The following is a 60,948-nucleotide window of genomic DNA, read 5'->3' as shown; positions in this document are numbered from 1 at the left end:
TATTTAGAACTTCTGCATGCTATGCAAGAAAACAATGCTGACTTCTGAGAGCCCTGTGTTTATACTCTTTACATATCTGCTTTTGCTAAAGGAGTTTTCTTCACTTGGAGCAAGCCCTGTGTTGTGGAACTCCGTGTCTTAATCATAAAAATCCAAGAGATTGATTCAATTTCACTGCTTCAACTGAACTGCAAAAAAAGGCAACAAAACATTTTTTTGTAATGGTATATGAATAGAATGAAGTGCAGGCCAGTACTGAGTAGGACTTAGCACCTTCATTTCACAAAGGTGCTTCATTTGGACTCCATACTAAATATTAAGCTTGCACAATTATCCAAATTGTAATTGTGCCCATTGTACTGAAAAAACTTAACGCAAAGCAAGCAATATTTCAGATTCCAACAGACCAATCTGTATGATTGTCATAGTTTAACCCAAGCCAGAAGCCAAACCCTACACAGGCACTTGCTCACTCCTCTACCAGCAGGATCAGGGAGAGAATCAGGATAGCAAAAGCCAGAAAATTCGTGGGCTGAGATACAGACAGTTTAAGAGAGAAAGCAAAAGCTGCACATACAAGCAAAAACCAAGGAATTAATTTAGTTCTTCCCATGGGCAGGCAGGTGTTCAGCCATCTCCAGGACAGCAGGGTCCCATCACACACAGCAGTGACTTCGGAATACAAACACCATCACTCCAAATATCCCTCCCTTCCTCCTTCTTCTCCCCACTTTGGTATACACTGAGCATGATGCCAGGTGGTCTGGAATGTCCCTTTGGTCAGTTTGGACCACCTGCCCTGGGTGTGTCTCTTCCCCACCTCCCACACACCCCCAACATCCCGGCCAGCGTGGCAGCATGCCATGGCTCTGCCAAAACACAGACCCCAGCCCAAACCAGCACAATGATCCAATACTCCAAAAATGTAATGGAAACTATCTTCAAGTATGGCAGCATTCTAGTCTTGTGCCTAAATTACTTCAAGGCCTCCATGTATTTAAAGCCGAACTTACTTGTATTACATTTATTGATTAGGATCTTGCAAAGGGAAAAGAGAGCTAAGAAGCCTCCAACTTGTGTTTTCTGGTTGAGGTTGCAGTGATAAGCATAATGTTAACATGGTGCTCCTATGTGTTAAGTGTTGCGTTATTTAAACAAAAATTCTTTCCTTTGAAACTGAGAGCATATTACTAAGATGACAAGACATTCATAACATAATACACCTGATTCAAGAATTCACTTACTTCTTCCTCACAATCATATATTGCATTTTTTACTTTGTATTTTTTCATTACTAAATTTTATCACATTAATATCAAACAGATGACAAAAATTATTTGTGTTTCAGAGCAGTTCAAAGAGAAGGACAGCATAATATCCCTGGAGCTGAAAATTTACAGTGTCTGGCCATGTACAGAGTAATAGTCACCTCCTCATCAAATGATGAACATTTTTACTAACGCACATCTTTGAGCCTTAACTTTTGAATGTTTCTTCATTCCACCAGTCTTTTCACATATTCCTGCACTGATATTTTGAATAAAAAGGAAGCCAGAAAGAGGTGTGTGATCTCGGTTTAATCATCTGCAGCCCTTCTGTGCATTTTTTAGTTGAAAGTTCAGCTTCAGTCGTATCTGCTGTGGTAACTGTATTGAATTTCAGTTTAACAGACATAAGAGAACCGTAACATCTACCAGAAACATGAGAACAATTTCTATCTTTCTCTTTTTTATTTAACCACATAAGTACACGTCAACAGTTGGCATAAACTTCATAAAAATACAGTACCTTTTTGTGCCGAAACACTAGTCACAATGTTTATATAAAGATTTTTTTCCTGCTTCCTTGAATTCAATTAACATTTTAAAAAGTGACTTCCCAAAAGCCCTTTTTTTGTGAGTTTCCTTATAGAAATGTTTCCAAAATCTATTCTGTAAAAGTTAAAAAGCTAATGCATTTTCAGCCATTCTCCCTCACCCTCTCAATAAAACAGATTTTAAAAAAATAAGACGTTTTAGAATACTGATCAGTTGTTATACTACTACTTTATCACAGGTTCCCATTTAATTGACACTGTTACAGGCGTGATGGATGGTGTTCCTACAACATCCAGGATCACCAGATGTTATTAGGGCTAAAAAGACCCATCATACCAATAGACTGATGTGAACAAAAAAACTGAGCTGAAACAAATCCAAACCATGAATGATACACGGCGAAACATCAGACCTTAGAAGTGTTATGCTGTGGAATCACAATTACTGTGACAGCTCCCAACAGCAATAAACATACAAAAATCCTACCAAGTCAGTTAAATAACTAAAAGGTGTCCTTGCACTGGGTATCTCGCAAAGTGAGTTCTCTAATATCTAATTATAATACTGGTGTGACATCAAGATGACAGAAAAAGAGCAGAACCAGTCCAATAACGCTGGAGCAATTATACCCACACAACTGACTACACCCATATCACAACTGGGATAAATTCCACTTTTCTTTAATGCTGATGATGAACTCCAGGCAGGATCTAATATATGGGGAAAGGAAAAAGGGCATTAAATTTTGAAAGTAATTTCTTATCAAGTTAGGCGCTGAAGGTCTAGTTAAGGCAGTGAAGGATTTATTTTAGTATCTTTCTAAGGCTATGACAGATTTTTCCTGAATAAAGCATTTTTCCTTAAGAATTTCATGTATATTATGCCAGCTTATTCTGAATGCATAAGAATGCTAAAAACCCTTGGACACTGAGAAGCTAAACTATTGCTTACTGCAAATATTACCCTTATTAGTCTTCTTTTTTAATATCAATAGGATTCCAATAACATGCACCAAAAAAATGAAGCTTCAAGTCCGCCTACGAACTTTTCCATAGCTACTTTTAGCTCTTTTTGGATCAGTGTTAAATAAAATGTGCAAACATATAATCATTTGCATAGCAAATCTCAAGGGACTGACCCTGAAATAGAAATCCAAACTGTTAGGTTTAAGATATTTCTATAATCAGAATTCACTTAAAATGGTAAAAAATAAAATACACATTTTTCCATTTTAAGTCTAGTAAAAAAGGTATTTCTGATTTAGAATTCTTACAGTTACTAGTTTAAAGATTCGAAAGACTGATGCTTCATTGCATTGAAATGTTATTCCTTCGGAATTTTCAAGACTCTGTAATTGCTGTTTTCAAATACTGTGATGAAATATGGCCTGGAATCCTTGCTCATAAGGGTACATAAAGGAATTTTTCCTCTATTAGCAGGATCTTCGACGTCCCAAATTTCAGGCATACTGCAGCCAGGCCTAAAAAAGAGGAATATGAAAAGAGAAATGAAAAAATGCCATAAAACCCCCATGAAGCTTGCCTCATAGTGCTCCATGAATACTTGATTGTGCCATCTGTATTTTTTTAAGTTTGTCTTTATACTAGAAAAATTATCAGATTACAAAATCAATAAATATAGTAGTAATTTAAAAATAGTATTGAGAATGTGTAAAATGCATCTGGCTTTTGTAGTTATGTAATTAATAAAGAATTAATTTGGAGGAGGAAGCACATAAAACAACTCAAATTATACAATACATTATACATTATCAGGGACCCTTAAATCTTCTTATAAAATGGAGGGTGGTATACACATTCCTAACATTTCTAAAGAAAACTCAGGAAATAAAACACCTTAAAGTAGTAACTCCTTGCTTTTTATAAAAGATCATAGCCAACATAAATTCCCTGTACAGCTATCTTTCAAAGGTAGATTTACTGAGAATTTTCCAATTTTAACAAAGATAATAGCAAAGAAATTGAACAGATGCATTTAATTTTATTCTAAATGAAAAGAAAATAGAATCAAAAATCCAAACTAATTGTGTTCTGGAGGCCAGAAAGAGAAATCAAGGGGAAAGGAGGGGGAAGAAAAAGCATAGGTCTTTCTGAGGAACAGCTTAAATGTGACAAAATTTTTAGTGACTATTAGTGGTCGTAATATTTTGGTGCTCCAATTAGCTTTTACTCTGCACCTTTTATTCATACTAGGCTTTCATTACACACACACATCTGTTCTTGTCATCAGAGAATAATGACTTCTTTCCTTTGTAAATCTCCTCAGTGTTTTACAGTGAAGTTTAAAAATACATACAACACAGCTTTCCAGGTGCACACAAAGAACAAAAAGATGTTTATGAGGGTAAAGTCAATTACACCAATTACTATCTAGAGATGCTGGACAGAAATGTATGTTGACACTTTTAATAAATAAAGCACGAATCAACACTTTCAACCTACCACTTGATATGAATCTTAGACTACATATTTGAGGGGTGTATTATTCTTATGAGAAAGAAGGAGATTACTCACTTTTTTCTGCTTACACACAATGACTCTTCAAGAATGTAGTAATTCACTCCTAGTTTTATCAAATCCCTTTTTACTTGGTTTGCAGGTTTTCGACTGTACATGGAATACACTACTTTAGTTCTGGCCCTTCAAAAAGAAGAATCTAAGTTAGCTGTAATATAGGATGAAAATGTAAGCTTTAACCTTAGACTGGAGAGGAAGGCTTTTTTATTTCACAAGGTAACTATGCTAAAGCAAAGTTTACATTAATAGTGCCATTTGCTAAAGTGTGATTATGTCTTCACAAATATGATTCCAAGAAGAACATATACAGCCCTTTGGTTTTTCTGTAGCAGGAGACAACTAACAAGATCCATGATTACTGTGAACTGAAAGTGTAAAGATATCAAAGCAATGCATTCACCATGTAATACTCAAGGCTAGAAATGACCTTGCCTGGACTGGAGATGATCAGAAGGAATCAATCCTCTGCCAAGTCTCCACAAAAGATCACCCTCATTGTGTCACTATGGTCGCACTGCCCTTGCTGGGACATTTTGAAATGCGGAGCACAAGACCTGGAGTCTGCCTACCGTGATCAAGCAAAATCAGCCCTTGGACACCATGATCCTTTTTTGGAACCAGATGACCTTTAGGGTCCCTCCAACCCAGGCCAGTCCCTATCACATCCAGTAATGTCCTCCTCTGAATGTGTAAAGCATGACACTGTTAAGTCCCATTCAGTTTCTGATACTTGATACAGGTATTGCCTGCACCTTATTTACCCCACACATGCCCTGTCCTGTGTCTTTTTAACTAGGATAGAATATTTCAGTTCAAAGGAACCTACAGCGATCATCCAAGTCCCTCTGTCTGACCAATTCAGGGCTGACCAAAAGTTAAAGCCAGTTAATGCCAGGCAGAGAAATAAGTACATAAAGCATATAAAATGAATCCCTGCCCTTTCTCTTTTATCCCTTATCCCTACCTTGCTGTTTTCTTGTTGTGTTGGAGTTTTTTTAAGCAGTTTCACCAAATTAACAAAAAAATGATTAATTATTAAATTTAGTAAAAGAAATTCATGACCTTTTCAGATAAATCAATTTCCATTTAGGCAAATGTCCTGATTTTGAAAATAACAAGAGTACAAATCTCAGTAACTCCATTACAAAATTTCAGCTTCAATAATTAACCGATTATCACAAAAAAAACACAGCCAATCACAGAAAGCTAACAAAAATAAATAAACTGGATATCTTGGGAAAAAGAAAAAATCATATCTCTCTACAATGTCAGAAGTAACTAGAATGAAGAAAGGATATAATTGTACAGATTAAATCCAATTCCTTAATTTAATCCTGATTTTTTTGTACTTAAGTTTGAAACCATATCTGTCCCTGGAGTATATACTTTCTGATGAACACAAGTCCTCAAGAAATAATGCATCAGTTTTCAATCTGACTGAAACAACAAATCCACTTCTATGAGGTTTTAACAAATTTTACAACATAACCTGATGCCATTCCTACTGTGTATTACAAACATTATGAGAATGAATAGCAGATACCAATAAAACATCAACTGCAAAACTTACCTTAATCCTGCATCTTCATAGTGAGGATGATTTACAATAGGACGAAGTGTAGACAATTTAACACTTGCCATTGTAGGCATTGCTCCTGCAAAAACTGCATCTGAAACACACAATCAAAGGCATTTTTGAAATGAGGAATTGAACAGTTAGAGAAGCAATTCAAATACTTGAACAGTAATCCTGTAGAAAAACCATGAAGAGGGTAGGGTACTCCTTTTTAAAAGGCTGTACATGGGCATCAACAGGAAATGCAGAAAAATCAGTTTTTTAGTTTGGGTTTTTTTAACCTTGAACTCAATATAAGCCACTAGATAACGAAGCATCTAAGAATGGAGATTTAATGCATCTTATTTTTCCTGAGTGGGTAGAACAACATATTCATTATAACAACACACTTTATTTTTTTCACTTCTTTCACCAGTGTTAAATGGGCAATAAAATCTCAGTCCACCACGTCTTTGACATATTTTCCTTCTAACAAGGCAACTACTTTGTTTCCAACCAGTTTTCTGACATGTTTTAGGAAAAGGAAGGGTGCAACCACAACACACACACATTTTTAATTCTCTTCTAGCAAAATGGTGATCATGGACCCACATACAGGACCAGTGTCATTTAAGTAAAAATTTGTTTTAATTGGACTTGGCAAAGATGCTTTTGTTGCAAATACTACCCCAGTGGTTAGAACCTCCAGATTAGTAGCCTGGAGCAAGCTTTTGGTGCTTCTTTTTCATTGGAGATAGCTTTTATGTGGACAAGTAGACATAACAAAGCCACAGACAGTAGCAACACCTCTGCGGTCATTCATGACAGGTTCCATGGCTCTATCTCACAGTAAATGGGGACATCCTATATTATTAAATAGTTTACCTTGTCTGGTATTGACTTTTATCCATTCTAAAAGTTCTTCCTGTGGCAAATTGCTAAATTCTCCCATGATGTTCCACTGAGTTCGAAGGTTTGCAGATCCCTCTATTGTCATCAATGCTAAAATAGCAAAGACCAATGTTTTGGGCTGGATTTTATAGAAGAGCCATCCAAACAACTGAAATGCAAGAATCAATTAATTCCTAGACAACAGTTCTGTAATGTTGTATGCAGAACAACTCATTTTTATTTCTCTACAAGGAACCTAACATATATTACACTATGAAACATCTCTGCTATTGCTTCTCCACAAAGTTTCAGATTATAATTAATAGTATTATAATTCAGAATATAGTAATATAATATTATATACAATACATATTATATTTCAGAATATAATTCCTAAGAATTATTCACGTTCAACAAATATTGCACATTACATTTGCAATTCTAAATGAATTTAAAAAAAAAAATTAAAATCACATTAATGTGAACTTTTAAAGTTGTAGCTCAAATGTCAAAATCTGCAAGTAAAGATGATTCAGCAAAGCTAACTGGACTTTTACAGTATTGTATCTCCAATTTACATTTAGAGTTTTTATCAGTAGTATATAGATTAGAGATTGTACTGCAAACTTCTGAAACATATCAGAAAAACAGACTTGGGGATAACAAGTTTAACGCTGCTTTAAATCCTACCCTTTCCTTTCTTGAACTGGGGCTTGCATTGTTTCCTAAAGACAATTTGCTGGAGGCTTTAAGCAAATATTCATAAAAATATGAAATAGGTATTTAAAAGAAGTAGTACTAAATTTGCTGTGTTGAAGCTTAGTTTGAGCAGGAACACTTTATCTCATCCATATTTGACCTAACCTTAAATAAGAAAGTATAAATTACATGTTTTTCCAAGCTATTTTTAATGAGAAGGCTTCACACATCAGAAATATCAAACCCGCACTAATTGGATACACTTCATTCATAGTACCATTACCTGTTGTTTTTTTTTAATTAAAGCATGAGACAATAAAATAAAGTCTCTCAACAGAAGCTCCCACTAGGCTGACTACACCAATTAGGTAGTGTGTGTTATCTTTCTTATAAACTAACCACAAACTACCTCAGATTATTAAAATTCTCCAGCCACCTCTCCAAAAATTCAGCATACTCTACTCTCATCCTTAAAGACTCACTAAACACTCTAAGAAGAACAGCAGTACTATCCAGCGCAAGTTAATGTACCAAATAGGCCGGACCACTGTGTGGATCTGGAAGGATGAAGTGAAATGAATTAATTTGTAGGCTGTGCTACATAAGCAAACCTCCTTTTTACCAACAGTTGCAAAAATGTCACTTCATGGACATGTTAGAACTTTGACAGTTCCACAGCTTTTCAAATCAATTACAGTACTGTCACACTTTTATAAAACCTCATTGATGTTCAAAGCCTCTGAATTTAGCACTATTTTGTTTACATAAGGAGCCTAGAATGGTTGAATATATATAATTCAAAAGAAGAATCTTTCATGGGGTGCTGTTCCTTATGTGTATTTTTTTTAATCAATTCAAGGTTTTTTGGTTGTTCTGCTTTTTTTTTTCAAAATGAATACTTTAAGTCTTTCTCCAGCTATTTCATTTTGTTTTCAAAATGTTCATTTAGGGTAATATAATTTCTCCTATAAAAAAGAGGAAATGTGTGGATGTAAATGGTTAAAAGTCTGAACAGAAACAACAGCAAAATTAGGGCCTAACTTGAAGCACAAGTAGTAAATTAGATGAGAAAACTGAACTGAGCCCTAATTTAATAACTCCTATTTGTTCAACTTAAGAGAAGTAAAGGTTCTAATCACATGTTTCTAAAATGCAGTTGTACAGAAGAAGGGAGTTACTCCCTTTGCAAAGATGCGCTACTTTATATTTTTATTTTATTAAAAATCCTTTCTTGAAAATGTGTTATAAAGTGAATTACTTTCCAATGAAAAATCAACATTAGGTCACTTCTTTTCACCAGAAAGCATTCCAGACAATGAAAATATTCTTTATTAAAAAAAGAACATTATCATTTTTATTGCCCATCAGCTGCCAGAAGCTGCTGGTAATGGGAAAATAGGAAGTGCAGGGATTCACGCAGTGGGCTGAAAGAACACAACATACAAAATTTCTTGTCCATATGCAAATAATAATTTTTAGCCTCAAAATAAATTAGATATGCTAACATAATACTGCAGACAAACTTTCATGGTCTGCTAGATGAAAGCATAGTGTTGGCCTCAATCACAGTAAGATAACTGCCTATGTTAAATTTGCTTAAATTCTTCTTGCGTCTATAAAACCAAATTGTCACTTATTAACTTATACTTCATTCAAACATCTAAAACTTTATCCAATGATAAATGTACTGAGTGTTAATCTATCATTTGGTCACAAGTCCCATCTTCCCCTTCTTAACTTCCTCCATCCAAGAAATTCTGGATCAGTACTGCACATACAGTCAGATTTTTCAGCCTCAAAAAACTACTTCTGCTCAGCAGCCAGTAGGATAGAAAAAGCTCATTTAAAACCACTTGATAATTTCCTGGCCCTACAAAAACAAACCAACCAAAACAAGAACAAAAAAAAGTTTTATTATTGCTTGCTTAAGTCTTAGAAGCAATCTGCTCAGTGGTGGCTCAATAGCCTTAAGGGCCAGTGTTTCTCTATCATGCTGAAGCCAGTCCTGTACTACTTGGAGGATTACCAGCCTCTCCCTACTAAAGAAAGCACACATCAATCAGACCAAAAAAGAATCCAGCTTGTCTTCTGTGGGTATCAATCAGCACCAACCCAGGGAATACATTGAACAGGCAAAAGAACCTCCACTAACAACAGGACAAGGAAATAGATTTTATTTTCACTTAGACTGTTCACCTAAAGTTGGGTTCACCTGAACACTTCTCCTAAGGCCCAAGCCAGGGCCAGGATATTCCCAGGCTGTATTATATAGGGCTGCTGGTCATTTATCCCCTTCTGCACAAAACAAATGTTTGAACTACAGCAATCTAAAAGCCCTTCCCTAGCACTCATGACCTATTTCCTTCAAGCCAACTATGCCTCCATGATGCTGCAATGAAGGAAGCAAAAGTCACTGGACCAAAGTCACAGGGTCCAGCAGGGGTAGCTCCCAGAACAGCTTATCATGTTCAACTGCAGCTCCCTGAGCAGCTTACTCTCACTCTACAATAGGAAACAGCAGAACAACCAAAGGGCCAAAACGCAGTTGGAAGCAGCAGAAAATAAAATATCGACAAAATACGCTGAACCTGTCCTCCCTTCCAAAATTTACAAACTAATGACGGGGCATCCTCTAAGATCCAACACACAACAATTATGAAAAGCATCAGCATTCATTAACTGGCCTGATGACCTCAGCTGCAGTTCTAAACACCCACAACAATCCAGGAAGAATTACTGAAATGCTATTACTCAGGTGCTTAAAAAAAAAAAAAAATCAGTACAGATTTTACAGTGGCACAAAATATATAAATACTTCTATTTCTGAACTTCACTACAGAACTTTACTACTACTACTACCACCACCATCACCACAACCAACAGGGCAGAAAAGCCCATAAAGAAGCACACAGTTAAAAAAAGAACTAAGAGTAAATCAACTTTGGACATAATTAATTTAAATCGTAATTGTTATCTAGAAATTGCACATTAAAAGAATATTTTATCATTTTGTTTTTCTGACTTTTCAAAAGCAGCTTCATTTCAAGTTACTCAGAAACACCTTATGAAAGGTCACTAAGAAAAATAACCAGTGCAACTGTTATTGCTTAAACAACCAGACCACCTAAGAGGATGTCAGTATTTCAAGAACAGCTAAGAGCTGGAAAACTGAACACCTGTGAATCTTCCAGAATAGCAAGCATGTAGAGGAAATTCCTAAGTCCCAGTACTCAATTACAAGGTGTCTAGAGAAAGAGGTTTCGCCAATTTCTTAGCATTTTATATTGTAACTGTACAGATTCATTTGATGTTGGCAAACACTCAGCACTTTCACCTAGGCCAAATAAATCAGGCATCAAGAAATGGATGAGCACAAACATTTAACCAGCCTGATACTGTGTAACCTGTCCAGTGTTATGAAGAACTGCCCTTCCCTAAAGATCATTCAGGAAGCAACTTAGTTTTCTGGAAAACAATCCTTTGTTCAGCTGGCTTAACATGAGACAGCTTTCTCCTCTTTGCATAATTCTGTCTCATTCACTGATCTTCCAGTTGTTTGACACATCAAACAGCTGCTTCACAGACAGGAACTGCCTTCACCACACCACCCTAGCTCACCTTTAGACACTTTCTACAAAATCACAGTGCAGTGCAGGGTGACAGGGACCTCTGAAGATTCAGCCCTGATGCTTGAGCAGGGTCACCCAGAGCCAAGTGCCCAGGTCCACATCAAGACAGCTTCTGAATACCTCCAAGGACAGAGACTCCACCACCTCCCTGGGCAACCTGTGCCAGTGCTTATCACCCTCACAGTGAAGAAGTTTCCAGATGTTCAGAGGGAACTGCCTGTGTTTCAGCCTGTGCCCATCACCTCTGGTCCTGTCACTGGGCACCACGTGAAAGACTCTGCCATTCCTCCCAGTTCTGTACCATCAGCAAACCTGCTGAGGCTACGCTCTGCCCCATCATTCAGTCCATTAACAAAGCCACTGAACAGTCTCGGACACAGCACTGACCCCTCAGGTTACTGGCCTTCAACCAGATTTTGTACCACTGATCATCCCTCTCTAGCCCAGCTGTTCAGTTTCCAATCTACCTCCCTGCCTGATTCCCAGACAAAGGACTACTTACCCTACTTTTGCTGCATGTTCAAAGCTTTTAAAACAGCTATTTAAATACAGATTTAATCACATTCACTTCTCAAAAACACAGATAAAGAAACATGCAAAGCCTATTCTAAGACCTTTTATATCTGGAGGACATCTAGTAACATTTAATGTTATAGATGATTTCAAAGTAGAAAGATGAAATCTGAGCTAGGCATATGACTTTTGATTTTTAAGACTGAAATGCTTTCAACATGAAAGACTTCAAATGAGACTTCTGGAAAGAATTAATAGACAAAAAATATGCAAGGCAATAAGCTCTGAAGAGCTGTGAAAACACAGTGTAAACAAAATCCAACGCTGGATAAAATTAATAGTCAATAAAAACTTGCAGTGGCATAGAGGTGTGCAAACACAGTAAAACCTAGTATATGTCTCCCTGTGCTCAAGCTCAATACACAGCATGTTGACTTCTATCATAATGCAGTTGGACAAGCTGCATAAAACAACACTTTTGCTTTATTTGGGAAAAGAGGAGAATGGAACCATTTTTTGTCAGGCCATATAATCTGGTTTATTTTTATCAGGTACTCTCAGATTCAGCAATTACACACAGAGAAATCTGCTTTAGGACAAGTATCTGTGTAATACTGTAAGTATTGAGATATGTACAGGATGAAAGAGACCTTACCTGTTTTGAACACACCAAGGAAGCCATAATACACAGATGTGGTGTTAAAAACAGTTTTAGTCTCATGATTAAAATCGCTAGGACACTGTACGCCAACAGCTGCAATGCATGGAATACCAGCTGAAAAGAAAAAAGAAACCACAAGACACAGAAGCGTATTTGCATACTTTTCATTTCTGCCTTAAACATACAACCTCATTTTCAGTATGGCTTAAATGATGAGCTTGTCTGAAAGAGTCCAAGTCAAAGTAAAGATATTCATATTTTCAATGGTGATACTGACTTTCTGTTATCTTTCATCTGAAGTGCATGTAATATGCTAAGGAATGGAGTAACAGCAAGGATAAACATTAACAATAAAAAAAAAAGGAGCTAGAGAAATGGCTATCTATTTAAAAAATCCTTAGACATTAGCAGGCAATTATATATGTAAAATTTCTTGTATAACTTCTCTATAGATGTTGAGAGACCCTGCTTTTTAGTGCCCAAAATACCCAAGTATGGAATAAAAGAAGCAAATAAGATCACCCTTGATAATCGCACAATCAGAGGCAGCTTGCTTTAGTATTCTAAAAAGCAGAGATGTCACTCACTACTCCTAACATTAATCTACGTTACTTGTCAAAGTGCGGTGCTAAATCAGAGGCAGTTTTGCAATCAGTGCTTTTATCTGATTGATTATCATAGAATCATTTAGGTCTGAAAAAACCTCTATGATCAAGTCCACTCATTAATCTAACACTGCTACATCTACATGTACTTAAATGCCTCCAGGGATGGTGATTTAATGCCTTCCCTGGGCAGCTGGTCCCACTGCCTGACAACACTTTTGGGTGTTTTTCCTAATATCCAATCTAAACCTCCCCTAAGGCAACTTGAGGTTAAACCATGACAGACATCTACCAACTCTCTGGGCCACCTGATCCCAGTTTCACCACTCTCACTGTAGAAAGATTTCTTCCTTACAGCTAGTCTAAATCTACCCAACAGGCCCTGCTAAAAAGTTGTCCTTGTCTTTCTTATAGATCCACTTTAAGCAATGAAAGGCCCCAATAAGGTCTCCCTGCAGCCTTCTCTTCTCCAGGCTGAACAGCCCCAACTCTCTGCCTGTCTTCATAGGAGAGGTGCTCTATCCCTCTGTTTTTGTGGGCCTCCTCTGTACCTGCTCTAACAGGTCCGTGTTCTTCCTGTGCCGAGGGCTTCAGAGCAGGACACACTACATTGCTTTGCACAATTTTACTAAAAAGAACCATGTGTACTGTTATATTCATTATGGCATATCTCCAAACAGAATTTGAACATTATATGTCATGTGAAACCCTAGTAAAGGAACCAATCTCCTTCTCAGTCTCCATGTGGAAAATGGAAGGTCCAGCCTAATTTCAGTGTCTTTTTGAAGAGCTACAGTAAAAGCCCAAGATTCCTCTCTTGCGCAGTCATCCCCATTAGCTAGTATATTCCTTTGTTCAACATTCCAGTTATTCTGGTGACATACCAGACCCAACTGAGATGAGGGAATTAATAATGCAAATACTTAGCTTCAAATAAACCACGTGTATCAGCATTAGCCCACTGCAACCTGCATTTCAATATGGAGTATTTGCATTAACAAGAATAAAATTGTGCAGAAGAAGAATCTTACCTCACCATGGTTAAAACGTTCTTCTCTGAAAAAAATAACCCAAAACCCACCATTATTTATGTACTACAGAAGCACTGGTTTTATTTTAAAAGCATCTCTAATGGCATTATACAATGCAACTAATCCAGTAAGCATGAGTCAAGTGTCAGGAATTTTTTCACTCTCTATGCAAGCTTTGAAATAAATTGCAAATCAGTAACTATCTTCCTCAATCCCTGTATCTATTTGGAAAACTTGAGTACTGATTTTAGCAGGTTTTTTTAATTACTTCCATGAGATGAAACTCAGGTATCTTTATAACCTGGAAGAAAATAATGAGGAAAAAAGAACTTGCTTTCACTATTTATAGCAAAAAAGCAAAAAGGCACATAAATAAATACTGGTTTAGGAACAGAGCAGCAAATAAATCATTAAATACAAAGTCAAGGCATAAATGGGTTGTCTAAAACAGGTTTAGCAGCTACCCTTAGTTTTATTTCTAACATAAAAATACCATTTATAGCACATCCATTCAGTTACTGAACTGCACATAACCAACCTTTCAAAAAGGACCAACTTATTGTAGAATTCTGAATTATGTAGCATATAGCAAATCAAATGAACTTCCAGCAGAAAATTCTGTTTTACATTAAAAAAGAAGACTATACTTACTTTTCATATCGGCCTGTGTGAGACAAGGACCACAGAATGTATTTAATTGCCTGAAGAAAACAAGAGACAACAAAAAGTATGAACAAACTTTCAAAAACATTTTGAAACATTTTCAACATTTGCTAAATTAGACTACACCTGGGTAATCTCTTTTTGAGATAATGCAAAGACAAAAGACATGAAATGTTTTAGCTAAAACTTCTTTTAGAGGATGTTTAATTAGCTAGGCAGTTAGCAGTTATCCCATCTGTTCTTGTGCAAACTGTAAGTTGTTTTTATACAAATTATACATAATCAAATTTACAAAAACAGTTATAAACTCCAGATTTAGTATTCATCAGCTAAATAAGAGAAATTTTTTTTGGCACTTAACATCAAAGCAAGTTTTATCACTGACTCAGGGCTGGACCTTTGCAAAAATCTTTGTAAAAAGAATACAGAATTTTAAATACATGTTTTTGAAAACCTGTATTTTGTCTAATCTGTATTGGGTTTATGTACCAAGGTTTCAGTAGCAGGGGCAATGCAGGGGTGGCTTCTGTGGGAACAGACTCGGGCCTGGCCCCATGTCAGAGAGAGCCAGTTCCAGACATCTTCAAACAAGATGTAACACTGGCCAAAGCTGAACTCATCAGCAACACAGGCGAGGCCTCTATTGATAACATGTTTACAAAAAGGTAACTCTGCAGCAGTTTAAGAGAGAGCAGCGAGAAAAATGGGAATGAAACAAACCTGAAGTCACCCAGGTCAGTGAAGAAGAGGGAAGAGGTGCTCCACGATAACCATGAGACTGCAGCTTTTGGAGAATACCACTGTGATGTAAGGGGTTTTTTTCCCCTGGAGCCCCGTGAAGGATTACGGTGGACCAGATAAGATATTCACCTGCAGCCTGTGAAGGACCCTATGCCAGAGCAGGTGCACATGCCTTGAAGGATGCTGCAACCCACAGAGAGCCCGCAAAGAAAAAAGCTCCTGGCAGGAACTGCAGCTTATGGACAAGAGCCCACAAAGGAGCACATTTTCTGGCAGGAGCTGTGGAGGACCATTGCTGGAGCAGTCTGTTTCTGAAGAACTGTACTCCATGGAAAGGACCTATCCTGACCCAGTTCTTGAACTGCAGCCTATGGAAGGGACCCATTGAGCCTAGGGATGAGGGGAAGATGGTTTTAGTTTTGAGTTTGCTTCTTGAAGTCCTTCTCTATTTTTAATTTACAAAAAATTAAATTGAACTTCCTCAATTCAAGTCTGTTTTGCTCATGACAGTGAACCAGAGAGTGAGCCCCCTGTACTTATCTTAACCTATGAGATTTTTCTACTCTTCTTTCCCCATCATACTGAGGGTAGGGAATGGGAGCATGGCTTGGCAGGCACCTGGCAGTCAGCAAAGGTTGACCCACCACACCAATTTCTTCCCATCTCAAATAAATAAATAAATAAATAAATAAATAGCAATCCCTTCAAAAAAACTGCAATGTGAATTCAAGGTAAAGGTGACTCACTAAATCAATCACTTACCCTTTTGATGATTACCCCAAAAACCACCAGAACAACTGGTAATAGCAGAGTCTTTGTGTATCTTACTGGAGTCTAAAATGGAAATCAACTTCATTAATTGCTTTCCTTCATCTATAATTATTCCAACCACCATTTTAAAGAAAATAATATAAGGAGCTCTTCCTGAAGTAAAATGTAAATGTAAACTCCACCCAGCGATCATACTAAAGACATAATACTAGGGTCATCAGTAAATTATTTCCAGTTTTTTGGCAAGCCATCCAAAGATGAGAAATAGATTGTATCTCACCTGAATGTGAGTACTATGGGATGACTAACCTATAAACATTCTAAATGCATATCTAGATACTGATAAACTAAAACAAGTCTATTAATGCCACATTATGAAGCTTCAATGCTGTTCAGTAGTCTAAACCTACTACATAAGGCCTTTGCAGCTCTCAGTACATTTTCCATATGCTCATAACCAGGGTACTGAGAGGCCCATAAAATCTTGTTTGCAGAACTGTAACCTTCCATTTATTCCTGAGGAAGCACTTCTTTCATTCAATCAAGCACATTTCTTAGATCCAAAATCAAAACACTGCTTTGGTTTAAGTTCATTTAAATGCAATAAGCCCAGTTAAATTTAGCTTTAGTTCATTAATTTCTCTTTTCAAAAGTATGCACTTGAACTTACAATGGCAGAAGGAGGTGTGGTTCTCAAATGTTTTAAGTTACAAATGAAGATAAAGCAAGAAGTTCCCTCTTCCACGATCACATATTTTGACCAAATTACCTCTTTTTCCATGAAGTCAAACTCAGCAGCACAGGTATACATTAATGTATCAAAGTCCTTGTAGCCAATAAACTTAGATTTCAATATATTTCCTATATGAGCCTGGTAGGATATACAGGAAAGAAATACCAAACTGTAGTAAGCAAAAACTGTCCTGTTTTCCACAACAAAATAGTATAAATATGAGAAATTAAATTGTATGAGAAATATTTTTAATTAGAGCAGAAGTTCATATCACTTACAATATTGTTACAGGAACACCAAAAATCTACTTCCTGTATATTAAATAATATCTTTGAGTCTAACACAGATTAGACAATGTTAAATAAAAAGCAGAAAACAGCAGAAAAAAGGGTGTTACCACTGTGATTTGATTCAACATGAGAATAATTTTGCATGGTCATATTTTAAGATGTGAGCTTCCTATCTTTTACCCCTTGATACACACCTGCAGACAGGTTTTTAACAATATAATAAAGGGGCTGAATGAAGTACAGCAAATGCTGTACTTGTTACAGCAAGCATTTCAAAACTGTCCTACAAATTAGCTTCAGAGAAGAGTGAACTGACAAACTGAGTAAATAAAGAAAATGTGTAGGTAGAAGATCCCCAAGACAAACAAAGCCCTATAAATCTACATTTTAAAACACACACAGAGCATTCGCTAAGACAAAAGTAAAGATATTTGTGTTATCACGAATTTTGGTAATAACATCTCAAAGTGGTAATACATAATGAAAGAAAAAGCAAATATACAAGCTCTCTCCCACTTCTGCAAAACAAATACTGGAAATTCAGGAAAGTGTATCAGTAAGATATCAAAATCAAATATGAAGAGTTATATAATTTTTGAAAGACACCAACCGGATACTCTGATAAGAGAACTTACATCATCAGCTATTCCAAACACAAGAGAAGTCAGGTATTTCAAGGTGACTGTCCCAAATAACCAGGCACATCCTTCAATGACCTTGAAAAATACATTTAGAATGAAATGAATATGTCTTCAACTTCTACAAATTTTTTTAAAAGGCTTCTTAAATTTAGCTACTACTTACAAACTCTCCTATGTTACAGCTGAAATAATTTGGTGCAACTGATTTACACTACAGCTGTACCACTGCATACAATATTGTAGCAGAGGGGGTACCAAAGTTAACTTTAAACAGGGGCAGCCTCACTGTCAGTTCCATCTGTTCTGCACAGATATAGGGATTGTTTTTGGACAAGAGCTGCTCTACATTATCAGGTTGTGCTACCCTGGTAATTCAAATCTTCAGAGGAATTTGCTGATTTATAGCACCGTCTCAAGATAATCTGAGATTAAAACTTGATGGAAATATAAAGAAAGTATATACAGTTACTACTTTTAGTTACGTATCAAGTTTATTCCTGTACCAGGAAGGTTAAATTCTTGGCAGTGTAGCTTAATCTAGCTAATTCTTTATAAAACTGGATCAGCTGAATAGGACAACCTGTCTCAGTATCTTTTATTTGGGACTCACAGCAGATGCTTTCAGAGAGAATGCAACAAAATACAAACTGATCTTTGCCCTAATGTAACCAGGGTTTTTATGTGACGATGGGCTACATTCAGTCATGTCATTTAATGGCTGCTAAGAAACCTAAATACCTAGGAGGTATCCTAATCCTTTACTGAATGCCTCTGGTTTTTTTGCTTCCACAGTAACTTTTTTATCCCTTACAAGCTTACTGCTGCTAGCGTAAGGGGCACTAAAAAAACTGTAATTATATCCTACTTTTATCCACTGGCTTTGTAATATTTCCCTTTATTTTACAAGATGTAGAATTCTACCATATTTTAAAATCTCAGCTATTTGGTAAATCTACATTAATAATTATCTTCATACTCTACTTAATGGTAGTAGATTTTGGGGGGGAGGCATTCTAGCTTTCGAATTGATTTTTTTAAAAATAACACACATTGAGACTACATGCAGTATTTACAATGTTACGTATGAATTTACAAAATTTAAAAAAAAAAAATCTGCTTTCTCTACAGGTCCTTCTCCATGATTGCCATCATGTATTTTCCTTTTAGGTACCTCCTCAGTAGTGAATTGATGTGTTCAGAGAACTTTCCTTAAGAATAATGAGATTTCTCTGCTGAATGGTAAGACCTTATTTAGGATCAATTATTTTATATATGCTTTTAGGGTTGTGGCGGTCTTTTGAAAATTTACCATTTAATCCCACCCTTTGTTTCTGACCTTCTAACATTCACACCTTATCTCATGGAGTTTAATTTTTTTTATAGTTCCAGTTAGATAGCTTCTCCACAGAGTTCCTGAAATTTATGTACATTACATTCACCCACACGTCCTTATCTACATCCTTCAGAGAAGTCAAACACTTTTTTGAGGCATGACTTCCTTCCACAGAGGCTGCATTGGATGTCTCCCATTATGTAGCACATACATACAGCTTAACAAATTCCTCATTGTACATGTTTTTATTCTTTTGCAAAAACCAGATTTATTAGTCTGCTGTTCCACAAATGCCTTGGATCTCTATTTCAGAAAACTGATGTGAGATTTGCCTACACTCTGATTTTCCCTGGTACCACAGCCAGGCACGTATACATGCACTGCAGTTTGCTATAAATATTTTAATTCTTTCCTATTCTAATGCCTTTATAATAACTGTATGAATTTCATCCAGTTCTGCTAACAGCTTACCCTTCATTTAGTAAGAATGCCTGTTTTAAGTCAGGCATAGTCTTGGTATGCTCCCATGTAATACGTTTTTACATATTAACATTATGTCTTAAGCAGCAAGTCGCTTCTCATATTTTCTACAGTGTTGTTTTTTATTTGTAATAGTTTTGGGAGTGTTCTCCCTGTATGGACATGACTTCTACTACCCTCAAAACTCACCCACACACCCTACAGTGTTTTACTCCGACTTGCTTCCCTATGGAATTTTAAGCTGTTTGCTGTTGTCATAAAAATATCCTTAAAAAATTATATAGGACACATTTTAGTGAATATACTAATGCAGTATCAATCTCCATTTCTGCAAGCACTGTTAGCCTTTTACCTACCTTTTCTAAATTGACCTTTACTTTAAAAGGATTTCCATACAGATCTTAGGTTTTGTAAACATGTAAAGTTGACAATTTAGAATTAAATGTGTTGCCATTTAAAGGCTATTTCAGCTTTCTGATATAAATGTATGTTTATGCCCTCTTTATTTCTTTAGGAATTTAAGGTTAATTGCTGAGAACATTGACAATTTATTAAAGACAGTAGTTCAGCTATATTCCTTGATTTTCAGTGATTAGAAACTAAACCAGAAGTTATTTCTGTACCTGACTGAAAAAAAAAAAGGTCATAGTTTTTCTCTGAAATTCAAAATATATGGAATTCCTTACCCATACATAGACTTCTCTTTTGCGCCTTTTCAACACTTTTGGACTCCATTCAAGAATTCCCTAATAAAAAAATGAATGCACATTTTCAGGTAATAACAACAAGCTATTCTACCATCCTGAATGAGAGGTTTTTCCTTTTGGTAAGTCTATTGCATCACACAGTTATTTATTAGAAAATCTTCCATAGCTAATACAACCTGAGATACAAACAAATATATACTAATATGATTTCACCCTGCACTGGCAAAACTTGCCAACATAAAATCTCTTCCTGCAGTTCGAGTACAATTAATGGAAGACTACTTTTCTCCTGAACAAGTAAGGGGATTCTGTATTATTCAGTTCTAAGCTTCTTTAAATCAAAGCCAATGAGAAACTGAATCCTGTCTGCTTCTGTGAATGACAAGAGACTAAAGCAATAAATAAATTACTGGCAGCATAATACAAACAATTTTCAAGTAAGGCAACAGAGCATGGAGGGTGGTAGGAGTCACTTCTTTCTGTTTCACAGTATGTTAATTTTATGACACAAGGAAGACCCATTTTAGGCTAATTTGACGAACAATGTAATTAAAAGCTTCCAGAAATCCAGTCCATATGAGAGACTGAGGCCAATATAAGCATCCAAATAACACACAAACAACAAATACTTTTTTCAAAGCAGAAAATAAGCAAGGAACTCAACAGGTTGAGAACTCAACTCAATTTGTACTTAATATATAATTTAAAAAGCTGCTACAAGAAAGTAGAAAGGATTTATAACAAGCAAACTATACTACAACAAATATGCACCCAAGGCAGTTTATTGTTAGCATAAATGAGAAATTACCACACTCCTGCAATGGACAAAAGATAAACAAACAAACAAAGAGACAAAAAGAATCAGAAATTAAGATGATTTACAGTAAGCTAAATAGGATCTGCTCACAACACCTTATCTCCTATTTCTTATGTACATAAATCCCTTATGAGGAACTATATGAAACTGAAAGAGGTTGTGGGTTTTTTTCCTATTTAAGGAAAAATTAAGATAATGAATGATGAGATGATGAATGTTCAGTGAATAATTTCACTTAAATCGCAGTATGATGCAGCAGTTTCAAACGCTCTTAAACGGCTACTACATATGGCTTAGTCATTTGTTCTGTACTAGAGGATTCACTACAATAAGAAGCGTTTAAATGAAGCTCCTCCTTGCTCATGTTCTTGTTTTACAGTTACTCTGGTCAAAATTACATACATGGTAAATTTTATATTTTTATAAAAAGAAGGGAGCTATAAAAGCAGAAGAGCTGAGTCTTAACTGAATTTCTCTTACCAAGAGGTTTTGGTGTAAATTCATGATTTCTTGAATTAGTATTTACCCTTTCACCGGATATCATGATGGTCTAATTCTGTTTCTCACATTAAAGGTTTCTCATCTGCCTGGTAATGCAGCAGTATTTTACATCAATACATATATAACAGCATTGCAGTCTTAACATGTCCTTTGATTCTTCTTAAGCAACTTACCGAGATAACTACTAAAGATGCAGCATAATATGATGTCAGTAACATTGAATTACCGAACATCAGAATAAAACACACCAGAAGAGATACCTGAAAGAAGAAAATAAAAATAATTCCATTTAAAATAGTAAAGGTAAGAATTACCTAATGTGTTAACAGCTTTAAATTTAAAAATACCTGCTTTACAGGCAAGTGCAAGACTGATACTCACACTTGCAAATTTGATCTAAAAACACTGATTGTAAGGACTTAATGGCAGCAGGTAGCCAAGTGTAGATCATTGTTTTAATTTATTTTTTTAAAGTACTTAAGAACAAATGCTGGTCATATGATAAATTTATGTGATACAATAGCTACATTTCTGAAGTTATTTCTAACATATTAATTTTTTTCCAAATTACTGTATGAGTTCTCCATCCTGTTTGTTACCTCTTAGATTTCAGGACAAACATAAAAATGTTGAATAGAATGTTTGATGTCTTCTTTCCTCCTAACTGACAAACATACACTTAAATACCATCATCATCAAAGTCAAGGAAGCAGAACTCTGACTATTTGATCATATGCACCTAATTATGTGAGTTGTAAAGTCAAAGACTGAAACTTTTATCCACCATCCTGATCTACTGGGCTCTCTTTTTTAACAAAACGCAATCTGAACTGCATTTTCCAACTTGGAGGGCAAAAAACAATAAGCAAGCTCTGTCTTCTTTTATACACAGGAATAAGGAAAAATAACATAGTAATTTACAGACTTTTCTACTCCCCTCTTCATATACTTAAGACTTTCATTTTCCACAGAAGGAGGAGGGTAGGGGGGAGACAAAAATTGAAAACACCACAAAACAGACTGGCAGTTTACCCAGACTCACTAAGCTGTCTCTGTAATATAACATGACTGTTTATCTATCTGAAAATAGGCTATTTATGGCACTTCAGTACCAAAATTATGATATAGCTATTGACATAAGCCAGAAAGCCTAAGTATGTCATCCTGCTTCTGTCAAAATCTACCGAGCAAATCTGCTTATTTTGTCCCTGGTTTATATGAGAAATGAGTTGCACAGAACTTACTACTGCCTTTAGTTTATCATTTACAGTATTTAAAAAAATGTTTTAAAACATATGAAATATAATTTAGTTTCTTTTCTGGGAAAATATTCTCTTTTTACCCACTGAGTTAGCATAGCACAATTTTAGCGAAAAAAAAAATTTTTAAACACAATCACATTTCTTAAAAAAACTTGTCTACATCTTCCTTTATATTTAAAACTGTAATCTCACTTCAAAGAGCAAAACTTGATCATTATCTCAACTTTAAAAATTAAAATCAGCTATTGTGCAGAAACTCACACATCTTATCATCAACTCCTTTCTTTCTTGGCTTTCTCACCCAGTTTTGAAAAAAAAAAGAAAAATTGGTCTTTGGCTTAATAGTTTATTTTCTTGTCCTCCTTTCTAGATATCTCTCCAAATAGTTAAACCATACTTTCCATGGTCAAGACCTCAGTAGTTTTCAAAACCCAATTTTAGTTCCAATCCAGACCCCTCCCTCCCTTACTACTGCATGTTTTCAACCTTTGTGCAACTAAGGAAAACACTTCAGGCAAATGGTCTCTTTTCATGCTTTGACTAGTCCGAGAGGATTTAAGGTTTTTTAAAAAAGCATTACCATATGAGCAGATAGTATCTTCTGTAATTTGCTGGAGTCAATATAACCCATAATACACACCGCAAATAACGAAGCTATCTAAAATCAAAAGTGAAAGAGAAGTTAAAACACTTTGCACTGGTACACTCTTTCATGCAAAAAAAGAGATTATTCAAACAATCATTAACTTTTATTGCTATTTTTTGCTAAGTACTTAGGCATCTCATAATAACTTCTTTCAAAAATCCTACTGTGGTGCTCTGAATAAGAATTATCAAACATAGTTGAATATTTAAGAAATAAGTATTCAATTTTATAAAAATGCAAGTCACCAAAATGCAGCACTAACACATTACCTTCCACCTTTAAATTTAAAACAAAATTTAAAAAAAAATCAAACACAAAAGATCCCAAACCAACCAAACAAAAAACCAAAACAAATAAACCAAACCAAACCAAAAAAAAAAACCCCAACAAACAAAAAAACCCAAACCAACCAAAACCAAAAAACCCAAAATGTATCAGTCAAAACCACAAAAGAATTACTCATTAATTTTAAGTTTTCAGCAAAGTATGGAAACATCCACAATTTGCTGCTGAGGAAAATAAGACTTGTTGACTTATTGATTAGACAGCCTGTTACAAGTCACATGGGAAATTAATGAAGTTATGAAGTGAACCCGTAATTTCAGATTTCAGGTTCAGCATCTTAAACAGGTTATAGTGACAATTTTCTTTCAATATTTTACAGAATTTATTGGTTTCCTCTTATGCAGTTAGAAAACTTGCATAGCACAGCTTATATTGATTGTTTAAAGCTATCAATTCAAACCAAGCAACATCTGCTTCAAGTAAGGCAAACAAGTGAAAAGGTCTGGAGACACAGATGAATTTCAGTCAACAGGCTACATACCAACCAATTGAAATTCAGTTCGTTTCAATCAAACACTAAGAAAGTTGCTGTATGACAGCATCCTACTGTTCCCATTAGCATTCACTAATTTCAATGGTTACTAAAGTTACCTCAACTACCCAAAATCTCAGATTACACCACTACTCACAGACTCATCAAAATTAAACATGAAATCATGCAAAATCATGCCAGATACTACATGCCATGCAAACACTGGTACATTTAAAACTTTAGAACAGCCTTAAGAGATTCAAGATCAATGCCTTTTTTAATTTTTGTACTCCAAAACACAAAGTTTTTTCTTGTCCTAATATACTGATCTCAGGCTGAAGGCTGCTTTTATGGGAAAAGTAAATTGTTTTAATCCTGGAGACAGAATGCTAAGTGGTGTAAACGGTCAACTTTTAAACTCAAGACTAGAAAAATAGTGATGTGATAAATGGTGAGAATCTTTCCTGAGAGCAAGAGTGAAATCTGGCTAAAAGGAAAGCGCTGGTATAGTTGTGAATTCGATGGCTGTCTATACAAAGCAGTCCATTTGTCCAGATTAGACAAAGAGGCTATTTACAGGTAAATATAGGCTTACCTGAGTTAGAAGAACAAACTGAGCAAACTGCCAGGGAAGCATGAAAAAGACATTAGAAACACACAGTGCAATCAAGCTTCCTGTATTAATACTCGGAATCCTTGGGAAAAAGAGACAGAATAGGCATCAGTAAGTACAATTACACAGGTATTTACATATAACTGAAAAGCACAATAGAAAATGCAATAAAAACAGTTACCTTGGAAAATAACTAGCAATATTGATCAACTACAAATAATACTGCTCAAGTAAATTTAATATCCTTTTTTTCTTGAGTTTCCATGACAACAGCTCTGATGCTTAATGTTTCTTAACTATTTGATGAGTCACTGATTACCAAACAAGTCTTCTCCTGGCAGTATGTAGTAGAGCAGGCCAAAGTGTGTCATTTGCAAGTGCTTCACCTTCTTGTGACAACTCTACAGTCAGGTCACAACCATTTCCATTTCAGCTGAAATCACAACTATTTGAGAATGGTCTGCATTTGAAAGTGATTTAACTCCTCTCCCTCACATTTCTTCCGTATTTACTTTCTGCAACTTTCTGCTAGCAATCCTGATTGATGTTTCAGGGAAGGAGACAATGACAAACTCATCTGTAACTGAAACCCCAGTCTATTCTCCATGTCCTGAAATAAGCGCTATTTAAAATATTTAATCCTGTGTTGCTTCAAGTTCAATTCAGAAACACATCACGTTTCAAATTTCACTAAATTCTAGAGAGCACATATGTTTTCCTCATACAGAAACCACGAATTAGTGACAAGCATGAAATATTTTTGCTTAAAACATCAATAACTACAAATTGGTATGACCTAATAAAGGAAAATTTGTGGTTATAAATACTAAATTCAGCTAAATCATAAATACATTGTAAATCTGATGCAATGGAGTTGGTGCAGAAACCCTAAAGTATGAATGGTCATGCTTATTTTCCAAGGCAGAGGCAAGACAGTAACGTAATCATGTTGCAAGCCAGAAACAATCATGGAAAAGCAGGGCTAATGAACTCAAGAGCATCCCTGCATTAATGTAATTAGACTGCTCTAAATCACTGAACTAGTTAAATAGACTAGTTAATGAGTCATAGAAAACTGCAAGAACACACTAGTTTATGGGTGCCTATAGCATCCTCTGTTGCAAAGCATAGCCTTACTCTACGTGCAGCCAACATACCACTCTCCAAGAGCGACAAAACCAATTGATGAAGTATCAGCTTGTTTCTCATGGGAAGGAAGGGACATCAACCAAAAATTCTGATTTTTACTTTAGATACATATTTGCCAACAATAATTCTGATTTTTATGTTAATCGTGTCTTCAAGTTGCAAAGTTTTTCCTTTTATTAAGTGAGTAATATGACTGCAGTTCTACTGGTGCAGCGTCTGCAATGTAACAGCCACAGGAAAGTTTCTCTGTCAATGATACCATTGTTACAGCACACGGAGACATTAAAATAAATATTTAAATAAAGACACTTAAATAAGTGTCCTGTGACATTCAACTTTTTTTAAGCATTGTAAAGACCCAAGTATAAACTGAGAGGTACCTGAGAATATAGGTCAAAAGCAACATCTGCATCACAAGGAATGGGTACGAGAAACTTTCACGAAGAGGTGGAGTCCACATAACACGAGTGCACTAAAAATAAGAACTGGGTTAGATGGCAACATTCACTGATAAATTTCCATAAAGCCATGCATTTGTATTTTAAAATGAATGACTACAGATACTCCAATAAAGCAAAAACCAAGCTACACAAGGTTTTAGTCAGAAAGGTAAAAATCCAAGCCAGGAAACAGAAAAGAGGAAGGAAAAGCAAATGGCTTCCATACTTGAGGCCTAATATGCACTGTTTAATTAAAATAGATCACTGCTTTTCCAAAATGAAATGTGGCAGCTAGACAACATCCAGGAAAAAAGCCGGACAACAGCTGCTTGTCCCTGGTTCTGCTGAAATTATCAACTCTTCCAGGTAAATCACTCTTAAATTCAGGCAGTGCCTTGCCACACTTGGAGACAGTGAGCGGGGAAATAATCTGAAGGATAAACCAATATACTCCTCATTATGCTAGAGCTCTCTATGTTATAAACACTTCACATTTCTATTAGCAACAGCATGTTAAGTATAAAATCTGAAGCTGCCCTCCAAAACAGGCCAGTACACTAAACTCATGAAATTAAGTTCACACAGACCCTATACTACTTATACATAACTTATGTGTTCCACTCTTTAACCCTGATAAAGCAAAGTGTAATACAGTGAAGTCAACTGAACAGGTTTTTTCATTAATTCCTTAATGAATGGGGTTCCTGACAAATAAATAAAGGGCCTCATAGCAGATGGCTCAGGTACAACTGTTGTCCCCAATGTTTATATCCAGCTCTTTATAAAAAGTGCTTGCACTGACCATAAAGAAGAACAAATACAACTTTATAGGACTACTTTGACATAAAAAAAATGGGTTCAAAGTGGCTATCCATAGATTTGCTTTAAAAATTAGAAGCAGGTTCTTTATGACTACAGGAGAAAAATGTAATTCATCTTAGCATGGACTGTAATGAATCGACGAAAAGCTTGTAGGATACTGTTGCCAGGATGCTCCTTCTTCTTTGCTTCCTAGAATCTTTAAACCATTTTTCAAAACATTGTTTTACCAAAGAAGTCACTATAATCAACATTATATAATTCCTTGCTTATTGTCTTGTTCTTTCCCAAACATGTTAAATTAATAGTGTAAAATAAAAGCAAAGTACAGAAACCCATCACATTAATCACAGTCCCTGATGTCTAGAGGCACTCTCTCTAGAAGCTCCACCAATTATCATTAAAATAAACCTTTCATAAATATATGTACTAATGTGCTGTCCTCAGCTGACTGCACAGATGTGATGAGTTAATTTTTTTTTAATAAGCAATAAATATAATCATGATTATTCTAAAGCAGTGTAGTCATTTTGAATATTTTTCAAGACTACAGCAACATTTGATTTACCAAATCTTATGACACTGGAGGAGATAAGACAGGAAAAAAATGACAAGCATTTACAACCATAAAAAGGAAGCATTACCTTAAAAGCGGATTGACTAACGTGGGCTATGCTACTTTTCTATATTTGGAATGTAATGCTAAACTCAATCATCTGTGGATGATTTATCAAGGCTGTAAACTCACTTTGCTGCAGGTAGAAATAGATCAGATTTTTCTAAGTTTGAAGTCATTAAAACACAGTAGCACAAGCACAGCACAAATAAAAACATACAGCTTTAGGGTCACTAGCTCAAAGCCAGAGAGCATTTTACAAACCACTTTTACACAGCATTAGAGCTGAGATACCAAGATTTGCAGATCAGGATTACTCGTGTAGCTCAGTCCTAGCCTTCCCAAATAGGAAAGGAAATTTTTAGCAGCTGGTCTAGCTCGACTGCACACACTGCCGACCCACACGAGATGATCTGCACATAATCAGAGGTGTATCGAAGAGCTGGGTATTTCTTACACACGGGCACACCCACAGCATGGGATTCAACAGAGCACCTGCTGAGGAGAGACCACCCCTGTGCCTGGAACTACATGTACTACCATAACTATATACACAACCATATCAAGTGAGTCTGAGTTATTTCATGCAGCTACAGTCCAAACACAAAGTGCCAGCTGGGACCCAACGCTGCACCTCTGCAAGTAATTCCTACTGTTCTCCAGAAATCCATACAGCTGAGCCTGAGTCAGGGTTGCCTTACTTCAGCTCTACCTAAACCCAGACTTCATCTGTGTAGAGCTATGCAGATCTGATTTCATACCATTCTCCAAAATACATTATCTGTGCTTTTTCCCTAAGTCAAGTCATTCACAGAGAGAGAGAAGCTCTCCTACAGTCTCCTATGGATAGAATCCTTGTACCACAGTGAAATAAATGTTCATTCTCATCATTGCTCCCACTACCTGGGAGTTTTCAACATGTTTCCTTCTGAAGTTACACTTGCCACCTTCACAGACCCAGCAAAACAGTGCCTATTCTATCAGTATTCCCTAGCAAAGGATAAAACATCATTTCACTTCAGGATGCCGTTAAGAATAGAAATCCACATAAAATGTTGTGTTTACACTTGCAGAACACAAAAGAAGTTTAGCAACTCTAATGGTTACCTAGTCTCAACCAGGCAGTTCAACATCCATGGGTGACAATGCTTTAAAATACTTAAATTCTTGAATGCTTAAATTCTTTAAACATCCTCCATGCATCCATGGGGAATATTTAAAGAAAAACATTTGAAATGAAACTTGAAAATAAAATAGCTATTCCATCACACAGATTTTTGTCTTATAAGAAAACTGTCAAAGCTTACTGTGAATGGAAGCATCTTTAATTCTGTTATGTACAACAGTGTTCTTACTACTCAGCATTCTCTATCAAGTTCAGCTCAGTAAAATAGGAAAACAAAACATAAATTCAACCCCAAACTAAATTATACGTAATTAATTTCCATTTAGAAGACCTTTAAAAATTTCCATTCGTAAAATGAACACTAAGAAAAAAATTCAAAAAACCCACCAAAACTGCCCAAGGGAATCAGAATAAAAGCTATCAATTTTCTTCCAAAATACAAAACAATGACATGAACAGCATTAACTGGGAAAACCAGGAGAGATATTCTAAATGACAGTTCCTTTTTTTTTTCCTGCAATGCAGCTGACTTAAGTTTAGCACTGGAAACCTTCATATACATACACTATTTCTAAATTCTGTGTATCCTGGGTACAGTATATCAGTAACACAGAGGTTTCTTTGCACTTTTCTTTGTATTGATGAATTTCCAGTAAAATATATAGCAATTTAAAGAACCTTCTGAAGCTTACTCATATGGTACATGAAGCCCAGTTATGTGTGGAATGGGCATGAAAATAGAGTATTCTGATGTTTTGAAACTTGAAGGCGTTGTGCTACTAAGTTTCAATCTCAGGACCAATTTACAATATATTACCTGCTGATTTTTTATTTTAAGCACTGAACTGACAGAAGACTGTGCTATGCATTTTCCAGTCATAGTCTATTTAGCTTTCAATTGTGTCTTATTCATTAATTTTATTTGAATTTAAGTTATTTAAATTCAATCTCAAATAAATATGCAACATCACTACATTTAATGAAATAAGAATTAGCTTAAACTTCAACAATAATTTTAAAAAAAGGGCTGGGGGGGAGGGAGACCTACCTCTCCATGATTGAAAAAGAAACACAACACAGTAACAAGGCCTCCTAGACGACTCCCACTGTGAAAAGAAGAGGAAAAATAGGTACAACAGAATCTTATAATGGTCAATGTTGCTTAAAAAATGTGAAGCAGCACTTGTGTACAGCTAAGTTTATTGGGGGGAAGGGAAGAATGCTTTCAAGTACCAAAGGAAGGCAATCAACTGAGTACATACAATATTAAAATACTAGTTAGTCAGACAGTGTTTGTTTCAGAGCAAACCAGTTCTTCATACATCAACTCTTTTCTGCAGAACACCAATTTTAATGTTAATAACTTGGAAAACAGTTATTCCACTGCTCATAAATTTTGGTTTAGATCATTACATCTGGTGCTTTTAAAAACCAGGTGATATAAATGCAGTACTTCTTCCCTAAGATGTAGAGCAGTAAATTTCAGAATCTGCATGCTCAGTCACCCTAACAGAAAATTTTGGTCTCAATCTAAAGATTAATTTTGGGTAATCAAATCAAGCACATTCAAAAAAACACACTTTAAAATTAACTCATTATATGGTGAATGCAAGATGCAATTTAATTTTTATGTGAAATACTGTGATGTTAACATGAGGAAGCTTTTTAAGCCCTTGACTTAAGGATTTTTTCCATTTCCAAACCAATCAAATTCACCAATTGAATAAACAGCAAAACTAAACCCAAAGATATTACTTAGATTTATTCCATTTCAAAAGAGCAATACATTTGTTTGAACAGATTTGTAATTACTCAAGTTATATGATACAAAGCAAAGAACATTTTTGTGCCCTCAAGTTCACTACTACTCTGAATGACAGATTATGCCATTTTTGCTACTAAACAAAAGCAGCAGCCAGTTGTTAAGATTCTTAAAAAAAACCAAAAACAAACCAACCAAACAAAAAAAAAAAATCAACCACACACAAAAAAAAAAGTCAACCAAAAAAACCCCCTTCAAATCCCCTCAGATCCTTCACTCATCACTAATATACAAGTCAAACAGAACCAGTAGGTTCTGGGTACAAAATCTGAGGATTAAAGATACCAACTGAGTGGTAAAACAATCTCCAGGAATTGTGCACTCTTGCACGTAAAACTCAACCTTACATCCTATGAATTCCAAAAGCTTCAACACTAATATGAAAAATGAGAAAAAGAATGTGCTTAACATTAAAAATGTTATCCCTAGAAACAAAACAAAAATTCGCAAAAAACCATGCCAAACCAGAAACAAAACTCAAGGTCTGTGCTTTCTAAAGAAAGTACTGGGAAATAAAGAGCTCAGTGATTTTTCCAATGACATTCATATATAAAATGTGAATTTCTGTATAACTCCCTTAAGAGAAATACTACAAGTTAATGACACAAATATTCAAAGTTTACCTATTTCCTCAAAACATGCACTAGGCAACTTCCTCTTTCTACTGACAGTATCTGCCCTGGGCTATTCCTCATTTGAACTAGCAGCACATGCTTCAGAGACAGAAAGAAAGAAAAAAACCCATGACAATGAAGCCAGAAAATGAATGAGGGGGGGAAAACCAATCACATCTCTCAGAGGAAAATATTGCTGCCTTTGACTTTTTGGCAAAACCAACACATGAAAACAGACGTAAACAGAAAACGTATTTCCACTTCTGTTTTTCTGCTGAATGTAGAATCTATTTTTGTATGAAAATGTATTACAGTTCCTGAAATGTAAGGACAGATGCTGAAAACACAAATTTATAGAAAAAGGGAAGTGCATACAATTTGTCCAAAAGAATGCATTATGTCAAAAAATATGTTGCCTTCTCAGTTAAGTTAAAATGGAAATACATGCAAATACGACTTGAGGCAAAGCACTGGGAAAACCCCAGTCTTGGTTAAAAGTACACTGTCATTCAACTTGTGTTTAAAAATGAGTTACAGTGATAATTTTAAGAGCAGAAATATGTCAAAAGCTGTTTAAAACACATACAGCATCTAGTTTTATCCACAACCTGGTGGTATCAATGAGATACCACCTCACTGAAATTTTCCACAATTTTTTTCCAGCATCATAATTTATTTGAGGCAAAAAGCTTTTCTATTTCAGTAATTTTTAGTGACAACATATATGTAAAAAAAAAGCACTACTGCTGTACAAACAGATAATCAATGTCCCATAAAAATATTTTTACATTCACTTTTTCAAATTTTGTCTAAAAACTGACAGCTAGTACCAACTAAAAAGCTCAGTCTCAACTGCCTTACCTGAGGTATGTACCGTATATGAAGAACAGTGACATCATGAATCCATTCAATAGAAAAATCACAGCAACATAAAAGGAAGCAGGGTCTCCCAACCCTAACAAAAACCAGTTAATATATATTGTCAAATATAGAAGAAAGGCCATATTGGTTATAAAGCACCATGCAATCAGTATACTATCTTAATATATCTATATTATATATACACTATCAGTATAGTATCTCAATTTATCTACAGAAAGAGACAATTAAAAAAACAAAGTAAATGTCATTAAGACTATTGCGAAGATTCAGTCAGAAGACCACAGCTTTGGAAAAAACCAGGAGGAGCAGGGGTAGACATAGCACTGGGGCAGTCAGTGACAGAATAAGCCAAGAGGGATGCATTAACTGCAGAGAAAAACCTGTGAGGTTTAGAAGGCAGAAGTACTACTAAGAATATTCTCTAGACTATGTTTTGACTTCATAGAGCTTTTTAGAACAGGTTTGTTAATCCTAGACTTTCACTTCCCATCTCTTGCAGGAGTAAATCCACCTTTAAACGTATCACACACAATGCTCTTTGCTTCCTTTGTTTCATTATAAGCCAAGATATTTTTCAGTAATGCACGTCTTCCAATTTATTCATTAACAGACACTTCTGCGCTCGCTCTTCTGCTGTTATTCTCTTTACCATTTCTTTAAATCCTCCTGGCTCTAATCATTTCAGCAATACAGCATAAAATGCCTTATTCATTAAAGTGAATGGCAGCAAAACTTCATAGTTTCATATGCAGAACTGATTATTCCCCATTGCTGAAAATAAAGCAAGACAGTTTTCTAAAGTAAGATGATGATATGCTCACCAAACACAGCAGTCTCAATAGCTGGTGGTTCTGTTGGTTTTGTTTTTATGAAAAACAGGAATGAAAGGTTGTATACTGTCTATTGTTTCTTACAAAATTAGAGAAAGTGAACCATTCAAGCTCTGAAGTTCTTACAGCCTTTGTGCAAAGGAAAAACACTAACCTGTCATCACACAAAGGCATTTTAAATGATAAAATGAAACAACTTCACAAACTATTATTCAGCTTGAACTGACTGTAGAACACCTTGAAAGCACTTCTTGGTAAGACACTTTTATTGTTTAATACTTACTTGACAAGCCAATATTTCAAATGTGGAAAAAAACCCCCAAAACCCGAAAAACAAAAAAGTAGCAGTGTCCTTGCTTTGGTGTCAAAATCAAAGTATAAGGTTGAAATTCTTATGCTTAATAGTAGGTCATGAGAAGATGATTCTTCTCAGCAGAATCACTAAGTAAGATTTCTCTAAAAAATCTCAAAAACGGAGGGGGGAAATCTTGAAATGTAGGAACTCGGAATGTATTTGGGATCCTTCGGAAGTTACACAAATTAATACATGTACAGTAGGCTTCCAATTACACTTATGACATCTTATTCTTTGTAACAATCCAACATTATGAAGGCTCAGATCATAACTGTGAAGTTTCAAAGTCCAGGATAGGAATTCAATCTAGGCAGAAGGAGTTATCTAATAAGCAAAACCCACATTTTCACCCTTGGTAACACAGGAGTATTTATTATTTCTGAAATACATAAAGCCACAATTGTATGCTTCCAAGGACAAACCATGATAAAACAGAATTTACCTTCACAGCTTTCAACAGGACTAAGCCCTTTTCCTCTATTTACAGTCCAACATGTCTTTGTTGGTACACCAAGGAAATCCATAATGGTGGTGTACATGCGGTACCAGCTGGCGAGGACCACCTAGGAAGAAAACAGGATTTGAAGTTTCTGCCCAGAGTAACCTCTCATGACAACTCGCCCTCATCCAGGATTATTTTCAAACTCAGAATTTATCTCAGCAATTTAGCACTTTTGACCATAATTTCCTAAAGGCATCTAACAGACCAAGTATTCATTAATAGACTAAAATTATTCCTATTGATATTTAGATGCTTTTTAACAGAAATAATTTCATGCATCAAGCTGCAATACTCAGAAAAAAACCCCTATGTATTTCATCATCTGGAAGGTTCCTTATTTGAGTATTTTTGTTTGTCAGATATTAAAATCATAGATGTTGTTGACAGAGGACAGTTGACCAAATTGAAGCCATTAAAGTCAATTAATTTTTTTGCACCTGGCAAGAATATTAGAGGACCTAATCTTTAGGATTTTTACTCTGTTAAATTTTGATAGGTTAATTTTAAGCATGCATTACAAAGGGCTTCCAGATGCAATGTACAAGAGCATTTCCATTTTCCATGCAAAGGCTGTCATGTTCTTGTAACAACAGCTCAATTAAATCTCAACACCTGACACAGAAAACATCAGTACTTTACACACAGAAAAAATGACAACTCATCTCACAGCAAAGTCATTAGTTAATAACATTACTAAGCTATTCTGTCAGGATATAACTGACTTTATAGAGTTCATAAATGAGTAATGTGGCCATTCCAGTTGAACTGCTTTGAAAGTTATAACCCAGGGGTTCCCAGAATGACAATATGTTTCACCACTGCAGTATTAGCTGTCTCTGCCCTGTGTCACAGAAAACATATATAAGAAAGATGATTCTTTCTTTTCGTTCCCCATACAATTAATAAAACTCTTATGTCACTTCTATCTTGAAGAAGGGCAAGAAGGAAAAACAGACAATGCGTTTGAGAATGTGATGGAGTAAATCCTCCTGGAAGCCACTTCCAAACATACAAAGGACAAAAAAGTGATTTGAAGCAATCAGCATGGATTTACAAAGGTGGAATCACAGCTGCCCAACTTTATAACCTTCTGAGATGACTGTCTTGATAGATAAGGAGATAGCTGCGGATATTTTTTTAATCTGGTGCCAATCTGTTCTACTTCTTAAGACTAGATGATGGCACAAGGGAACATCTTCAGCAAGTCTTCAGGATAAATACGGGAAGGAGTGACTGATCCTTGTGGTGCCACTTGGAGGGACCTCAAAAGGCAGGAGAAATGGGCCAACAAGAATCTTCCCAACAGGGAAATGCAAAGTCCTACACTGGGGACAAACACCACTGTGCACCAGTACAGTTGGAAGCTGACCACCTAGAAAGCAGTTTTGCAGAAAAGGATCTGTGAGTCCTGGTGGACAATTTGTACTAGAGCCAGCAACAAGCCCTTGATGCTAAAAAAGCCAAATATATCATCAGCTGTATGTCACCAGGACAAGAGAGGCAACTCTTCCCCTCTACTCAGCACTGCTAAGACTGTATCTGCAGTGCTGAATCCAGTTCTGGGCTGGCCAAGACAAGCAGAACATAGAATAAAAGTGACTCAGATAGACTCTTTTAGGTTGACAAGAGAAGAGACAATTAGCACAAATTCAAATACAGGAAATTCCATTTATACACAGGAAAAAAACTTTCTTAATTTGGGAGCTGTCAAACACTGGAACAAGCTGCCCAGAGGTGGAGTATATTCAAAACGGAACTGGAGATGACCCTGAGTGACCTGCTCTACTTCACCCTGGTTCGAGCAGCGTTCAGACTAGACGACCTTCAGACAGCCCTTCCAACCTCAACTGTTCTGCGATTCTAAAATTCATTAATTGTTAACACCAAGGCTTCAATCATCATGGCTTCATCTGGGGCCTTCACACCCTCCCAATGTAAATTCTATATATTTAAAATACGACTACATCTTTCTAGACTAAGACTCCGTGCCTCAACATTGTGCTTTACAAAGTACAGTATCCTGAATTCCTGGAAGCGTTCTGAACATCTGTGCCCAGGCGCTTCTGGCAGTGCACGTGCGCATACATGAAGCAGACACCTGCCCCATCTCCAGACAGATATCAATAGGCCTGGAGAACCAAATCAGCATCTTTCCTCTTATCACCTGAATGTGCTTTGTTAGGGACATCTGTATAGCAAATTTGCATCACCAGCCCCGAAGCTGACATTACCCAAGCACATAAAGCATTCTTGCCGAACCAATGTTGTACCAAAAAAAAAAATCCAATAATTAGTTTATCAACTTAACCTTTTTATGCCACAAGTGCCTGTGTCTGCTGCAAATTTTACAAGTGAATACTCCCTAAAAAGGTATCAGGTTAGGTAATTGAAGCAAAAAACCCCATTTTTTTGTCAAAAGCTACTTTACGTGACACAGTTAACATGGGCATAAAAATGGAAGCAAATCAGTAAGTGGTGCAAAATTGCTAGGTCAGTTGGAGCACAGTGATGTTTCTGGAAATTCTACTGTTCCGTATTAGATAAGGCAGTAAATGCAGAACCAGGAGAACAAAAGCCTAGCTTTCAGACCCAGGAGATCTCTGCGGACAAGGACAGTCCTTTGCTATAAAAGAACATGTAGAAAAGTCAAGCCCTTTTACTAGCTGCATTCGAGTGTGCACTTTAAAGCCAACTACGTGGATCTTTGCAACACTCCTCATTTCACCTCACATTTTCATTATCACCACCACACACAGAAATATAAACTGTTCCATAACAACAAACATCCAGAGAGCAAACTTTACACCTTATCTCTCCACCACAGAAACTAACACATTGTCTCTCTGCCATTCTGCATCAGAAATGAAAACACCACATTTACTAGAACAACCTGACTTATGGAGCAAATACTTGGAAAATCAACTTTATTGGGATCATAACATTGTACAGCTACAAGGACTACCTTGTTGCTTTCGATAGATTTTTTTACTGCTTATGTGTATAATTTACATAAATGATGCATTGATTGCTATAGACTTATTTTACTTTTTTTTTCCTTTTTTTGAAGTTTTCAAGGCTAGTACTGGCTGTACATGCAAGGGAATTGTTTTATTTTTCTTAATTAAACATCCTGTTTAGCAATGGGATTTCCAGACTGGTTTTGATGAAATTAATTTTAAAATCTACTAAACAAACAAACATTTTATTAAAATTCAGCCTTAGTGCTACTAATGGGCTGAAACAGCTGGAAAGATCCCAAAATATCAAACAGGAAATGAAACACTTTCAGGAAGCATGGCTGGATACTGAGCATCAAAAGGAAACATTTTACTGCCAAGAAATAAATCCACAAGCATCTTCTCACCACCCAGCCCTATTATAATCAAAAGAAAATTCTATAAATTCAGACAACATATTTCAAATGTCAAGTTGCACCTACTGACGGTTTTATAAATACAGTTATGTGGAAACAGAAGTATTCAAGAAATACTTAAAAAAACCTCCAAAGAACTATTTATCTAGGAAGGCTAGACATTGAACAGTAAATGACTAAAAGGAGCAGAGAAGACTATTTGTCTGCTTTGCATGCCCACACAGGCACAGAAGAGATGAATGAATTCATACCTTATCACCAAGTTCTGAGAGTCAATATAATCCTAGAAAACTCTGAATGAACAGACAAGCCTACACATTTTGCACTGTAATCAACCTAGTGCTCTTACAGAATGTCAGCCAGTATACCTGATTGCTCTTGTTTTGATTTCATTATCTAATTTACTTAAGTCATCTTTCAGGATGATACTGATGAGTCTTTAAGTTCATTTGACCAGTTATCTCTGATATTTGAAAGTCAGACTCTAGCTGAAGTCAATAAATCTTTGTCAGCTAAAGGAAACAACTCTTTAGTATTCAAATTATGTTCATAATGTGGCATTTCTAGAACTGAATTGCAATCCCTTTGGAGTTAAAAAAAAATTCCAAGCAAACCCTAAACATGTGAGAGGGCAACAAAAAGTGCTCATCTATACAGCATTTAGTTCTAGAGCAAGGACTTAAGAAGCAAATGAAACCACTATGTGCAACTTGTACAAATACATGCACACCAAGAACTTGTACACATACAGTTCCTGGAAACAGCTCTGCTCGAACAGAGCAGGAGAATGAGTATAAAAGCTAGTACCCAACAATCACAGCCATTATTAGCTGGTTCTCATAAAAATAAGCTGCTGCTGACACATGAAATAACAGAAATGTACCTTAACCAAAGGAATCTTCCCTTTGCAAAATGTTTGAGACACACTGGCAAAACCTTAAGAGACAGAAACCTCAACATTTCTATACTTAAAACACATGTTCTTTTTACTGACAAAAAAGCAGAGTAGAAATGTGAGCTAACCAGGTAACAAGTTTAACACTAAGTAAGTTCAAAACAACAGCAGTCAGTCTTCCACACAGGAATTTCCTCTGCAACATCGAAGTAAACTTAGCACTCGTGGATTTCACAGCCACCATGAACTCTGAAGTGTTTAATTCTGTCAGTTTTGTATGTCCTACACACAACTGAAAACAAAATAACCTCTTGCAACCTGTATCACTACAGTCATTATTGTCACATACTACTGATAATTCACATGTCTTATTTCCTGAAGTACATCATGTCAGCAAGCTACCTGCTTTCAGGGAAAAGAACAAAAGAAGGCAAGAAGTATAGAACTGGTCTGCAACTTTAGGGCACAAAATACTAAGATCTAGACAGCTTTCACATTTGATTGAAAATACTTGAAGTTTGGAAATTGATCACAATGTATGAAGTAACTTTCTCATTTGAAATCTGGAACTGAAGTACAGTATTTAAGCAACACTTCATTAGTCACTGTATCTTTACAATCATAGTTTCCAGAGTAACATTTCTTACAAATTTGTAGTCAAAGCTTAAACAACAAAAGATTTGCAGAAGGTATTATATTTAAAACATAGCTCACCTCTGGGTAAAGATTGAACCTTTTTAAGGTGTTAATCACTAAAGGATATTCAGTTAGTCTGTCATTCATAATTGCGCATACTCCATTCCAAAACGATGGTGCCTCAATAATGATCTTGAAGTAGGAATAATAAAGACCCTACAGGAGAACAGATTTATTATTTACAATTAAAGACATCACTTCTGCTTCAGGAACCCCTGTATGCAAGCTTCATTTTAAAACAAATTTCGTAATGCAACAAACAGGACAGGCTTATTGAAGATGACTATCCAGTTTTTCAAATCTCTTCTATTACTGCCACCGCAACAAGCAATGTGGGTTTCTTTCCACTTTGTTTCATAGCATACCTCGAAATCTCTCATTTGGGCTGGTAACTACACATTAGCATAGTATTTCACAAATCTCAAAATAAAAGCAGACAAAAGCTGTGTGTGTGTGTACACACACACACACACACGTATATATATGCCAACATTTATTAATTGAAAAAATATTAAGAAAAGGCCGCTGCATGACAAGACTATAACTGAAGCAAGGTATAAGGTACTTGCAGTTTTTCTATTTTGGGTCCTCCAGAATCATACTTTTAGATTATATTGTAAGTGAACTGTGAAGTGATACACCCATAGGGATCAGCTGTAAGTCACACAAATACTCTGCACACAAAAGTGTAATGCACAGTAGTTGAAAGAGATCAATATGCATACTTATGCAGAATGTATTAAGAAATTTTGGGAAGCCCATGATCAGATTACAGACAGAAGTTTTCCAAACACTGAAACATAATCTAACCATTTCTGTGCGAAAAGCCATTTCTCTTTCTAGTGTTGACAGGTGAGAAAAATGACGGTCATTTTCAAAAAGAGTTGTTATGTGACACCTGCCAAAAAATAACAACAATTAAAATGGAATAAAGAGGTCATAGACACCAAAGAACATTCAATGAATACCCCAAGTTTACTTACAAATTGCTATTGTAATTTACTCATATATTATACCAATATTGTCATCTATCCAGATAATTTTAAATTGAAAAAATATGAACACAAAGTATTTATTAAATTCTCTTATGGCATTAGTAATAATATAATAATGCTATATATTATATATAATACTGTAATGTATTTTAATTTAAGTGCAGACACTTAATGATTAAGCAGAAATTTTTCATCTGAAAAGCAGGCTTCACTCGTCTCTGAACAGGCTTAAGAAACCTTTCACATCAGCTTCACAAGAACAGAATTGTTCAGCTCAGAGATAATTTAGTCTTGAGAGGAAAGTTCTAAATATAAATTATCCCAATATCTTCTCTAAAAATAACTAAAAATTATATTTTTATTATTTTAAAATACTATATTACTCTGAAGCAATAAATTTAACCTTACCAATGTAGGACTCCTGCAAAAACAGCTGTAAAGAAAACAAAAGGTGTGAAGTTACTCAAATATTTAAATAACTGAACATGAAATCGTGTTCACTGCAGTAGTTGCAGTACTACTTCAGAGGTGCAAAGAAGGTACTCAAGACTCCAGCAAACAGAAGACTAGGAACATCTGAATAAACCTTCACGGCCTGGTCTTTGAAAATTTTCTGTGGTATTCAGCACTAGGCAGTGTTTCCACCTATATCCTGCATCATTCAAGCTGACCCACCAGTATCTAATGCACACATTTCAGTTATCAACAACAAGACTGAATTACAAGCATTTTTAAAAATAAGAATAAATATTTTTAGCATTTTTATGATGCCTGCTGTGACTGGTCACTCAGCTCCTGCTTAGATTTTCACTAACTCATGCTAAGTCCTGAAGCACGCTACAAGCCATGCTGCTAGGTCAAAGCAAGGGCAACAAACAGGCAGGACCTGGTGGCCTGAAAGGGCTTAAGGTCACTCTGCAGCCATTATCACCTGCAGCCTACTGTCTCCTGCACCTCCTGGTGTATTGATCATCTGGCAGTTTCTTCAGAATGGAAGCTCATGGAAAGGCTATAGACCAAACTTCCAAGCATTAAGGTGTAAACACATCAGCTTAGCCAAAAAGTTTCTGAAGGAGATCCAGCAGCAGCTGAACTCCTGAGGCTTTCATGCTTCTCAGTGTGATACAGGGGATGCCAGCATCATGATGAAAAAGGAAGGATGAACACTCCCACCATCATCCAGGTAATTATTTTGCTGAGAGGTACACAAGTTAGAAGTTTCAAGTTGAATTAGAGAACTTTTGAGTTCAAAACCTCATTACTTAAATGATGAATTAGTGAATTCCTATGTTAGACTACTCTGTACAAAGTGGACTGGCCCTTGTTCGTCACGTCTGTTTGTTTTCTTTCCCCATGGACTCATAAAATAAATTTTAATTTACAGAACACACTGTAAATATGAGAAATCCAAATGGACCATGACAACCAACACAAATCTAACTGAGACTATAATTGCTAAAAAAAAGATAGACTCTGCACGCAGTAAAATTCCATTTGCCCATTTGAAGACTATCTACACTGCTGCCATGTAGGTACAGAACATGGGAGGTAATCTGAAGGACAAAGGGAAGAGAAAAATGCTGATAAATCAGTGAGGTAACACTCTAGGTCTCTGACCTCTGGAGCATGACAAGGTCCAGAAAGAGCAGGAACCACTCCATTTTGCTTGGGCAGCACTGACAACATATGCAGCTTACCATGGAAGCAAAGCCTGCATGAGTGAGGGATAATGTGAAGGTATTTAGAGGGACCATGGTGCTCTTCCTAGACTGAAGGTGTCTCTAGTTGCTCTCTAGGCACAGAGTGGCTTTCTGCCATAGATAGATCTGGCAGACTAGTTGTCTTTAATCTACGAAAATCTTCATGGTGAATGAAGATCCCTCATTCACATAGGCTGTATGGAGCAGAGAGAAACTGGAGAGGACAACCACTCTTCCTGCTTACACCCAGCTGTGGCCAGAAAGGTGCTGAGTACTGTGTCCCTCTCCAGGGTGCTGACTGGCACACACCTTCCCCCGTTCCAGCACCCAGACACTGTCGTTGCCTCTCTGAAGATGTGGAATGGGTGAAGTTGCTTGGACATTGGTAAAATACACAGCAATGCCTGCATGCTGTCATGGTCTGAGAGTTAGTGAACATACATTTGTTCAGGCTGCATGTTACAAGACTAGGATTGTCTGTTTCTGGAAAGCAACAGCAATAAGAGAAAGAAAAACACCTTTGCAAATCCACTAAATTTATGTGGAATGGGAGTGGACTTAATGTGCACTTCATGCCCTAGTATATATACCCAATATATATATTCCATATATATAGTCTGTATATTCCTCCAACACAGAGCCTGGAAGTGCTGTTGACAGTACTTGTTATCATGATCTCCATAAGGTCCATAACTGCAGTTTGTTGCATTATGACCTAATTTTAAAATTAAAGTTTTGTATGTGAAGAAGTCCAAGGTGAAGCTGGCTAAGATAAAAAAAAAAATTTAAAAACCCCAAAAACACCCAAACAAGCAACAACAAAAAAATACCACCACAAAACAAAAAGAAAGACGGAAAAAAAATTACCTAAAAAAAATTTCTAAACTAGCTGCTGGTGCAATTTAACAACATTGACCTCATGCTAAACACTTTGCACAAAAGTTGAGGTGGTACTATACCACACTGAAACTTCCTTCAGAATTTTACAGCTCCACTTCCATCACTGAAGTAGGTTTTGCAAAGACAAGCCTGGGTTCCAGTTGGAAAACGAAGACCTCAATCTTTCACTTAAAACTTCACCTTTTTTTATACTTTGTAGAAAAAAAATCAGTATAAGCAGAACTTAATGTTTTAGGAAAGGTTCGGGAGCTCCAGGGGTTATTTTTATACTAAGGACATTTACTTTAGTTCTCAAGGAAAGCAGCAAATGTCTTTTTCAGAAAAGCAGGTATTGATGTGACATGGAATTCCAGGTAAGCACATTAGCTCTATCAGCAATGCAGCAAACCATATTCCATACAAAAATCACGTTTTGCAGTAATTGTATGGAAAGAAACAGAGCAGCCCATACCTTTCTTAGTTATTGCTTATTAAGTAATAGTTACACATTTGTACACGGCATTATTTCATTTCTCAGCAACATTCCTGAGATTCCCAGTAAGATTAGATGCTGAAATACATTCGCATATAAACACATCCCAGCTATAAAAAAATAACAATTTTAAAACAGATCACATGTTAGGTAAGAATATACAGTAAAGTCCAATGCGTATTAGTTGCCCGTACTGTTCATTAACTCAAATTCATGTTGATCCAAATAAGGCAAATATGCGGTATTTTACTGATGCAAATAAATTATCTATTATTATGGAAATTACATTTCACATCCAGACATACCACTTATTTCATAGAGGAAACAATATCTTTAAATCTGATTCTTCCCTTCAGTAAATGCTTTATTGAAAGTCAATGCAGTAAGTGTAAATACATTCACAGTTATTCTGGAGAATTTCATATACATTTTCACAGTATCATTCTATTATCAGTACAAAGTCAAGACCTTTCATAATCACACAGCAATTTATGTTAATTACTCATATTCCAAGAGACAATGGGCTTAATTCATAGACTTCCACTCTAAGTCCAAATCAGCATTTTTCAACAGACTGCATTAAGCCAGCTTCTGATGGAAAACATGCCGTTCAGCTCTGTTAAATTACCATCCTTTGATCCCATTAATGTCCCTACTGGAGAGGGAATGAAGGAGGGGACAGGAAGGGAATACTATAGTTCTAATGCTGTAAACACTTACACAGCTACTATGTACTTGAACTTGCAGATGCCATTTTCTCACCCAGCCTAAGAATCCCTAAAAGCAAAGCATATGATAAGATTTTTGCAGACTAGGGATATTATATAAAATCTGATAGATTTCCTATTTTTGCCTGTGTGCCATTCTAAGAAAAGCAATATGAATGGCATATAAAAAGGATTCTGATTCTGGCAATTAAATACTGAAGAATAAAGCCATCCTTGGCTTTATTTACCAAGAGAACAACAAATGCTGAGATACTGTAATCCAACAGGATGTGAAGAGTACAATAAACTGCTTCATATTTTTCAAATATCCACAAAGTGATCAGGTAGGAATATAGCAGAACTGAAAACAATGAGGAACCTGCAAGTATTGACTACTTCTGCAGCTTAGTCAAGTTGTTACATTTTTAGATTCTGTGCAATATAATAAGGGTGTCTTCAGGAATAAGGCCTCAAGTCAATGGTCATTATGAAAAAAAAAACCTAACAACATAATAGGGTGAAGTGTTGTATAAGAACATCCTTGAAAGTCTGACAACTTTACTGCTGCACATAAATTGGAGATAATTCATAAGAGAAAAAAATTCACACTTTATAATTAAACCAGCTCCAGCTGTGGGAGCCTCTGTTTTTAAAATACGGGCCTTAAAGCTTAAGCAAAGCAACAACAAAAATTCAAATTTCACTCAATCAAAACTCACTATTTCATATGTAGCGTATGTACATTCCTTGCTACTGCAAATACTGTACGTTATTACATACTTTGCTACTAAGGTTTTACTACCATTAAAAAGGAAAATACCTCCCTGAAATATTTAATTGGTTATCTGGGTTTCACAGACAAATTCAAATTCCAGAAATTATAAAACTCTCTCTGATCTCAAATTTCAATCAGAGGAAAGCATTTTTCAATTCTGACCATCAGTTTAACATTTCTATGTCATTTAAGTAACTACGAGTCTAGGAAATGCTGAATAAATAGATGTAAGTAAAGCAATTCAGGAACACTTTATCCATTAATTAGCTTGCAAGCTAAGGGCTGTTTTCCTGCTACTATTTTGCAATGTAATTCATCAAACTGAAGAAACCCCCTTCGGCAGCCAGGACTGCTGGTGGTCTGATTAATGGTACCAGCATCTTTGGAATACCCTGACACTCCTTACTAGAATACCTTTCAGGGTCTATCTAATTGTGCATCTGATAAATATGCTATTACTTAGCACTTGTTAACTCTAGGAATGCATCTCTTTACAAACACTTTAGGTGGTTTTTTCAAGATTTTGGCCATAAACCATTTCATTATTTCCTCAAAAATATTCCCAAAGATAATAACATCTGAATTTACATCCCTCTACAACTGTATGTACGTCCACCCATACTTCTTCCCAAACAAGCTGTTGCGATTACATTACTTAGTAAGAGCTGCTGCCTTTTTCTTTTTTTTTTCTTTTCCTAGAAATTAATGACTGGATAGGAGAAATCCATAAATATGTGGAAATTTTTTTCCTATAAATGTTGTGATACCACATCAACTGCTACAGTAACAGCTTTACAAAAGTTACCAGGTAGGAAGTTATTTCCTTTCCCTTTTCAACATCGGCTATGTTTTTTCCTTTTTCCAAGTTATATTTCCAAATATATTTAGATACAATTTACAGTTCCAGAGAAAGAAAGGTAAAAAGATCAGTATTTCCCCCTGTGATGTGTTCCTTCCACTTACCCAGAAGGACCGTGAGCCATATCTTGCTATCAGCTTTTGTGATGAAGGCCCTTCTGTCGACAACAAATACTGCCAAAAGAACACAAGCACCTTAAGCATCAATTAAGCACAGCCTCTATAAAAGGAAATCTGAACTCTGCAACATTAGTTTTACGTAAAAAAAGTAGACCAGACCTCAAAAATGCTGAAAGAAACTTCATACAGCAAGTTCGTAACTACACATAAAAGCTTTAAACATCACAGAGAGACTACTAAGGTGACTATATAAATCATCAGGTTTTTAATTTCTGAAATAACTTTTACGGAATAACTTGACAAAAGGGGATTTCTACATAGCTATGTTACTGGCAAATTTGCTAAGGCAGAAAGTCAGACTTTGAAAGAATACACAACCCTACATACTTTCCAGCAGAAATAAGCTGGTCATGCCAGCACTGCAAGCTGCGATAGTCAACATCACCAGAGAGGCTGTTTTAACAAGAGTTAGTTACGCAAACAGCACGTTTCCCCACTTCTCCCCCAAAGGATGCTGAAGTGATAAAAAGCCCTTTCCCTCTTCCTCGCCCCCGTCTCGCCGATCACCGTGTGGGTTTTGTCAGCTTTTCTCTCTCTTCACCCTCCCCGCGCTGTGACAGGCTGGAGCACGGGCCCGGGCAGAGCGGGAGCGCGACCCCGCCGCCGCTGCCCCGGGCAGTGCCAGACACCGCCCGCCCGCCTCCCTTCCTGCTTCCCTCCCGCGGGAGGGACCTTCCCGCCCGCCGGACCCCGATCGCTGCTTCCCGGGGAAAGATGTCCCGGCGCTCCCTCCCCCGGCAACAGCCACCCCGTGCCACGGGGCAAGGGTACCGCCACTTGCCGGAAAGAGGGACGGGAAGCGACGCTCAGCTCCACCGCACTTCCCCCGGGCGGAAGGGCTGGCTCCCATCCCAGCGGGGGCAGAGGGAGCGAGGAGGGGGCAGGGTTCGGGGTAGGAACCTCACCTCGGAGCCGGTCCCCGCAGACGCGCAGGAGACTCAGGGGGCCGCGGCCCAGCACGTCCCGCTCCCCGTCCGTAGCGGGCCCCTCCCGGTAGGGTCCCCGGGGGTCGCCCCTGGCTCCCCGCCGGCCGCCGCCTCCCTTCCGCATGGCGCGGGCCCCGCCGGAGCCCTGCCTGCCGGGCGAGTGCGGCCGGCGGCCGCGGCTGGGGCTGGCGCCCGGTGACTGCTGCTGGTGCTGCTGCTGCCCGGGCTTGAGCGGCGGCGACTCTTTGTTCCTGCCTCGGCTCGGGACGACCATCTCCGCATAGTCCCCGCCGGGGCCGGGGCGCCGCGCCGGAGGGGAGGGCAGCCGAGCCGACGGGGGCGGTACTCAGGGAGGAGCTTCCTCCACCCCCTGGCAGGGCCCGGAGGCCACGGGGCGGAGCCGCAGCCGGCGGGCTCGTCGTAACGGGGCGAGGGGGCGGCCGGTCCCCGCTCCGCCGCCGCCGCCCGCTCCGCCCGGCTGGACACGTGGGGGCGGGGGCGGTGCTGCCGGCGGGGCGGGGAGCGGCTCCCGCGCCCCCCGCTCCGCCCCTCCGCTCACGGACGCGCCGCCCCGGAGCCTGGCGGGGAGGGGAGGGCGGGGGAAAGGAGGAGGAGGAGGAGGCGAAGGAGGAGGCAGGAGCGGGGTTCTGCCCGCTCACTCGTTCCCTGTCCTTTTCGAGGGGCGGGCGCGGTTTTCCCGCTGCTGTCCGTGTGGGCGGGCCTGCCGTGGCCCCCGCGGTGCTGCAGCCTTGTCCTCCGTCACCTCTTGGTGTTTCTCTCTGTTGGCTTTCCCGTTCCCGGGCCGTTCAGCTTTGTAACAGCGTCAGCTTAAAGGGAGTCTACCCCAGAAGTACCGCCCAAATTCCCAAAATTTTCATTCCCAGAAGGTAACTTGTCTGTGTTGTTGCTTTGTCCTAAGGGGTTCCACACCACAGAAAACACCCCTCTTCCTCCTCCTACTCCTTGTTCTGGAGTTTTATTGTGGGTTTGCCTTTGCAATGCGGCGTCTGCTCATGAGCACCATGCAGATCCAGCCAAACCCTTGCTTTGGGTTCAGAGGTTAAAAGGCCCTATGGCACAGAAACTCTGTGTAACGCGGACACTTGAGACATGAGATGTTTCATTACTTCCGCAGAGCAGTCACCTTCAGGAGCTGCCAGTAGCAATCCCTGTAGCTCCTACTCTAATTACTCTTCTTTGAAGAGCGGTGAATATACAGCACAACTGTGGAACAAGACCCAGCTCCAGCAAAGCCGCCGTTTCTCCTATTTGTGCTCTCTTGCTCAGCACAGAACAGTGCTCAGGCAGCAGCTCATCCAATAGGGACACATTAATTTAATTACCACTTTTTGATTATGTTGATTAAATACAGTAACTGCAACCTCTCCAAACAGATCCATTTCACTCTTTCCTCCCTGACCTCTTCTTATTTTTATCTTTATTGACTGTACCTACTCCTTGCCTTCCAAGTGCTCCTCATTGCTGTCTTCAGGCTTTTCTTTATCCCTCTGCACTCTTCACTTTATGTTCCTGCTCCCAAGTTTTCTGTTTGAGTTTTCCAGTCAACTCTGTTTATTTTGCCTAGCCTTTCCACTTTTTTCCTCTGACATAACATACGTGGGTTTCTTCTAAAATGTTTACAACCTCTTTATGTCCACCTCCTTTTCCTAATTATGAATCCTATCCTGTGAAACACAAGATTTGAGTCTAATGTGGCAAATACCATACTAGTATTTTTTAAAAACTGTTTGATAGATACATAGCTGGCACATTGTTAGCACAGGAAGGTAATTTTGGTTCAGATTCAGCTACTGAGATAATGAAAGTGTAAGAAGGATTGCTTTTGCTGTCTTTGTGGTAGTAGTAAGGCTATTTACACCAAAATAAGGATGTGAAGATACAAACCGGTACTAAACAAACAAGCCTGTGGGACTGACAGAAGGCCTGTGTGTCCACAAGTTCTCTTGGCCCCACGTTTCTTTGCTTGCTGAGGGAAAATCACCCTTCTACCACTACCTATTTTGGGGAGATAACTGCAAAGGACATGTATTACACTGATCTCAAAAAAGCAAGCAAGGAAGAAATACTATTTTTCATATAAGACAGCCAGTCTCCTGAGTACGCAGGCTCTTCTTCTGACATGAATTATGTGTGGCAGTTTCACATTGCAAGAAACATTTATCTGTGCTTACTATACACAAAATATAAATGAAGGCATAAAAGGAACACCTTTAAAGTGTTTGAAGACTACCTACTACTTTCCCCACCTGCTTTTCAGGAGAAAAAGTCCCACAATCTGCTCTTTTTCATATTTGATTTTAATTGAGTAGCCTTGTTATAAATTCAAAGGTAACCAAAGGAGTCTATTGTTGCTGTCTGAGTGATTGAAGGGTACAGGCTCCAGATAGAGTTTTGCGTGTAACCAGCATGGAAAAAGAGCAATATGATACGTTCTGCTGATTTTTAACTCCTGGAACCTATATTTCAATTTTTGCCAAAATCAATAGAGTCATGGAACACTTAGAAACTTGAAGGGTTGATATTATTAAGGTTCATAAAATTGCTGGGGGATGGCTCAGCCATTGAGATTAACTGGGCCTACTCCAGCCTGCAGCAGATCAATTACCTTCAGGCTGTTTTCTTTTAATAAAACTCTTCAGGCAATTTATTTCAACAGGTACCACCCACAGAACCTTGTTACAAAGGCACGTACTACTAAACAATTCTAAAGGTTTTACGAGTTACGGTAAGTGTGCAAAAAACAGAGCATCACATTCTTAAATGTAAAGGTGCCCATATTCAGCAACTGTGAATTGCTACAGAAAACCTCTAACACTACTTCAGAAGAGCTGCATTTTTATTGTCTAAAAATAAAATGACATTTGTTTCAATCTATAAGATACAAGTAGTAAGAAATAAAGCTTGGGCTTATATCATCACAGGAATTGCATATTTTTTTGAGAGGTGCTATGTTTAATATCCAACATCACGTTTCAGACAGTGTAGCTCATTACTAATCCTGCACATCACAGTGAAAGGAGTGACTCCAATAAATCAGCACATATCTTTCTGTTTATAGCAAAAAAGGAGGGGAAGGAAAGAAATATACCTCTGAAAATAAATTTGATTTTTCTCAACTCTCAAGGGTGCTGAAGGATATTTACAAGTCCACAGGAGAGACATCATCTAATCAGATTGTCTTAACTTCTTTTGTCCAAGGAAAGCAAAATCCATAAGATGTTGCTCCACGGTTTTCTGCTGTCCCAGGACAAGGCACATTCTGGAACACAACATTTCTGTTTCTGCTTGGTCTTCTCTATCTCTTTGCTCACACATTTTCTGTGATCGCTGGACTGTCTCTTCATGTTTCCAAATCACTCTGACAGATATCAGCAATCTCAGCTGGATAGTGGTTGTGACACACTGTGGATGGAAATAATTCACAGGAATGAGCCCCTGCAAGTGAAGCACATTGGCCTTGGCAGTTCCTATATATTCTCTAACAGGACACTGGACGGGCACACCTCATGACTGAACAGTCCAGAGCTTGCTTTCCTCCCCCTCCACTCATTCTCATCTTCTGTATTGTTTCTTGACACCAGTTCTCTCTTTTTCTCTTGCCTCAAGTGAGACCCTCACTTTCTAGTTTATTACCAATACCAACCCCTTCTCTCTTCAGTCACCTTCAAGGTGATCTGAATAAGGGTGCCTGCAGAGATTCCTTTTTTCAGTCTGTAATGATGTTTCTTTTACTGCTCTGCTTTGTTCCAGTGGCACTGCCTCCGAGCACATTCTGCAGATTTTGTGACAAGGCTGCCATTTCCACCTACCACAGGGCTTTGCTTCTGTGAAGTTTGTGTTGATCCCCCACACTTTCACACGTTCAGCAGCAGACTTAATAATAGCAGGGCTGCATTGTAGCAAGTTAGGGAACTTCAGGCTCCCTTTCCTTGGTTCATTTAATCCAAGGTTAGCATGCAATGAAGGCATGTTCTAGAAAGTATGTCTCTTCAGAAAACAATTGTGTGACTGCTGCATGGTTAGATGTACTCAACCTAGCATTAAATGAGCCATTTTGAGTGCTGACAGCAAGAGAGCTGCAGCAATGTGGAGCTCAGAGCCTCAGGTAACTAACTGGGATGTTAGAGCATTTTGAGCTCCATGCCATATGGCCATATCTGACTTAACTCATTATTTATACCACTTGTGCTTCAGTCACAGAGCAAACAAATCCTTACTTACAGAAAGATCTTTATGAAAACAGAGTTGGGACCCATTCTTGTGAAGACCAGGCTGAATATTAAGTGCAGAAGGCAAAGGAGTCTTGTAAGGCAGAAGTAAAGATGCAGGATTGCCCTTGGAGTTTGTACACAGAGGAATTTTCCAGGGAAAAACAAAAATAGCAGAATGCAGTGGCAAGCTATTATAGTGTGTACCTTGTCCTATTTAAAAGCTTTGTGGGACCAGTGCACTTTCTGCAGGATACAAATATTCCCCCTTGAGCTAACCCTTTAAACATACATTACCTGTATTCTGAAGAGGGGAAAGTATGCTACTGGTAGGTTAATAATCTGATCTCTACTTGCACGTCTGCTTATATGTATCTTCTCTCACTTTTAAAGTTGCAGCTTCACTTTAACTTTTATATATATGAAAAACTCTGTAGAACTGGATTATCTGTGTCTGTATGGCTAACTGCTCATACAAGCAAAAACTTCTTTCTACTAGAAACAAATAAGAACAATTTACCTAGCTTGCCTACCCTGGCAACAACAACAAAAGAAACAAAAAAATCACATATTTTGAATGAGAGGTCCTGAAAGCCCTTCTATCTTTGACACAGAAATTACTTCCTTTGTTTTTATAATGTTGATTATAAGTCTCAGGCTTCCTGCTGCCAGAATAACACTGAAGAACATTAGTGACTCAGAAAACCTAATTAGTCTCCACCAGAATTTTTCTTACTTCTTTGCTTTCTGTTTCCAGTACCATATACTCATGCTACTTTAAGTGCTTCCCTGCAGCTCTGAAAACAAAAAATAGTTTAAAAAAAAAAAAGGAACGCTAAATACTATGACTTCAGGAAAGAAATTTAGGCTACACTGGGAACATTTTAGGTAGTTTTAACATATTTACAGTTACCCTTCTTTCCTTGCTGCAGACAGAATGATGGAAGCAGCGCAGCATTCATTATTCATTTGCCCTATTGAGCAGCTGACTGGGGAGATTTGGCAATGCCCCTTCCTGGGCATGGAGTGTGATCATCTCCTCCCAACTGAGGCCTGGAATGTTTCTGTAATTCTTCACTGTTCTGAGGACTTTTAACTCCTCTGCGTGATATAATCTCCTTACAGATTTCAAAATGAGGATCTCTTGCTGTACACGCCACATACTCATTGCGTGGCATTTGGCCACTGTGAGTAGTCATGCTAATTTGGCATAGATGCCATGATTCACAGCCACAGCAACTGCATCTCATTATGCTTCTATTTGGAGGAGCAAATTACAGAGTAAGTTTTCCGAGGACCACAGAACTCAATATTTACAAGCAGAAGTGATGGATCCAGCTTCCCCTAACCTGATTTACTAGCCATGGTGGTTTTACTTAATTTTTTATGGAGTCAGTGGTTATCTGGTGTGTCTCTAAGTAGCAGCTGCCAAAAGATGCGTCAGAGAACACGGAGGAAACAGCTTGAAGCGACGAGCAGAAGCTTAAGTGATAACAACAGAACAGGACCATATGAACATGGGCTGAGCTACTACTATATTTCATGGCAGATGCTCCTCTATGTGAGATTGAGAATATAGACACCACTTACGGCGGAAATACGGGAAGGCCAGCAATGGACCGAGAACAGAAGCAGGAGAAAAGCAATGATCTGGAAGTGCTCACAGAATAGCTTTTCAGTGAACAACTGGCAGAGCAGCTAGAGGTGAGAAACGGTAGGGCTCCTGAAATATTGAAGTGAGTATATATATTCAATATGAGGCCATATTGAAGTCAGTATATCTAGATTGGTGGAGATTTACTGGCAAATCTGTTTTGGCAAGAGAAGCTTGTGGACCACTGTGAAATACAAACAGCTGTATCAGAAACAGCAGCAGGGTCTAAGCTTGCCTGTTCAGATGTTAGCAAGTTTATTTCTGTTTCACACTTTGCTTAACCTGATTTTCATTTCGGTGGGGATTCCGGAATGTGCTTTGCTGCCCTGGTTACTGAAGGTAGAGAAGAGGCACATTAAGACAGTGATAGAAAGTACCTCTGGCAAACTAAGCAACATGGCAGACAAGACTGAAGGCAGGATAATCCTACACATCAAACACCCTTTAAATGACAAACAAAATCGTGGCTTGGGAATGCTGTTTGCTTCCTGTATATGACTGAGAAAGGGTGAATCCTTTATGACAAACTGAAGTGACTAAGAGCCACTTTGAGGGCTGCAGGGCATCCTTTCCTGGTAAATCTGGTCTTTTTGCTAGATACCTGATAAAGAGGAGGAAAAAAAGATACTGAGGCTACAAACCCTTTGATTTATACCATAAAAAACTAAAAATGTGATACAATTTTTACACAGAAAAGTTTTGAAAATGGTACATGGAGTCCCTGTTGGTGACTAAAAACAGCAGTTGCATCTTCTCATCTCCTTCCTCACCTTTTCAACTTTTTGACAGTCTGTCTCAGAACATGATCCTAAATACTTCATTATACATTCTTAAACTTCATTAAGAATAGCACCCGACTCAGGCTTTAAAGACTGTGTTCACAAAACATTAAGATGTGCCACAGTATCAAGCAACTTGGTGGAATTCATCCCTTTTTTTCAATTTGTTCATGTGGAAATTTGTAGTGATCATGCCTTTCCACTTTCTATAAGTCCGACCCCTCCTTGCTTTTTGACATTACTTCTCTAATTTCTTGAGCTACTGCGAAACAAACAGAGCTCTTTTTCGGTTGGAACAGGGCATTTGTGTCTGATCAGCTGTGCTTGCAAAAAGGCACAACTCTAGCCCAATTTGAAGCTTATTTTTGAGGTCACAGTGCCCTCTACTGTCCGAGGCATCCTCTTTGCTGCTGCATCATGATCATGAAAAACCACAGCATGTGAAATAACACATTCATTTGTGTTTCAATATACTCTTCCGTCTAGACTTGTAGGCCAAGTCTTCGGTTGTTTGATTGATTGAAAAGAAAACAGATTGGTCAGGCCATTGTCATTTCTTGCTGACTCTAATGCTGCTTTGTCAGAGTTGCTAATAATTTAAATTAAGCCACTGAGCTTCAATCACACCTGATTTGTAAACGTTGAATAAGTCTACATAAGGAAGCACTTTGACATGCATGCAAAGTAAGAAAAATCAGGCCTGTGTTTCAGGTACAAATTGTAAATACCTCTGCCACAGATTTGTATTGCTCCAGGTGATCATTCCAGCTCTGCAGATACAAATTACCTGTTCCATACAGAGGTGTTCTTTACAAACTCCTCTTCTGTTTGTGTTTGCCCTCACTCTCTATCTCTGTGAGTGGTGTGTGGCACTGTAGGTAGTTTCACTTCCTTGTGAGTGTCACCTGGAGCACCACAGACTGTCCCTTGAGAGAGCCTGGGACCATCCCTGCCCTCACACCAACCATTGCTCACAAGTAACCACAGACCCTTGGTGACTTTCCCTCTCTCACCCCAAAAGACCCATTCACCTTTACACAAGGCATGGGCTGCTCTAGCATTAGAAAATCCTACTTACTTTTGATGTTACCAAGACCAATGCAAATCGAAAGAAGTATCTATAGGCAACAAAAATCCTTAGCCTCACCCACTTCTCAAGAAGCATGCAGCTGGTAGCACTGAAGAGATTATGTGAGGGGAGGGGAAAAACTCCTTCTAAAATACATTGTTTGTTTCATATTCTCAATTTCTTTTTAGCTTGACAGAATAACTCATTATGCTCAGACAGCAGCAGCTGACTTACTGTTTCACAAGACAGGTGCAACCACTCCAGTTCCTCAATGTGCTACAACTTGTTTCCCAGTAGGGGATCTTGTAGCATGGTTCCCCGTGGCATGACACGTAGGAGTTCAGAGAATTTCCCTTCTGGAGAGGTTACATTGATGATATATATCAAGGTATATATTGATGATGGACTGAAGCCTGAATATAGGATAGCATTCATTTTCTCCTGCTAGCCCCGTAGCAAAATGAGGAGAATTCACTAAATAGTGCACTTTCAGGTGTGCACGTACAAGTGTATGTGTTTGCATGCATGTATCTATAAAAAGCATCTATAAAATACTGAAAAACAAACTGTGCTGCTGGGCACAGGAGGCATATTTCACATGACAGACCTGTCTTTAGCCATTTCTCCCATGCAGCTGTCACGTCATAAAGTCACAGAGAATTTCATGAGTAGAGCTGTGGTCCCACAGTGTGTTCCAGGGCTGCATTGCAAGGTAACTGTGGCCCACTGGTAATCCTGGGTTTTGCTGAAGAAATACTTGATGGAAAGGATGCTTTTAAAATTGCCACTTAATGGAAGGAGAAAAGGATGTCAAAGAGCAGAATGCAGAATGACTGACAGAAAAATGTGATAAAGTTTAAAGAGATACTTTCTCTTTAGAGAAATCTTCCCAATCTGTTGAGGTGGTACTTGGAAAAATTCTCTCTGCCTTTCAAAGAGAAAGAGCTTCAATGCCCACTAACAACTCACGAACTGCCTGTACCAGGTTTAAAGTAACTTCATGTTAGCACACCATATGCAGAATTCCATTTTGCAGGCAGCATGGAACCTCCACATTTCAGCTGTCATTATAGCCTTATTACCAGCATTATTAGAAAAACTGCAGAAGAAAGAATACAAAATAGATGGTGTCAGTCTTACTTCGCAGTCATCTATTAACTTTAGTTAGTACTGGAGAGATCTCAGTTGAAGGAATGTGTCCAACAGTGAAAACTGCACTTCAGGAAAGATATAGAGCCACTGAAAGATAGGAAATTTTCCTAATCTCCTTTATCCTTTACTGTCATTCTTATTTTACATCAGCCATGGCAGTTGCAAAGCAGATTTCCCCCTCCACCAAGCACATATACACAGCAGAAAACACCCTTGAAATCTACGTGAAGAAGATGTAAAATGTAGCCTGGAGAAGAGTAATCAGAGGGAATGAAATATCAGTTTTCAGTTAGGCAAAAGGTTGCTACAATAAGTGACAGAAGCACTGGATAAGGAGTGAAGGGCTAAAATTTCAGTCTGGGTCAGGTTAGATATTAGGGCTAATTTCTAAAGAAAGTATAGTTAAGCATCAGAATATTTAAAGAACCTGTGGAGTCTCCATTGTTGGGGCATCTTAAAAACAAATAAGATAAACATCTTCCAGAGGTGGTTTAATTATAAACTGATCTTGGCTTGAATCAAGGAGATGATCTCTGAAGACCCCTTCCTGCCCTACCTATTATTATTATATATCGGCTAATCCCTCAATGAGTATTTGTGAAAAAAACTCATCCCAGGTATCCCCTGACCCAGCTTTGAGCTGGAGACCACCCAGCTCCTAATATACTGAGGAAAATGCTACTTTTACCCTGAGATGCCATGTTGTTTATCATAAAGGCTCTAAGTGACCTGGAGATTAACAGTCTTCTACAATGAAATACATTGGCAACACCTTCAAATTTTGCCAATACCTGAAAAAGAAGAAGAAAAACAAGAAAAGAGAACTCTGGAAGCAGAAGAGCAGGGACAAACATGTAATATTTGCTTGGGCCTTTCTTTGGAGGTGGGAGAGCAGAAGAAGAAAAGAAGCAGGAAGAGGTAACGCTGAGTTTACAGTGCAAAACTAGCTTGGGTCTTATAGAGGCACACAGGTTTCAGTAATGGGGCTGCCACAGATCTACTTTGTAAGTGCAGTGGATGGTCTAAAATGAGGTGATAACAAGGAAGAGACCTGTGACAATAATTGATTAGTAACATTGAGAATAGGGGATGTATATGTGGAATGAGAATGAAGAGGAGCAGGCAATAAATGAGGAAGAAAATGAAAAGTCAGAGGACAAAGAAGGAAAGAGGAAAAAAAAGTCATATTAGAAAATAACCTTAAATGTGCAAGAGCAAGAGAGGCCTAACTAACTCCAACAAAGATTCTGTGGTTTTCAGTGTTTCATAGGTTTTTAAGGGAGTGCTATGGGTGGGGAAAAAAAAATCTAAGCGCTGGAGTGAATCTTGGCCCTGGAACCTGCACCCCCTGACCTGTTGGTTATAGTAGGTCAGAGACCCCAAAACCTCACACTCCTAAGGACATGTAAAAGCCAGTCAGCCATGGTTAAATTTCTCATGTAATTCAAGAGATTGAGAAGGCGTCCTTGTATGTACCTTTTCGACCCCTGGATAAAATAAATGTTGCTTTCTCATGGAATCATATCCACTCTATTGCCCACATTCAAGAGTGGGTCTGTTTGTCTCTTGTGTGATGGATTTTTGCTGCCATCTTCTTTTGAACTGACTCAAGGTTTCTTCCTCCTCAGGAAGAAACAAGTAAGTCCCAAAGGTCTTGTGAAGGACCTGTTTCTGGTCCTCCCTCCTCAATGTCACTTCTACCTGAATTAGAATCATAGAGTGATAGAAAATACTGAGTTGGAATGGCCCCATCAGGATCATCAAGTCCAACTCCTGGCCCTGCTCAGGACACCCTAAGAATCACACCGTGTGCCTGAGAGTATTGTCCACACACTTCTTGAAATCAGACAAGGCTTGGTGCTGTGATCCCTCCCCTGGGGAGCCTGTTCCAGTGCCCAGCCAACCTCTGGGTGAAACTTTTTCCTGATATCCAACCTAAACCTTCCATCTCAGCTTCATGATGTTTCCTCAAGTCCTGTCGCTGGTCATGAAAGTGAGGAGATCAGTGCCTGCCCCTCCTCTTCCCCTCACAAGGAGGCTGCAGTTTGCAACGAGATCTCCTCCTCTCCAGACTGAACAGACCAAGTGACCTCAGCCACTCCCATACCGCTTCCCCTCCAGACCCTTCGCCATCCTCATGGCCCTCCTTTGGATGTTCTGTAACAGCTTAATGGTTTCTTTTATATTGTGGCACCCAAACTGCCCCCAGCACTCGAGGTGAGGCTGCCCCAGTGCAGAGCAGAGCGGGACAATCCCCTCTCTTGCCTGGCTGGCAATGCTGTGCCCGAGGCCCCGCAGGACACGCTTGGCCCTCCTGGCTGCCAGGGCACTGCTGACTCACATTCAACTTGCCATCAACCAGGAGCCCCAGGTCTCTTTTTGCAGCTCTGCTCTCCAGCATCTCATTCCCCAGTCTGTGCACACAACCAGGGTTGCCCTATCCCAGGTGCAGAATCCGGCACTTGCCCTTGTTAAACTTAATAGAAGAACGTAGAAGAACAACTGCACCCCTTGTGCAAGAAGAAAAGGAAAGCTAAAAAAGGCAAAGAAGTTCTCACCCACCTTGCAAAAAGAAAGATTGCAGCTGCACCTTCAAGGTTTTCTTACATTTCTCCTGTAGTAAGCTCTACCTTAATAAACATGATCGAGTTTCTGTCCTATCTCTGCTCTGCTCCTCAGAGTTGCCTTGTTCTTGTCTTACAGTCCCTGTAATTTTAGCACTAATGGACTTGGAATATTTTTTTTCTAGGGTTTAGTCCTCCAGTTTCTTAAAAGCTCTCCAAATATGTCTTGGAAGAAGAAGGAGGAGTCTAAACTCAAGACCAGTCATATGTCTTTACTCCTCAGAGATGTCAGAGCTATGGCAGACACATGCTTTGGAATTTAGCATTTCCATTAAAAGAGATTTATTCCTATTTCACTAGGGAGTTCAGCTGAGACAACCTGATCCTTTTGCAGAGACTGTATTCATCCTTTTCAGTGTGTGATTCCATTTCTTTCATTGCGTCCACTTGAATACAAAATCCAAAATCATGAAGATTAAAGAGGAAAGTAAGTCCTTAAGCTCATGATTTTTACTCAGTTTCCTACAGAAAAAGGTGTCTGCATATGCATATATGAGTTTTTCTAATTATACCAATTTTTTTACTATTTAGCCAGTTTCAACTTAATTCAACATTACACTTTAAAATTGTGGGGTGTGGCTTTCTAATTGGATGGCTTCTGCATTAATAACAATTTAGATCAACACAATCAGTGGGAGGAAAAGGGGACAAAATGCTGAGACCACAGCTCACTGTCAGCATGCTTTCTGAGACTCAAAGTGAAGGGCTGCAAACCTATGAAAATGATTGCCACAGGAGAAAATACATGTATCTTTATGCAAACATACAATCTACATAGTTTTGCCCTGAGTAAGGTGTTAGGTGTGGCACACTTACCCGGTTCAGCAGCAGCAAGTCCTGAACAACTATGCAATTACAAAACTCTGGTGTGGAAAGAAAGCTCTAAGTGGGTGCAGACATCTGCTTTAATCCTTGCAAGGCTTCCTGAGCTTTATAAATTGGCTTTTGTGTAAATGAAAATCAGGCTGTGTGTTGTCTGCCTTTTATGGTGTTGAGTGCATGTTCCAAAAGTATTTGAAGATTATTCCTTTGTTAAGATACAGAGCAATATTCTCGTTCTGTCTACCTGGAAGAAATTAGAAGTAGTGCATGTGGATATAAGCCAATTATTTTCTCTTGTTCAGGTTCATTTATTGCAGAAAACAGTAATATTTGCTGAAAATAAGAGAGTAAAAAAAAAAAAATTATATCTTACCATCCATAATCCAAAAAGACATTTATGCCTGGATGCCATCCAACCAGTAAGTAGAAAACAAACAAACAAAACTATTGAGATAAAGACAAACCAGAGAAAAGCCTAATCAACTTAAGAAACCTAAGTAGCTATCCAATGCTGGCCAGCATGCTTTCATTCACCACGTGGATTTTGCACATGAGGACCTGGTATAAAATCTGGGAAAACATACCCGAGGCAGACTGTGTTACATATTGTGTATAGGGAAAAAAAAAAAGGGATATCGCTGCCTGAAAAACGTCCCAGGCAGTGAAATTGTGCAGCAGCGGCAGAAGAGGTTCCAGGCGAAAGAGTTGAGTTACCACTGTGTTACAGGGGCTTGAGGTCAGAGGAGAGGGGCCAGCGGGAATTTAGGCAATACCAGAGGTGGCATTTGGGGCACGTGGAAAATATTGCTTATGCAAATCTCTCTTTTTCCTCCTCCTGATTTTTCCCTCTCGCTGTTTACTCTCCCGCCTGCCTTGTCCCGGAGATGCCGAGCCCGCAGGCTCCCTGTGCCAGGGCAGCGGCTGCCGGGGCCCGGCGGGAGCCGCCGGCAGAGGGCACAGGGCGCCCGCGGGACGCGCGGCCGCGCTCCCTTCCGCGGAGGGGGGCGTGCGGCTCGCCCAGGTGGCATCTGCCTCACAGTTGTATAACCCAGAGACCATTAGTCGTCAATTAGGAACAAATAAACAGAAAAGTTCCTGTGTCTCCGTACGTTCAGGGTAGGCTGAGTGTTAGGGCGCAGGTGAGAAACTCGCTGGTGCCTGACAAGAAATCATGAGGGTGACTGCCCTCCATTTAGCGCAGCCCGCTCCATCCTCCCCTGCCGTGGCCTTTGCAGTGAGTCACTCCCTGAGAAAAGTTCCCTGATGGTGTCACCTGAGCTGGAAGCATTTCCCTGAGCTTTGAGTTTCCACGGCAAGGTTGCGCTGTGAGTGGACGGCTGGGCCAGGAATTGTGTGCTCATACACATGAACATCAGCGTGGCCATCAGCTGCAAAACTCCTAAGCACGTCAGAGAAGGAGGCTTGTGGCACAGAGCAGTGCAAGCTGTTGGCCACAAGCAGAGCACACGAAAGGGAACCACGTCTCTACCTGTGAAACGAGGCTGGTGGGAAAAGGCAGGGCTGGGGCACCTCCATCCTTCAGCAGAACCAGCACTTCACAATGTGAGATCAGCTGGCACCCAGGGTACTGAGCAAGGGGATGTGGCCCTCAAAGCACTGATCTTGCACGTGCAAAAAGGCCTAAAGCTATCACAGCATACAAGCTACAGAAAAAGGTGTGAAAACTTGTATTGTCTCAGCCTTTACAGTAGTCAGGATTGCAATTTTACGTAAGAGGTGGAGTTTTCTCTTGGGATGGGGTTTTTTTTGTTTGTGGGGTTTTTTTGCATCTAACAATAAAAGCTATGATGGAGTGGCAGTGTATAATACAGTAAAGATTAGATAGTCACGTGAAGGAGGGTCTTAGGACCCCACATGGCCAAGAAATTCAGTGATAAGTGGATTTGTCAAAAGAAAGATCTGGTTCCTGGAAGCGGAAATGAGTTTCTAATTCAGACCAAATGACTTTCAGCTGGAAATAGAAAGAGGAAACTATATCAGAAGTTGAAAATAAAAAGTTACTTGATAGGTAAT

General features: G+C 38.2%; 1 protein-coding gene across 1 annotated transcript; it reads right to left on the bottom strand.

Moving 5' to 3' along the window:
- Positions 1-1,711: 1,711 nt before the first annotated feature.
- On the bottom strand, positions 1,712-47,050 carry DPY19L1 (dpy-19 like C-mannosyltransferase 1). The gene is made up of 23 exons (XM_042043443.1): positions 46,565-47,050; positions 45,585-45,653; positions 40,476-40,500; positions 39,883-39,970; positions 39,091-39,228; positions 34,049-34,169; positions 32,401-32,494; positions 30,152-30,209; positions 26,483-26,574; positions 24,936-25,035; positions 23,458-23,535; positions 21,789-21,875; positions 20,277-20,336; positions 17,772-17,852; positions 16,883-16,984; positions 16,105-16,176; positions 14,590-14,639; positions 13,939-13,963; positions 12,297-12,416; positions 6,795-6,969; positions 5,925-6,024; positions 4,352-4,477; positions 1,712-3,297 (listed from the first exon to the last, which is right to left on the bottom strand). Exons 1-23 carry the CDS (start codon positions 46,857-46,859, stop codon positions 3,141-3,143), a joined length of 2,313 nt encoding a protein of 770 aa, XP_041899377.1. The 5' UTR covers positions 46,860-47,050; the 3' UTR covers positions 1,712-3,140.
- Positions 47,051-60,948: the final 13,898 nt, after the last annotated feature.

This window comes from Corvus kubaryi, unplaced genomic scaffold (assembly GCF_017639235.1).
Source record: "Corvus kubaryi isolate FWS band 111438036 unplaced genomic scaffold, C.kubaryi_AGA036_p1.0 37398, whole genome shotgun sequence".
NCBI classification, from domain to species: Eukaryota; Metazoa; Chordata; class Aves; order Passeriformes; family Corvidae; genus Corvus; species Corvus kubaryi.
Note: the sequence above shows the minus strand (reverse complement) of the source record. Positions and strands in the feature narration are given on the sequence as shown.

Excerpts from the sequence above, each read along its gene's own strand:
- DPY19L1 (XM_042043443.1), bottom strand. The coding sequence starts at position 46,859 with ATGGTCGTCCCGAGCCGAGGCAGGAACAAAGAGTCGCCGCCGCTCAAG. Across the intron at positions 16,177-16,882 it reads TTGACTTCATGGAAAAAGAG|ACTCCAGTAAGATACACAAA; the intron begins GTAATTTGGTCA and ends TTTCCATTTTAG. Across the intron at positions 12,417-13,938 it reads AACGTTTTAACCATGGTGAG|CTGGTATTCCATGCATTGCA; the intron begins GTAAGATTCTTC and ends TTTTCTTTTCAG.